Source organism: Oryza brachyantha, chromosome 9 (assembly GCF_000231095.2).
Source record: "Oryza brachyantha chromosome 9, ObraRS2, whole genome shotgun sequence".
In the NCBI taxonomy this organism is placed as follows: domain Eukaryota; kingdom Viridiplantae; phylum Streptophyta; class Magnoliopsida; order Poales; family Poaceae; genus Oryza; species Oryza brachyantha.
The window spans coordinates 2901759-2973522 of record NC_023171.2 but is presented as its reverse complement, the minus strand read 5'-3'; the positions used below and the strand labels follow the sequence as shown (position 1 = coordinate 2973522).

Here is a 71764-nt window from a genome sequence, read left to right as displayed (position 1 = left end):
ATTCCCTGCTTTGTTTATTCAAATATGCATTGTTTTAATTAAAGTATTTACTGTATTTATTTTTCGGGTAAACCTTATTATTATGCCGTTGATTATCCAACTTTATTCATGCTAGACCAGGGGTAACTTAATTAGAGTTAGGCCTAGGTTAATGCTTAGCCGTGCTTAGAACAAGTAGCTCATGGGATCACATTTAATCATGCTTAGTTCTGAATAGCTGTAATATTGATTCATTACCCGATTCGGGTTAATGTCAACTAAAATATTGATAATGGTGGGCTGTGGGTGCATGGTTTTGAGAGTCGCACCCATGGCAATTAAGGACCGGTTCACGGGAAACCCTGGAAGTAATTAAGTGCTAACCAAATGCCGAAATGGGTAAGGTGGGATTTGAAGCATGGCTTCGAACTATTTGACGTACCAAGGCAAGGGTAGGCGTGATGGAGTATGGACGAGCAATCGTGGTGTAATGAAAGCCTCTGCTGCTTCCGGATCTACCAAGGCACAAGAGGGGACTGCCCGACTTGGTGTAGAGGAGGGGGTGAAACCTGAAGTGTGGTGCGATTAAATAGGGATGGTTATGTGACGGGTCCTATCATGGTCTCCTTTCCGGTATACCATGGTGGTATGTCGGCGCACGTTCAAGTGTAGTGGAGTCGTGTCTTGTGGGTACAGTAGTGCACCTCTGATCAGAGTATAATCTATTCGAATAGCCGTGCCCACGGTTACGGGCAGACTCCCAGCTTCACTGTGATTTGTGAACCTTTAATAACTTGAGTAAACTGGTTTTCAATCGGGACTACTGCAACGTGGTGTAACGTTGAGTAGGGGTTGGGCCTGTCGCAACGTGGTGTAACGTTGGACAGTGTTGTAGTATTTTACAATTATTATTTACTTATCCTTTAATGTATTCAATCACCTTTATTCATTTTAATCTCTGTTATTTGTTTAACTGCTGCTTTATTGCAACTAACCCTAGCCTGTCCTTGATGATCCCTATGCATCATTTATTGCCCTCTTTTCCGTGCTACTTGTTGAGTACGGTGGTTTGTACTCAGCCTTGCCCAATTTTCCCCCTCCAGAGTTAGAAGTGGAGTCCGATGGAGGTGACTCTCTGGAGTGAGCTGGTCTGCCGTTGAAGCTTTGCCTGTGGACTGGAGTCGTATCCGCTGGAGCTAGTCTACCTTTCTTTCCGCTGCATTTTCGTTAGAATAAGTGTTATTTTCAGTTGTTTCTAAGAACGATGGTTATGTAATCAACATTGTCTTTTTGTGTACCCTGGCTGGTCCTGGACAGGGATTTTAATACACAATTAAGTTCAGAAATTCGTGTGAGCAATTTCTGGGCGTGACATTGCCCATGCCAGGTTCAGGCTCTCGGTATACGAGATAATACCCTACTCCTGCTTAGCGATTGTATTCGATTGGGTACATATCAACTAGAGAATAGCCATTCTGAATATGTCGTGCCCCCTTGAGGGGTGCCCCTGTCCCCCTTATATAGTGGGGGACATAGCCATGCAAATCATCTATGTAGATTATTGATCATTAGACGTATCTTCACACAATATGCTTGACGTTATTCAAGTGCTTCCTGGGCTCTCCCCGAATGCTTCTCGAGTGATCCCGAGTACTCTGTGATGATTATAGAGGTTGTGGATGGCTCCCAAATGAAGATAAAAGATAGGTGCATCGAAGTGTAGTCCCCCCGACTCTATGCTTAAATGCGTAACAATTAAACATAGCCTTCTATGGACTGTTACCCAAAGGCGTTCTTGAAGTTTTGAGTTTCCCGACTCGAGCATTACTATTCCAAGTGTTTCTGAACTCGAGTGGTACCTAGCTCTAGTTGCTCTCTCTGAGTGATTTGAACCAGAGTGGTTTGGAGATATATAATTGTTGTGTTTCCTTAAATAATTAACTATAGTTGTCTTTCCAGAGGGGTAGATTATGTTGATTAGCTTAATCGTTACAGCTGAGTAGTTAGTTCCGAGTAGATTCGGGTTTACTCAAAATTTAGGCACAGGATGGAAAGCGCAATTAAGTCCCATGGGTGAGATCAAGTAGTGCCTGTGTCAACACAGCTGTAGCCCTATTATACAGGCACACCGTTGATTCCCTAAATGTGAGAAATCACGAATTTTATGTCACCGTTTCGGCTAACCATAAAATCGCTATGTTCTCTCCAAGGTTAGAAGACTAAGTGTTACTGTGTCCCTACGCGGGCGTAGCGGGCCGATGCGTAATGCTCGGTGCTGGCATAGTTAATACGATGTTGGCGCGCCAGGTAGGGGGTGCGCTATTCTTTTTTCTCTCCAAGGTTCTTTCCAGCGAAGCTGGATGGACTTCAATTCTGACATCATGAAGAGAAAGTTCCCATCGGGTTCGACTTTCTAGCTCCGCGGCATCCGGCTTCAAACCAGCCAGTTCGGTGCGCTCTCACACACTGACTCGAGCTCCTTCGTCTCCAACAGCGAGCCCGACTTGAAGGCATCAGATCAGATCTAAATCCAATCTGGGTCACATAATACTTAGATGCCCTCTCCTAAGTCGGCGGACCGATAGGCTACTCAAGGCGTCGCCTCGATGGAGGTGGGGACAAACCTCGAGGCGGTGCCGACTCCCTTGGTCGATGCTTCTGAGACTCGTAGCAGCACCGAAAGTTTTGTGCTGCCAAGAGAGGTCTTACCACCGCTAAGCCGATTACAGACACCTCCGGAGGCAGACGTCAAGAGGAGGAGGCGGCTCGACTAGCTGAGGAGCACCGACTCCAAGATGATAAGGAACGCCAAGAATGGGAGGACAGGGATCGCCGTGCGACGCAGTCGCATGTCGAGCTGTCGATCCAATCTCGAAACGTGCAGCATAACCTGCTCCAAACCCAAGTTAAGGTGCATGATGTCTTCAAGACCCCTAGCAGAACGTCCGCGCGGCTGCCAATCTACTCGGCGATGTGATCCAGCAGCTCCCGCAGCAAGATCTACCCGTGGTAGAAACCGTAAGCAAGATCAAAGCCATGGTCACCACCACTGCGATGCAACACTCCCTCTAGCGCACCTCAGGAACACCGGTGGTTCGTTCGGAGGCTCAATCATCTAGGTCGCCAAGATCTAGGACAAACGTTTCCAGGTGGCCAACGGGATCACGACAACCTACTGAAAATAGGTCGCGCCGAAACTCTCCCGACTTGGCGCAGAGGAGGGACGCCGCCGAGAGGCAGCGCCACATCGACGATGAGATCCGCCGACTGGACCGGCAGCACCAAGATCTTAGGGCCAAGAAGAGGCGCCTCAATCAAGAGAACTCCACCGACCTCCACCGCAAGTTTGAACGCCAGCGCAACACTCGTTGGGACAGCCGCCATCGTGACCAATAACACCGTAGTCCCAGTCAGGCGTCTAGGCATCGGTCACTGTCACGCCCGGAGTTTTATCCCAAGCCTAAATATGTAAAAGAAATTCGTAAATAACAATTGGCTTAATTAACTCAGGAAAAATCCCTCTAAAAAAATTAATTCAATTAAATCGAGGCTCGCAAATCGACTAACTGGATTTAAATTCAAATTATAGAAGTATAAAATTTGGCCAAACAAATTAATTTAAAACTCGGCAAAAGTGGAGTTTTCCTTTTTCCCTCCTTTTTCCTTTCTTCTCAAATTGGGCCGAAGTCCAATTTTCCTCCCTCCCTTTTCTTTTTCTTTTTCCTTTTTCCTCTCCTCCTTCCCGGGCCGGCCCAGCCGAGCCGGCCCATCTCCCCTCGGCCGGCCCAGCCGACCGGCCCCTCTTCCCGCGCGCGCTCCCCTCTGCCTGGGCCGCCGCCTCGGCCCAGCTCGCTCGCCCGCGCCGCGCCCGCGAAGTCCGTTGCCGCTCCCTCCTCCCTCGCGCCACTGACAGGTGGGGCCCACCTGTCAGCGACCGAGCCTCCGCCAGCTCGCGCGCTCGCGCCGTGCCGCGCCGCGCCGAGTCCGAGTCCGCGCCGCCGCCGAGACCTCGCCGCACCCGACTCGGTCTCCAACCGCCGTCACGCCCTAGCCGGCGCCGCCACCCTATAAAATCCCCGTGCCTCTGCCTCGCTGCCACTTTCCCGCTCTCCGCCCGAAGCTTCCCTCCGTCGCCGTCAGCCGCCGATCTCCTCGTCGGCCGTCGGACGTTGCCGCCTACCCGCGTCACCACCTCCGCCTCGGCTTCGCCGACCTTCCGCCCGCCTTCGTCGCCACCGGTGGTCGTCGAGCTTCCTCGCCACCTCTTTGCCCTTTTTGCCGTCGTGCCTGACTTCGTCGTCCGCGCGTCGCCGTCCGCGCTTGCGACGTCGCCGCCCCGCTCCGTTCGCCATCGCCCGCTCCTCCTCCTCGCCGACGTGCTGCCGCCTTCTATCGCCGCTGGTGAGCTCTCCTCTCCTCTCTCCCTCTTTCTTTCCTCTTCGCCACCGCTGCAGACCTCCCCGTGCCGTCGGCAAGCGCCAGGAGCCACGCACCGCCGCCGCCGGGTCGCCGCCCGACGCCGTCGCCGTCACGCCGTCGTTTTGCCACACCCGCTTTCCCGCACCGCCGCCCCGCTGCATTCCCCCTCCTCTTCCTCCGTGCGCGCGCCGCCCGGCCGATGCCGCCGTCGCCGCGATGCACCGTCACCGCCTCCCCACCCTACGCGCGGTAGCCGCCACCTTTAAATCCCCCTCTCCCTCGCGCCGCCGACGCTGCTCCGCCGCCGAGTCTGCCGCGCCACCGTCGCCCGGCGCCGATCGATCTCGTCGCATCGGCCGTCGTCGCCGCGCCACCCCGGTGAGCCCGCTCTCCTCCCTTCCTCTGTTTCTTCGTGCCACCGCGAGTGCGCCCCGCCGCTCGCCGTTGGCCGACGTCCTCCGCCGCCACCCGATCCCGCCGCTCGTCGCCGCACCGAGCCGCGCAACCCCGTCGCCGTCTCCGCCTCCTCCATGCCGACTCGTCGTCGCCGTTCTCGTCGCCGTCCCTTCGCCCGTCACCACCTTCTCCGTCGCCGCCGCCGATCTCCTTCGCCGCCTGCTGGTCGCCAAGCCACCGCTGCCGGTGTTCGTCATCGTCTCTCCCTCCCGTGCACCGTGCGCCACCGCCCGTCACCTCGCGCCGGTGGTCGCCGACGCCGTCGTCGCCCTCCAGTCGCCGGTCGATGTTGCCGACGTCGTCGCCCTCGAACCGCCGGTCATCGCCGTCGCCACCCTTCGCCACCGACGCCGTCTTCCCCTTCCGGCCGGGACCGCCTCCCCCTCCTCCTCTGCTCTGGGCCACTGACGAGTGGGTCCCACTCGTCAGCCATTGACTGCCCCTTGCTTCCTCTCTCTCCTCCCCAGGTCCCACCTGTCAGCCTCTCCTCTCCCCTCTCTCCCACCGACAGGTGGCCCCCACCTATCAGCCGTCAGCCCCTCTCTCCTCCGCTGACGTCAGCAGCCCCATTAATTGTGCAATAATTGATTTAGGACTTTTCTGTTTAGTTAAAAAACCCAGAAAACTTCGAAAATTCATAAGTAATTCATCTAGTCTCCGTTTAGGCCCATTAAAAGTTCATTAAATCCAGAAAAACGCCAAGAATCCATTAAAAATAGTTTCTTTGTCTGTTTCAGTAGTTTTATAGCCTGTTTTTCTTGTTTTGCCTTGTTTGTCGTAGGTTTTGACCCCGTCGCAGCGCCGTTCGTTCTCGAAGTCGTCGCCGAAGTTCCTCGTGGGTCTAAGCAAGGCAAGTGGCACCCTTCTTTGATCATATTGAACCTATGTTTATAAAATTCCTCGCTTTACATTCAAACATGCATTGTTTTATGCAAATCTATTTACTTTACTTATCTATTGGGCAATTACCAATATATCCGTTGATTCCCATTTATTATTGTCATCCCAGGGTTAATTTGACTAGAATTAGGGTTAGTCAATGCTTAGCCATGCTTAGTTCAACTAACTCACCAATTATTATTCAATTACTATTACACTTTGATAGACCTTTAATGGTTGTAATCATTATTAATATCCCGTTGAGGATTAATACAACTAATATATTGCTTATGGTGGGCTGTGGGTGCATGGTTTTGAGAGTCGTGCCCATGGCAATTAAGGACCAGTTCTCAGGAAACCCTGAAGGTCTTACACGTACTAACCACAAGCCAGAATGGGCAACGGTGAGACTCGTAATCTAGCTTGTCCCTATTCGACGTACCAAGGCAAGGGTGAGCGTGATGGAGTATGGACGGGCAATCGTGGTGTAACGAAAGCCTCTGCTGCTTCCGGATTCACCAAGGCACAAGAGGGGACTGCCCGACTTGGTGTAAAGGAGGGGGTGAAACCTGAAGTGCGGTGCGATTGTCTAGGGAGGGTTAGGTGAAAGATCTTATCATGGTTTCCGTACTGAGGTATCGTGGTGATACGTTGGGGCATGGTAACATGCTTGGGAGCCATGTCTTGTGGGTAAAGTTGTACACCTCTGCAGAGTAAAACTATTCGAATAGCCGTGCCCGCGGTTATTGGGCGAACCGACAGACTCATTGGGATTAGTTGAACCATTAATAACCTGATCAATCTTGGAACTGGTTTGACCCTGCGCAACGTGGTGTAACGTTGGCAGTGGTTTGGGTCTGTCGCAACGTGGTTTAACGTTGGACAGAGGGTTGACCCTGTTGCAGTGTGGTGTAACGCTGGACAGTGGTTTGGGCCTGTTGCAACGTGGTGTAACGTTGAACAGTGGTTGATTATTTTAAATGTTTACTTTACTTTTATTTCAGTCTATTTTATCTACTGTTTTGCTAAATTACTGTAGCTTTGTGCAATTTAACCTTAGCCTATCCTTGATACCCTGTTGCATTCATTATTCTTCCTCTCTTGGGTGTTACTTATTGAGTACGGTGGTTTGTACTCAGCCTTGCTTAATTTTTCCCCCACCAGAGCAAGTGCCAGAGCCTGTGTCAGAAGAAGGTTGTTCCCAAGGTTGAAGTGAGGTTCAGTCCGCCGTCGAGAATGCCTGTGGTGTGGAGCCGTCATCGCCAGCTGAAGCTGAAGATTAGATGGTTTAGTTTGTTTTCCTTTTCCGCTGCATTTCAATAGATAATTGTTTTCATTTGTTTTTAAGTCGTGGAACTGTATATTGATTTGTCATAGTGTGTACTCGCGCTGATGCCTGGACCAAGATTTAATACATGCTATTGTTCAGAAATTTGGTGTAAATTTCTGGGCGTAACAGTCACCCAAGAGCTCTGACACTGACGTGGCGGACGGAGTCCCGATATTCACTAAAAATTTAAGTCAGTTGACTTGGTCGATTAGTTTCAAGTCGACTGGCATAAAAAAGTATGATGGCTCGACCGACCCGAAGGCTTGGCTTACGGTGTACACAATGGCCATCTGGAATGCAGGAGGCGATACCAAGGCAATGGCCAATTTGACTCATGGGCGAAGCTTCGCGATTGGTTCATCACTAATTTCCAAGGCACATACGAAAGGCCGAAGACAAAGTACGATCTGTAGCTAGTCCAACAAAGGAAGAGCGAGTCTCCATGGGCCTAAATTAAACGGTTCTCAGAGGTCCGCAACTCCATCCCAAACATCAATGGCGTGAGAGATGAGCCATTCATCGCCAAGTTCACCAGGAAGGAGTTGACTACTGTCAAGGAACTCTTCGACATGGCCAACTACTACGCAGCCACCGCCGATGTTGACATTCGACATGACCAACTACTATGCAGCCGCCGCTGATGCGGTGTCCGCTTCGCGGGGAGACAAGGGGCAACCCTTCAGCAAGGGCAAGGAAAAGGAGCACCAGAAGGATTCGGACAAGCGAAAACGCAAGCTGGAAGAGCTAGTTGCTATTGTAGACCAGAAACCGGTTCAGCGTTCAAAGCTGGCCGACTACGACAAGGTCATGAACAGCAAATGATGGAAGTCCCCTAGTATCTAGGTTGGTCAGAAGTCCTGATCACGTTCAACCGCTCGGATCACCCTGACCGAGTGGCTCACCCGAGGTGGTACCCACTGGTGTTGGCCCCAGTCATGAACAGCAAATGATGGAAGTCCCCCAGTATCAAGGTTGGTCAGAAGTCCTGATCACGTTCAACCGCTCGGATCACCCTGACCGAGTGGTTCACCCGAGGTGGTACCCACTGGTGTTGGCCCCAGTCATCAAGACTTCCTGTCCTCACTCATGCGCACCCAGGAATAACTAGGAATAACTTCCCGGTCGGTCACCCATCCCAAGATTACTCCAGGCCAAGCACGCTTAACCTTGGAGAGATAAGCTTCCGGAAAAGAAGTTCCAACTTGTTGGTATGAGTATTCTATCAAATCCTATTAAGCCTTGGGCTAGAATGTTACATACACCTACCCTCAAATGACTCGACGTCCCCGTCAGTCCAACATACCCACACTTAGGCAAACAAACAAGAATTTTCCCCTCTTGGCCACGTCCGTGTGTCTAGGTCTGGCCCATGTGCAATGCCGTGTCCCCGCAGGGCCCACACGCAATGTGCACCATGCCCGCGCCCTTGCGCCCACACGCGCCCGTGAAACCACGAGGGTCGGCTTTGATACCATTCTATCACGCCCGACCCTAGGTAACCTCACGTCTTTTCTGTGCACTTTATCCTCACTCATGCGCACTTGGAAATAACTTCCCGATCGGTCACCCATCCCAAGATTGCTCTAGGCCAAGCATGCTTAACCCATGAGTTCTCTTGAGATAAGCTTCTTGAAAAGAAGTTGCAACTTGTTGGTATGAGTATTCTATCAAATCCTATTAAACCTTGGGCTGGGATGTTACAAAGAGTGTCAAGCTGAAGCGGGAGCTCATCGACGGCGGAAGCATCCTCAACATCCTCTTCGCCAAGACGCTCGACGATATGAAGATCCTGAGGTCGGAGCTACACCCAAGCAATGCACCCTTCCATGGGGTCATTCCCGAGCTGTCAGCAGCACCACTCGGGCAAATTACTCTTCCGGTAACTTTTGGCACAAAGGATAATTATCGGCCGGAGAACATCAGTTTTGAAGTCACCGACTTCGAGACTGTGTACCACGCCATCATTGGCAGACCTGCGCTCGCGAAGTTCATGGGGATCCCAAACTATACCTACCTCATGGTCAAGATGCCCGGGCCCCACGGAGTCATCACTCTGCGTGGCGACATCAAACAAGCCTTCAGCTGCGAGACGGAGAGCTGCGAGAACGCACAACAAGCTGAGGAGAAGGCCAGCTGAGAGCAGATACACGAAAAATTGACTCGCAAGCCAAAGGACGATTACTTGCCATCCAAAAAGACTACAAAGATCACCTCTAACGAGAAGAAGCAGATCCCCTCGACTCGGCCGACCCCTCCAAATTTACATTCATTGGAACTCAGTTAGATCCCAAATAGGAACTCACTCTCATCACTTTCCTTCAAAATAATAAAGATATTTTTGCATGGAAACCATCTGATAGGCCAGGGGTTCCTAGGGAAGTGATTGAGCACTCCTTGAATGTTAAAGACGATGCTAAGCCGCTCAAGCAGCGCCTTCGCCACTTGGCGCAGGATAGGAAGGACGCGGTTAGGGGTGGACAGGAAGCTCGTGGCTCGTTAGCTCGCTTGACTCGCGATAAGCTCGGCTCGGCTCGGCTCGACTCGTTTTATTTTTCTAACGAGCCTAGCTAGCATTTTAGCTCGTTAAAGATAACGAGCCAGCTCGAGCTGGCTCACGAGCCTAATGAGCTAGAGCACACACCATAGTCCATATAGCCCATAGTCAATAGGCCACAGGCCCACGACCCAATAGCACACACCAAACCCTAGACATCACAGCAGCCAGCACAACAGCACAACACCCGCACGGTCGCACCCTAGGCAACCACCGCCGCACAGCCAACAGGCTCTCTCGGTCTCTCCCACATCTCTCAACTCGACGAGATGACGACGACCAGGAGTCCAGGCAATGGGGGCGACTCTCCCACCTCTGTCGCTAGTGCGCCGCAGGCTCTCCCACATCCCCACTGGCGCGCGGCCTTCGATGCCAAGTCTCTCACCTCTACCGTCGACGCGTGGCCTCTGTCGTCAGATCTCCCACCGCCGCTGGCCCGCCTGGCTGCCTCCCGTCCTAGCCCGGCGTAGCGGTGCTCCATGGCGCTTCCCAGCCTCCCACCACTACCGTGACCTGTACGTCGCCAGCCACCTCCTACCGCCGCCGGGTAGGCCGTCGGCTCGACGCCTCCAGTCCAGGCTACGTCCACAGCTGCCGATCTGCAACTCCGCTGTCTCCGTTTTCCATTTCTCACATCTATTTTTTGCTTTTGAGTTTGCCAATCTGTTCATAGTTTTTTAGTCTCTAGATGCTTAACTAGAGCTTAGGGAGCTTAGGGAGTTCAACGGAAGCAGAAATGCATTTCATGAGCACATATCAGTGTGAGATAGATTCAGTGCATGTTGATGGTTATTGGTAACTCTGATTTTGCTTGTATAACTTGCTGCAAATTTGTTTAGGTCTAATTTTACCAGCATTGGCTCATGAGCCTAACGAGCCAGCTCGAGCATTCAAATGAGTTGAGTCGAGCTGGGTTTTTAGCTCGTTAAGATAACGAGCTGAGCTGAGCCAGCTCGTTATCTTAACGAGCGAGACCGAGTCAAGCCGAGCCGAGTCCAAAAGCTGGTCGGGTGCATGACGGCCCTCAGCCGATTTGTCTCACGACTGGGCATACGCAGGATGCCTTTTTTCAAGTTGTTGAAGAAGACCGGCCACTTCACATGGACAACTGAAGCTCAAGAGGCCTTCGAAGACTTCAATAAATACTTAACCTCTCCCCCTATGCTAGCTTCGTCTAACCTGTGCGAACCACTCCTACTATACATCTCGGCCACCGAACAGGTCGTCAGTACGGTCCTTGTGGTCAAGCGTCACGAAGATGGACATGCCCAGATGGTGCAGCGACCGGTCTATTTCATTAGTGAAGTACTCGGGGGGTCCAAGGCTAAGTACCCCAAGTCCAGAAACTACTCTACGGCGTCCTGATCAAGGAAAGGAAACTAGTCCACTATTTCCAAGCCCATACGGTCTCAGTTATCACATCGTATCCGCTCGGCGACATTGTACGCAACAAGGAGGTACGGTGCTGCATCGTGAAGTGGGCATTGGAGATGATGCCATACGACATCACCTTCAAACCATGAACCGCAATCAAGTCGCAGGCCTTCGCCAACTTTGTATCCTAGTGGACCGACATATAGTTGGAAACCTCGCCCCGAAGAGTTACCTCATTAGATGATGTATTTCGACGGCTCCCTATGCTTGTCAGGGTGCATGACGGCTCCTTATCCACTTCCTGGCTTCGCACAACGTAGCCAAATATGAAGCACTCCTTCACGGGCTCTGGTTGGCTATATCCCTTGAGATTAGGCAGCTGCTCATTCGTGGGGACTCTCAGCTAGTAGTCAACCAGGTCATGAATGAGTGGACCTGCATTGACGAAAACATGCAAGCCTACCGATAGGAGGTACGCAAACTCAAAAACAAGTTCGATGGGCTTGAGCTGGTTCACGTCCTTCGGCATAATAACGAAGCCACTGACGAATTAGCCAACTTCGAACTGACATATTCGTTGAGCACCTCACGGAGCCAACAGTCAAGAAGAAAGCTGAGCCCAAGGCAACCCCGAGTGATAAAGCTGACGAAGGGAAAGATGACGAACCTACCAAGTCGCCAATCCCTGACGTTCGCACAATATTGGTCATCATTGAAGACTGGAGAACCCCGTTCATAAAATTCCTAACAGAAGAACTCCTAGCAGAAAGAGGAGAAGTTGAGCGCGTTAGGCAACGAAGCTATGGCTACCTCATGTCGGACGGTGAGCTCCTTCGTCGAAGCGCGTCGGGCATCCTCATGAGGGCAAGAAAATCCTCCAGTCGGTCCACTCAGGCCTCTGCGGCAACCACGCCTCTGCCAAGACATTGGTTGGGAAGGTATACAGGCAAGGTTTCTTTTAGCCGACTGCCATCACAGACGCGCAAGAACTGGTCAAAAGGTGCAAAGGGTGCCAATTCTTCGCAAGGCAAACACATGTGCCAGTACAGGAGTTGCAAACTATCCCGATCTCATGGCCGTTCACTATCTAGGGACTTGACATCGTCGGGCCCTTCAAGCGAGCACTAGGGGGATTCACCCATCTATTTGTCACCATCAACAAATTCACCAAGTGGATAGAAGCCAAACCAGTCGCCACAATCGACTCGGCGCATGTGAGAGACTTCATACAGAATATTATCTACCGCTTCGGCATCACGAACTGGATCATTACAGACAACTGTAGGCAATTCATCTCTGGAGTTTTTTCAGGATTTTTGCGAGGAACGAGGGATCGAGATATGCTATGCATTAGTAGCACATCAGAAGAGCAATGGGCAAGCTAGAGTTTTCGACCGACTACATCCCTACACCGGACGATGGGTACAAGAGCTACCCCCAGTACTCTGGGCACTCCGCACCTCTGTTAGTCAGGCAACAGGCCAATCGCCCTTCTTCTTAGTCTTCGGAGCAGAAGTAGTCTTGCCTACCGAAATCGACCATGAATCCTTCCACATACGCAACTACAACGAGTCCACGATAGACCTAGCCAAGGAAGAAGACCTCAACAGGCTGGAAGAATCCCGGGACATCGCAACCATCTAGTCGGCACGATACCTGCAAGGGTTGCGCCGATACCACAACTGAAACGTTCATGGTCAGGCGTTCCTAGTCGGCGACCAGGTCTTATGCAAAGTACACACCAGAAAAGACCAATACAAGCTCTCTTCGATCTGGGAGGGGCCTATATCATAGCCGAGGTCACTCGGCCTGGCTCATACCGGCTATGGATGGAGGACGGAAGGCTGCTAGAAAACTCATGGAACATCAAACAACTATGTCCCTTCTGCACATAGCCAATTTCTTTGTAATTTTTCTTCTTTATTTTTAACCTTTGACTGTCCTCACCGAGCGGTTTCCCCCTCGAGAGATCAGTTGGAGGCTGCAATGTACTTTACCTTCGGGTTCTTTATCATTAAAATATATTGCTTTCGAGTTCCTCATCTGTTTATCAGATTGGCACCGGGATGCGGTTACACAACCTCACAGGCTACACCCTACTCATCGTACCGAGCCGGGTAAATGAAGCTAAGCTCCGGCTGGCTAAGTCCACCAGGGGGCTGTCGGGATGGGCACACGCCATGAGGTCGACCTGACACATGGTTGATAAACGTACAACAAAGGGCTCGATGCAAACAGATTAACACGACATATGATTCACATCATAACATGTCTCATTACACTAATATTTCAAGTTCAGATTAACTATAGAATATCTTCTTTTTCTATAGGTCCATGCTCTCCGCAATGGACTCGGCCGTGGCCTGGGCTTCATTGATGAGCCTAAGGGCATCATCAGGCTCACAGTCAGCTGCGAAGCCATTCGGCACGACGCTGAGACGATCTAGGTGTACAGCGACTTTAGGATGGCAAGAGCTTGGCTTGCCGCCATCTTGGTGGCCTCCCTCAGCTCCTCCCCATGCCTCGCTGGCACCTCCCCCAGGCGACAAATCATGTCCTTGTAATCCACAGTGCTCGGGCCAGCAGACGGACCTTGGGCGGTCCCGAGCACGACTTGGGCGGCGCCGACTAGCTAGTCTCAAGCCAACTCGGCACCTTGGTCCGTTTCTCAACCACCTCAATCACAACCTGGGCTCGAGTCAGTGCCTCTGTTGGCCACAAATGGTTAGGTAAAGACGGCAAAATGGACGCGAGAGAAAAATGAGGCTTACCGACATGTACTTGGCGCTCGCACTCGGCCTCAAGAACAGCTTTCAAGACTGATAGCTTAGAGCACTCGGTCTCGATGCATCCTGCACCGCCAGGAGCCTCGCGCATTCAGCTTGAGGGCTGACGTTCGCCTTCTTCGACTCGTCCAACACAGCAGCTTGATCTAAAAAGATTAAGGGCATAAAAGTCAGCATCAAGAAGAGCAAGGAGACCAAGAATGGCTGAGTCGGCACACCTTTGATCTGAGCACCATCCTCAACCCACAGGTCGGCTATCTCACCTTGTAGGCGGCTCTCCTGGGCCTTTGCATGCTACAGGATTTCGTTACAATCACGACGGAGGGCATCGAGGCTCTCCAATTGCGAGCCTAAGGAGCGTAAGGCCTCTGTTTTTGCTTTGGAACGCACCTCAATTGCCTGAAGATCCCGGAGTCAGCTAAAAAGCCTAAGGTCTGGGTAGGGAGCGGCTGCGAGAGACTGCCAAGCCAACACGTCCTAGGTCAACAACGGGATCACTGTCGAAGCTATAAAACTGTTGAGTGGAGAATTCATACCTGGCTTCGGGCTAGGCCATTACAGGGGTTGTCGTTGCAGCTGGCTGGTCAGATGCCTTGGTATTTGCTTCCTCCGCTGCTGAAGTTGGGCATGGCCTTACAGTAATCGCGCCTGACGATTCGAGAAGCCTGGGTGCTTCACTCGGTGCTAGAACGGAATCCGAGCTAACCGATGTCCTGGCCACAGTGGCTGTACCTATCACCTTGGCGGCTAGTTCCGAGACGGGATCTGTCGACGATTTGGATGTCGGCAATATATATGGGGTGGCTAGCGAGGCATAAAGATTGATGGTTAGGATGAAGACACAGGGTTATCCAAGTTCAAGCTCTCGACTAGTGACGTAATACCCTACTCCTGCTTGGTGATTGTATTAGATTGTGGACATATCAACTAGAAGATAGCCGATCTAAATATGTCCTCCCCTGTGGGGTGCCCCTGTCCCAATAATATAGTGGGGGATAGGGCTTCCAGAAATGGTAGAGTTCTAATCTAATAAGGCTAAGATCTATCCTAATTCGGTTACAAGTTGGATCCGACAGTTACCAAAATCCGGTTGTTCCCATACAGATACGTTTGCTTTCCTCTTCAGTAACCTCCTACCATACGTATATGTATAGTCCAAGGATACCCCTAGTACAGGTATTCCACAGCAGCCCTCGGAGTCATACATAGCCGCACAAATCATCCGTGTAGATTGTTGATCATCAGGCGTATCTTCACATAGTATGTTTGACGTTATCCGAGTGCTCCTCGAGTGATTCCGAGTACTCTGTGATGGTTGGCAGGGTAAGCACGGGCCCTGATGCCACTAGCACGATGTCCTCTACAGGAGCCGGGGGCTAATCATTCCTGGTCCCGGCCGAAGCAGCTGGGTCAACGTCGGTCGATTTCCGAACAATGTCGAGACACAACTTCAGTATGTATAAACATCGAAGGGATCCTGGTGGGGTGACAATATGTATTACCTCGGCCCTTTCTTAAAGATGGGTTTCCTCAAGCGCTTCAGAGGAGGACTCGGGGAACGAGTCGGGCGTAGAGTGTCAGCGTCCTGCGGGACCCCAGCGTGCTCGGCATCCGGGTGGAATGTCGTCCTCTTAGCAGCTGGCTCATCGGCGGATGCTTCCAATGCCCCTTTGAGCACGAGAGAGGCCCGACTTGGAGGGTAGGAGAGGAATTGATGCCGGTCCTAGGCAAAGCCAAAACGCCAAATTACAGAGTCAGAATAGGTCCTCAGATGACGAGGGTGAAAATTCAAGTGCGGGACCAACTTACCATAGGCGGGGCATTCCCGGCGTGGAATGGCGATGGGAAGACGGAGGCAGGCGATAGCCGGAATTATGGTGCCCGGCATGAATAGACAGCGGACTCAAGCCTGAATGGCTTCAGCCTACAGCACCTCTGTTGTCTCTCGAGTTGGGTTAACGCTCCTGGTATAGTCGAATCTAAACCGGATCCGATCCTTGAGGGGTTGGATCCAGCACCGGATGAAATTCCGGGTCGCCCAGACGCCAGTCAGACCCATAGTCTTGAGGTTCTCAATTAAATTGAGCAACGAGTTGACCTACGACATCTCGTTGGCAGTTGGCAGTGATGACCAAGAGTCCCGTGCTACAGGAGCGTGTCCAACGAATGTAGGAAGGGAGTCGGCCAGGTTAGAGCAATAGAACCAAGCCCATTGCCAACCTTTGAGATAGGTTTTCATGGCTAGGGTGAACCAAGCTTTCTTGCTCTCCTCATGGAGCTGGACGCTGGCGCTGCCCACAACTGACGGCATGTGCCGGTTCGGTTGTGGTTTGACTGGTGAAAATATGGCGGAACAGGTTGAAGTGAGGGTGGATTCCAAGGAAGGTTTCGCAGATTTATACAAACACCGTGATTTGAAGAATGGAGTTGGGATTTGATGAAGCTCGATCCTTTAAAAATCAATCAAGCCATGGAAGAAGTAAGACACAGGCAGCCCAAAACCATGCTCAAAGAAAGGTTCGAATACCACTATTTCCCACAAGTCGGGGGTAGGAAAGGGCTCACCTTGAGCGCTGCGGTATCGGGCCAGCTCTTTGCTCCGGATCAATCTAGCCCCAGACAACACTGAAAGTTTGTACTTGGAGATGACGGAGGTGTGCCATGCGTCCAACGTCAATACTTTCCCTGAATCAGTTGGAGAGGCCATCCGCAGCGCTTTTCAACTAGCGAGAAGGGAAGCGCAAGTGCGGCGGGGACGAGGCTAGCCGTGCCGCGGGCTCTGATGCAAGGGTTTCGAGTGCGCATAGGTCGCTGGAGCAATTGGGGCTACAGTGTTTGAAGAGGAATGATTGAAACGGCGGCAGCGGAGAAGAAGATGAAGAGGCAGGGTAACGGGAAACCTAAATGGACCGTTAGTGGGCCTAACGGCTAGAAAAATTCCATTCCCAGGCTAAGTATCATTATGTCTCCTTGTGAGCAGAGCGGGCCGAAATTTTCGGTGCTGGCACAATTGATACCATGCTATTTTAAAGGATTGTTGCGAGTTTTATGAGAATACCAAACGGTAACATAAATCCGTAATTTTCTTCTAATTCAGGAATCGACGGTACGCCTATGTTGTGGACCCATGGCTACACTTTTACGGGCATCGGTCGATATCGCCCATGGTACTTAATTGTGTTTTTTAGCCTGTGCCTAAACTTTGAGTAAACCTAAATATACTTAGTATTGCATAACCTACCCTATAGGCAAAATGTAATTATGAATTACATGTCTAGGGAGACACAGCACAAAAATCATCTCCAAACCACTCGAGTTCAAATTGCTTAGGGAGAGCAACCAGAGTTGGGTATCACTTGGGTCCGGAAGCACTCAGAACAGTGTTGCTCGAGTCGGAAAACTCGAAACCTTGAGAACGCCTTTTGGTTAACAGTCCATAGATGACTCTATGTTTAATTGTTACGCATTTAAGCATAGAGTCGGGGGCAACACCTATTAGGTGCATCAAAGATGCACCTATTTCTTTCTTCCATTCGGAGCCCTCCATAGCCTCTATAATCATCACAGAGTACTCGGGATTACTCGGGAAGCACTCGGGGAGCACCTAGAAAGCACTCGGATAATGTCAAGCATATTGAGCGAAGATACGTCTTGCACTTCTATTGTCACGTCCTTAGTTATACCCTAGCCGAAAGTGAATTAAATAATTCATTAAAAATAATTTTTTTAATTATAGTTAAGAAGAAAAATAGTTTATAAATTAATTAAATTAATGAGAAGTTTTTCGAAATGTTCTAAAATGTCCCGAAAGAGTTTTAAATTATTAACAGGATTTATACTTGAATTGTAGTCAATAAAATTTGCTCTAATAAACTTAATCAAATTTAGCAAAAATTGGAGGCAATTTCTTTTTTTTCTCCCTCCTTCCTTTTTCCCTTTTCTTTTTCTCTTTCTCTATTTTTCCCCTCCCTGGACCCTGGCCGAACTCCTCCCTCCCTCTCCCCCTGTGCATGCGCCCCTTCCTCCCATGCCGCACATCCTTCTCCACCTCAACAGCCGTGAGTCAGCCCCATCTCCACCTCTCTCACGTAAAAACAATTCCTAATCTATTAGGACTATTTCTTATCTCTTTAAAACTTTATCTATTCCTTTTTAATAGGAGATGGATTCCTAGATTTATCTCTAGTTTTCTCCTATAAATAGACCCCCAAGCCCCCATGTCGTCTCCCTGCTGCCGTCCCTGTCCTGCCCATGCGCCTGCTGGTCGAGTCCTGCCCGGTTGTCCCCTCCAGCCGCCGGCTATCTCCCCTACGCCGCTGCTGTCCAGTCCATGTTCGCAGCAGCCAAAGCCGATCTAATCCGTCGCCGATCTTCAGGTTCGCATATATTTTATTCTTGCGAATCAATCTAAATTCATCTACCATTTAATTCTTTAGGTTTTCTAGCCAAACAGCGAGGAATAGCAGCAATCCATCGCTGATCTCTCCACCAAATCTCAGGTTCGCATATGTTTTACTCATGCAAATCAATCTATTTTTGATCTACTGTGTAATTGCTTAGATTTTCTAATCTAATTAGCTAGCGTGAGATTGATCTACAGTGCGGACTTCAATTTTATACACGTAGATTGGTTTTACGTTAAAGTCATGAGATCCCTGTTTAGCGAGTCGTTAAATCTTGATTTAATGGGTCGTTAGATCCTGCCGTTGTTCCACTAACAGTTCACGGTTTCGCGTTTCGGATCTGATTTGTCATGCGAATCTCTGATTCCTTCACATTTTTTTTCAGTTTCGCGAGTACACGATCTGTTCACAATTTCCCGAGCCACAACCCAACCCACGCTCGAAGTCCCCATCGCCTCCCTCGGCCCACTCCTCCTTCTCCCTCCCTTCGTGTCGGCCAAAGCCACCACAGCCCAATTCCTCCCCCTCTCCTGGGCCGAGCCAAGCCAACCCACTCCCTCGTCTCGGCCTGTATCCTCCCGCTCCCTCCTTTCATCCTTCTCTTTTCTCCTGGGTTGGCCCAGCTCACCTCTCCAGCCCACCGCAGCCCAGCTCGCCCCGCTCTCCTCTTCTTCTTTCCCTTTCCCACCAGGGCCGAGCCAGGCTGCGGCCCAACACCTGCGCTCGAGGTCCGGCTCACCTCCCCCTCTCCCTCGGCTGCCGATAGGTGGGGCCCACCGATCGGAGGCGTCTTCATCCTCAGGTGCCGACCTCTCCCTCGCATCGCGACGCCGCGCCGACCCACCAGTCGCCCTCCATCGCTGCCATCGCGCCGCGATGCACTCCTGGTCGCCGCGCCCGCCGCCCCGGACGCGCGTCGTCGCGCCGTGCCGGACATTCGCCACGCTGCCTCACCGCGCCGTGCTGCCGGCGGCAACCTCCTCTGCATTGCCGCCCACCGCCGCCCGGCTGCCCCCTCCGCCCGCATGCCACCACTCTATGTCGCCCGTGCGCATGTCACCGCCAAGTCGAGTGTTGCGTCCACCCCATTGCCTCAGCCTACCATCATGTGTCGTCGTCTCGTCACCGTGGTCGTGCCGCCAGCTTCGGTCGCCATCATACCGTCACTCTGCCACGTTCAGTCGCCGCGCCGGTCGCGCCCTCGTCGTGGTTGCCGCCTCATCATGCGCCTCGGCTTCGCCGCTCCCGTGCACCAAACCGCGCCACCTACGTACCCTTGCCCGTGCTAGCGTCGCCGCGCGCTTGTCGTGCTTCGCAGCCACCGAGCCACACCATGCACACGCCGCTGCCTTGCCGCTTCACCGCGCCACCTGCGTCGCACTACCCCTCTGTCGCGCCATGCTCGTGCTGGTGCAGACGCGTAGCCACCGCGCCCGCTTGTGCCACCACCTCCCTCGCACCGCCCGCAATGGCAGCCGCATAACCGCCACACGCGCAACGTGCGCCGCCGCGGTCAACTGCCGCCCGCTCTTCCCGGCGCCGTGCCTGCAACGGTCGTGCCACCGCTAACCGCACCACCCTAAGCGTGTCCCCACCGTGCTCGCCTCCCCCTTTAAACCCCCTCCCCGGCTGCTGCTGCTCCCCCTTCGCCCCCTCGAACCACCGCTGCCCTCCTTCGCCTCACTTGCACCCGCCCCTCGCCGCCCCTCTGCGTCGTTATCTGTCACCAGACCCCGATCGCCGCCGGGCGCCGCTCCTCTTCGCACCACCCACCGCGCACCGTCGTCATCTTCCTGATGCCATCGCTGCCTCGGGACGTACGTCGTGGCACGACTTCGCCACTCCTCCTCCCTGTCGTCGTCGTCTGCCCAATGAGCTCCCGCTCTCCTTCCCCTTCTTCCTCCCTCCCTCTCTCCCTCGGCTTGCCGCCCTGAGCCACCTCACGCCGCCCTTCCCCGGCCTCCGCCGCTCCTCCCCCGTCGTTGCCATGGTCACCACCTCCTCTCCCCGTCCGCTCTCTTTCCTCCCCTCACCACCATGTGTCGGCTTGCGCCGCCATGTCTTGAAGACCCCGACATGTCTTGAAGAGGGCACTACAAAGGCTCTAAGCCACTGTCACGCCCAGAAATTTACACCAAATTTTTGAACAATAGCATGTATTAAATCTCGGTCCAGGCATCAGCCCGAGTACACACTATGACAAATCAATACACAGTTCCACGACTTAAAAACAAATAAAAACAATTATCTATCGAAATGCAGCGGAAAAGGAAAACAAGTCTAGACCATCTAGTCTTCAGCTTTAGCTGGCGAAGACGGCTCCACACCACAGGCATTCTTGACGGCGGATTGAACCTTACTTCAACATTCGGAACAACCTTCTGACTTAGGCTCTGGCACTTGCTCTGGTGGGGAAAAATTAAGCAAGGCTGAGTACAAACCACCGTACTCAACAAGTAACACCCAAGAGAGGGAGAATAATGAATGCAATAGGGTATCAAGGATAGGCTAAGGTTAAATTGCACAAAGCTGCAGTAATTTAGCAAAACAGTAAATAAAATAAACTGAAATAAAAGTAAAGTAACCATTTAAAATAATCATCCACTGTTCAACGTTACACCACGTTGCAACAGGCCCAGACCGCTGTCGAACGTTACACCACGTTGCAACAGGGTCAAACCTCTGCCCAACGTTAAACCACGTTGCGACAGACCCAAACCACTGCCAACGTTACACCACGTTGCGCAGGGTCAAACCAGTTCCAAGATTAATCAGGTTATTAATGGTTCAACTAATCCCAGTGAATCTGTCAGTTCGCCCAATAACCGGGGGCACGGCTATTCGAATAGTTTTACTCTGTCGAGGTGTACAACTTTACCCACAAGACATGGCTGCCAAGCATGCTACCATGCCCCAACGTATCACCACGATACCTCAGTACGGAAACCATGATAAGACCTTTCACCTAACCCTCCCTAGACAATCGCACCACACTTCAGGTTTCACCCCCTCCTTTACACCAAGTCGGGCAGTCCCCTCTTGTGCCTTGGTAGATCCGGAAGCAGCAGAGGCTTTCGTTACACCACGATTGCCCGTCCATACTCCATCACGCCTACCCTTGCCTGGGTACGTCGAATATGGACAAGCTAGATTACGAGTCTCACCGTTGCCCATTCTGGCTTGTGGTTAGTACGTGTAAGACCTTCAGGGTTTCCTGAGAACCGGTCCTTAATTGCCATGGGCACGACTCTCAAAACCATGCACCCACAGCCCACCATAAGCAATATTTTAGTTGTATTAATCCACCTCGGGAAATGAATAATGATAACAACCATTGAAGGTGTACCAAAGTGCAACAATAATTAAATAATAATTGGTGAGCTAGTTGAACTAAGCATGGCTAAGCATTGACTAACCCTAATTCTAGTCAAATTAACCCTGGGATGACAATAATAATACATGGGAATCAACGGATATAAAGGTAAATGCCCAATAGATAAATACAATAAATAGATTTGCATCAAACAATGCATGTTTGAATGTAAAGCGAGGAATTTTATAAACATAGGTTCAATATGATCAAAGAAGGGTGCCACTTGCCTTGCTTAGACCCACGAGGAACTTCGGCGACGACTTCGAGAACGAACGACGCTGCGACGGGGTCAAAACCTACGACAAACAAGGCAAAACAAGAAAAACAGGCTAAAAAACTACTGAAACAGAGAAAGAAACTATTTTTAATGGATTCTTGGCATTTTTCTGGATTTAATGAAATCTGAATGGACCTAAACGGAGACTAGATGAATTACTTATGAATTTTAGAAGTTTTCTGGGTTTTTTAGCTAAACAGAAAAGTCCTAAATCAATTATTGCGCAATTAATGGGGCTGCTGACGTCAGCGAGGAGAGAGGAGGCGCTGACGGGTGGGGGCCACCTGTCGGTGGGACAGAGGGGAGAGGAGAGGCTGACAGGCAGGACCCGGGGACGAGAGAGAGGAAGGGGGCGGCGGACGGCTGACGAGTGGGGCCCGCTCGTCAGCGAGGCTGGAACAGAGAGGAGGGGAGCGGAGAGCGCGGCCGGCGGCGGGAGCTGGCGGCGGCGGGAGCGGTGTCGCACGGCGGCGGCGCACGGCACGGCGACGACGGCGCGACGGCGACGCGGACCGGCGGGTATGCGGCGGACGACGGCGACCCAGTGGATGGCCACGCGAGAGCTGGCAACGGCGCTAAGAGCGGCGACGCCGAAGGGAGAACAGCGGCGGCTCGGGGAGGACGACGACGACGGCGCGACGGGAGGGCGACGATGAGGCGACGAAGACGGCAGGTGGGGGGCGACGGCGACGAGCGACGCAAGGCGACGGGCGGCATCGCACGGTTCGGGGCGACGGGGCGATGGCGCCGGGAGGTGGTGGCAGTAGCGGGCGCCGGCAGCGATGGCTTGGCGACCGCGGGGTGACGGCGATGGAGAAGGTGGCGATGGCGAAGGTGGTGACGAGAACGGCGACGACGAGTCAGCACGGAGGAGGCGGAGACAGCGACGGGGTGGCACGGCTCGGAGCGGCGACGAGCGGCGGGAGGGAAAGACGGTACATGGAGGAGGCGAAAAGTGGCGGTGGGGCGGAGAGGTGGGGACCTTATAGGGTGGCGGTGCCGGCTAGGGCGGAGCGGCCGGTGGAGACCGAGTCGGCGACGCGGCGAACTCGGCGGCGGCGGTTGCAGCGGCGGCGCGGCGTCCGGAGGAGTCGGGCGGAGGCGGACTCAGCCGGCGCGGCGCGGCGCGGGCGCGGGCGCTGGCGACGCTTGGTCGCTGACAGGTGGGACCCACCTGTCAGTGGCGCAAGGGAGGAGGGAGGCGAGACAGACTTCGCCACGGCACGAGCGCGGGAGCGAGCGAGCTGGGCCAACGGCCCAGGCAGGGGTGCACGCGGGGAGGAGGCCGGGGCCGGTCGGCTGGGCCGGCCGAACGGGGAAAGTGGTAGGCCGGCTCGGCTGGGCCGGCCCGGGAAGGAAGAAAGAGAAAAAGAAAAAGGAAGAGGAGGAAAATTGGACTTCGGCCCAATTTGAGAAGGAAGGGAAAAAGAAAGGAAAAAGGAGGAAAAAAAGGAAGACCCCATTTTTGCCGAATTTTAAATTAATTTGTTTGGCCAAATTTTATACTTCTGCAATTTGAATTTAAATCCAGTTAGTCGATTTGCGAGTCTCGATTTAGTTGAATTAATTCCTTTTAGAGGGATTTTTTCTGAGTTAATTAAGCCAATTGTCATTTACGAATTTCTTTTTACGATTTTAGGTTTAGGACAAAACTCCGGGCGTGACAGCCACCGGATATGAAATAGAAGACACAACCGTTGGAATAGTCACACCAATCATCTACGTCATATGCACATCAACCACTCGATGGTGGCAACCAAAAGCGTACCCCAGAGACTCGATCTCAACAAAGGCATATTTCCCGGTTATCTCAACCATTTAAAACCCATCCTCATGTGGGACTAGTTGCCCAGGAATGCAACATAGCCTCACATAAATCATCTCAAGCATGATATCCAAATAAAGTGGTTCTAAGCATAAAGTATAAATAATCTTAATAAGATTCTAAGTAGTACTTGGTGACAAGCCATACATATTGGTCCATGCGGTAAGCGTGCTACCGAAAAGCCCATAGGCAAACTGACTAGGGTAATTCCCTAGTTAGAACCATCTTGGAAATCTGCAACATCACAAGATGCATCAAACTCCTCGTCCAAACAGTCATTACCTGCAACCTAGTCTGAGCAAAAACAAGTAAAAGAAAGCAAGAAATGAGTACATTAATGAAATTAATGTACCGGCAAGCCAGAAACAACCCTAGCATACTACATGTTGGCCATATTCAAGGATAAGCCATGTATAGGTTAATTTGCGTAAATGCCAATTTTAGTTCACAACAAGTTTTCGCAACGAAATTTTATAACAATAGTATAGAGTAAGTAAAACTTGTAATGTAAATGAATAAATAATACATATCTACCCCTCAAGGTAGATCATTACCACTTACTATCATCTCATCACCATTCACTGAACTTTACCCAAGTTCACAAACAAAACATTCCAACCATTTTCCAAGTTCACAAGAGTTTATCAAAATCACCAACTGTACTCATGACACTTCACCATGCCGCTCATGACCATGAGCACGGCCTAATCAATTAGTTTTATACTCGGTAGAGTTTGTACAACTTTTAAGCCCAAATCATATGGATTGCTCTAGTTTGTCTGATACCCATCGGTATCACCACACTCTACACATTGAGTGTGATCTAGAGGACATAACGAAACCGTTACATTGTTTATTGTCTCGCCTTGCGCCAGCACGATGTGTGTTTTACCCACGCTACTAGCAAAGTAGCACCACTAGGTAGCGGGCCCACGCTTTAACCTAGTGTCGTAAGGAACCTAGCCCGGAATCCCTCACGAGGCATGACACCGTTGTATTGGACAGACTACCCTCTCAAATCACCACATACCACATGTCATTAATCAATTCCATCATATCACAAAGCATAGGAAGTTCCGATAAGTTAACCAAAACCGGTAACCCATACCCCTCGGCCTACCAAGATGCAAGGCTAAACTCTAAACAACTTAATAGGTTAAGGCCAGCCCATACTTAGCACATGTGATTTGTGCTGTTTTCATTAGTTGGTGACATAGAGTGAGGTCCTTAATCAACCCAGGCGAACGATCCCCCTATCAGTGTACAACTACCACCATATGTACGCCACTCGCTGCCCAAGTCTAAAATAAGTTATCTCCATTTTTAGTTCACAATACTCACACATTTAAATTTCTATTCAGCAACATCAAAATAACCATTTTCACATATAACATTTATCAAAACGAGTAATTTGCAAGGCGATAACCGAATATAAGCATATAGTGGCAATATAAGCATAGTATAATCCCAAATTGCTTGACTTGCCTTGATTGACTTGCTTGATTGACTAGGATCAATATGTTCAAGGGATGATTGACTTGCCTTGATTGCTCCAAAGCTCTTTCGCTTCCATGGCTACGAAGAGAGGGTCTTCCGAAACAGCGGAATGTACACGACCAACATCAAAAGGAAGCAAAAACGGCTAAGACAACAATAAAATTAAGAACCAAACAATACAAAAGTAGGTGCTTTAATTTATTAGAGGAGATTAGTGATTTCAACAGATCCTATTCAGAGTTCAAACAACTAACAAAAGGCTATTTGAATTTTATATGGTGTTCCAGTGAACATTTTGTGAATTTCATTAATTGGACTTGTTCTTTTAGACAAAAAAAATAATTGATAATGAGAGAAAGGCAAACAGAAGGGAGGAATGGTCGCTGCAACAATGACCAACATGAGAGATCAGTCGTCGGCTTACCACTAGAATGACGACGGTAAGTGGCTTGAAGGGACCTCGGGAGAAGTAGTTGCTCCAGTGAATGGAGAGTTAGCCGAACTTCCTCTTGGTCACACGAACCCAATGGTGCAGACGACATGCTCCGAAGTCGTCCAGAGCAGCGACAAAAGCCCACCGAAGTTTGTCAGGAGGTGGAAGGAGGAAGATGGTGAGAAGGATAGAGGAGAGCTTGAGAGCTTGGACCGGGGCTAGGAAATGGAAGAGGAGGATGAGAGGGTTCCATTTTATATGTTTGCAGGAGGTGGAGGGTCGTCGGGGAGGGGAGCAGCCACTGGTGGGTTCCTACTCCGCCATCAGGGGTAGACAAGGTGGTGGAAACTGACTTGTTACTACACGAATGACTGGGATTTCATTGGGGAAATGATGATGGAGAGGTGTGGATTCCTTTTTCAAATTAATTTGGAGAGGAACTGTCGGGAAGGAGGTGAATCAATGGGTTGCGGCGGCTAGGGTTCCATGAAAGAGAGAGAGGAATGACGTGCGTCTGGAGGTAGAAGACGGACACGTTCATGCGTTCATGCCCTCATGGGTTGGCTGAGCTAGCACTGGTGCGAGGTTCATGACTTAGTTGACCACAAGTTGTGAGTCTCCATGAACCAGTACCTGCCGGATCCCAAGGGACACTACCAACCGTAGCCCGTAAAGTAGTGCTTTGTACCCGACGACATTGTGCGACGCTGGGAAGTGAATTTGAAGGACGTACTTGAACTTTTCACCCTACCCCAACCCCTAACATTCGTAAGGATCCATCTAAGTACATCGTCTAATGGGTGATCTTTTGGTGAAGTCTCTAAGGCTTGTGACTTTATTACAATGCGAGCTTTGGAAGTGATTTCATAAGGCATCATCTCTAGGGCCCATTTTGCAATTCATCCTTTGACTTCTCTGTTGTGGAGGATATTGCTGAGTGGTTAGGAGGTGATCACCGAGCCAGGGTAGGCTTGGAAGTAGTGTACCAGCTTCCTAATGGTAATGAGCACACCATATAGTAGCTTCTGGACTTGGGGGTACTTGAGCTTGGATTTGCCGAGTGTCTCACTAACAAACCAGACATGTCATTGCACTGCTTGAGAGTGTCCATCCTCTTCCCTCTCAACCACCACAATAGTGATGATGACTTGTTTGGAAGCTGAGATGTCAGGTACTTCTTGAAGTCTTCGAATGCTTCTTGGGCTTCTGGAGTCCTATTAACACCAAAATTTGGTAAGGTTTCTTAGTGGATTCGGTTATGGAAAGGACACAATCAACTGATGAAAAGCTTATCTAGAAGATTCTGAGTTCAAGAAGGAATCGTGAAAACCAAGGCATGGCAGTTTAATTTTATCTATTAATTAGGCCTAGTTTAGGAATTTTGCTTTATTTCTAGTAAAGTTTTGTATTCGATTATGACCAGGTTTCTATTTTTTGGTTTGGAAACATATATCGCATCCAATAGGGACTAGAATTAGAGTCCAGACTTTTATTTCCTTTTTTCTATTGGAAAACATGTGTTGTGTCCAATATAATCTAGTATTCACCCATGGGTATAAATATGTACACCCGGGGTTATTGTAAGACATCTACATGCACAGATCAAATACAAATTTTGGTGCATCGCCACCCTTCTTCTCAAGATTTATCACCGGCGAAACATAGCACGTGATGCGGGGCTGCATCGCTTCGATCTTCGGTGGAGGGGTAAGTCTTATATTTTGTCGGCCTTGGCAATCGTATCGGCTAGATCAGAACTATCTCAGTTCAGTCCGATCTTCTAATTTGTTGTATAGTTGCTAGTTATCGTATCAGTTTCAGCTTAAGGTTGATCTGGTTGACCTCTTTGGGTGATTTATGTTAATTTGATATTTGTTATTTCACATATTCAATCTACTATTGTCTTGGTTCGCTCTGATCTATTAGATTGTGTTTATCAAATAGTTTATATCATGTCGATGTATCTTTCTCAGCTGACAAGTTATCAGTCATCAGCTCATTAGCTTGATAGCGATCTTGATCTGTTTAGTGTCTTGCTTGACATTGCTAGGCGTAATCTTGAGATGTCTCGGTTTGGTCGGATCTTCTAAGGTTATTCCTAGTAAGCTAGGGTAGATATTTTATTGATCAGTGTCAATCATCACTTGATTATAGCCAATGATCCTTGCCAATTTGCATACTTATTTCAATAGAATAGTTGATTGGCTTACTACATTATATATACACCAATTGGCTTTATTTAAATTAATAGTTATTTGCATTGCATTAGCTTATGGGGTTCACATGTAGTCGGGTCTGGCCGATTGTAGCAAAGGATTTAGCGTTTATTTAATTGCTCGAGTTTATATGTATCGGATCCCAACTGATCCAAGCTTTCGATAGTCGATTGTTCAACCTATTGGCTAGATTCTATATTTATCGGCTTGATAGCCGATCGGATTGTTTTATTCTTCATATTGTCAGTTGTAGGATCAAATTGACTAGCACGCACACACTTTCTAAGAATTTAGCTCCTATACTGGAGCGACGTAGAGACTCTCAAGCCTTCGTGTGTGACATGTCAGAAACCAGTTTTTGGCGTCAACAAGTCCATGAGAAGTAGTCACATTTCTTCAGTAGCTCGAAGAAGGGCATACCGTGCATGTCTAGTTGCGAGACGAATCAACTAAGTGCGGCCATTCACCCAGCCAGCTTCTGACATGCATGAGCTCATTTGGTGGCTTCATATTGAGTATGGCTTGGATCTTATCTGAGTTGGCCTTGAGGGCCCTTATGGGATATGACGAGACAGAGTAGCACCCTATAGGAAACCGTAAACACACACTTTTCGAGGTTTAACTTCATCTCGTACCCTCGAAGGTTGTCAACCGTTTCCTGTAAATTGGCTATGAGGTCCTCTTTTTCTTGGTCTTGATCACCATGTCGTCAACATATGCTTCCATGTTACGCCCGATCCGAGGGTGGAGGCAATCCTGGATAGTCCTTTGGTAGGTTGCTCTGGTGTTTTTTAAGCTGAACGACATCGTGATGTAGCAATATGCTCCGAATGGTGTGATGAAGGAGGCCTTCATTTGGTCTTCAACCTTCAAGTTGATCTAATGGTAGCATGTGTAGCAATCTAGGAAGCTGAGTAACTCGCACCCGGCGGTTGAGTTCACATCTTGGTCAATATATGGGAGAGCAAACAGATCCTTAGGGCATGACTTGTTTAGGTCCATATAATCTACACACATGCGCCATTTGTTATTCTTCTTCTAGACAAGAACTGGATTTGCCAGCCAGTCGGGGTATTTCACCTCTTTAATGAAGCTTACTGCAAGGAGTTTAGTTATCTCTTCTTTGATTGTGTCTTTTCTGTCTCATGCAAATCATCATAGTCGCTGCTTGATCGATTTGGCGTCGTGTTTTACATTCAAAGAGTGCTCAATCACTTCCCTCGGAACACCTGACATATCAGATGGTTCCATGCAAATATATCTTTATTTTTTGTAGGAAAGTGATGAGCCTGAGTTCATATTTAGGATCTAACCGAGTTCCTATGAATGTAAACTTGGAGGGGTCAGTCGGGTTGAGCAGTATTTGCCTCTTGTCGCTGGTGGTGATCCTGGTCGTCTTCTTGGATGGCACTTTGTCTTCCTCTGGGCGAAGAGTTGACTCATACCGGAACTGCTCTTGGCCAGCCATCCCCTCAGTATTCTGGACGATCTCGCAACTTTCCATCTGGCAAGTGAAGGCTTGTTTGATGTCGCTATGCAGGGTAATAATAGAATGAGGGCCCAAAATCTTTACCGCAAAGTAAGTGTATTGTTGAACCGCCATGAATTTCGCCAACGCAGGTCTTCCAACGATGGTGTGGTATGTTGTCTCGAAGTCAACAACTTAAAAACATATTTTCTCTGTCCTGTAGTTGTACTTAGAGCCGAAGGTGATAGTGAGAGTGATCTCACAGAGTAGTGTAGCAAATAGCCCGAGGATTACCCCGTGAAAGGGTGCACTGCTAGGATGCAACTCGGATTTTGGGATCTTCATGGCGTCGAGGGTTTTAGCAAAGAGGATGTTAAGAGCGCTGCTGCCATCGATGAGCACCTGTTTCAACTTGATGTTCTTCACGACTAAGGCCAGCACTAGTGGGTACCGCCCTTGGTGGGCCACTTGGTTAGGATGGTCTGAGCGGTCAAACATGATGGGGACTTCCGACCAACACAGGCATTGTGGGACGTCAACCATTGATGTGTTGATCTCGCGTGGTGAGAGCTTCTATTTTCACTTGGAATCATAGGCGAGTGGTCGGTCCTTCGAAGATGTGGTTCAACTTGGTGTGCGGATCTTGGTAGTCGTCGTCTTTTTTGTCGGCTAGCTTGCCCTTGCTAGACCCAACCGAACCTGAGAGATTTTTGCCTAGCTGTTTGGTGTACCTCCTCACATGACGAAGAAATCCTTTGGCGATGTCAGTAGATGTCACGCCTAGAAATTCCTCACACGAATTTCTGTCACACCCGGAGTTTCGTTCTAAGCCTAAAATTGTAAAAAGAAATTCGTAAATAACAATTGGCTTAATTAACTCAGGAAGAATCCCTGTAAAAGGAATTAATTCAATTAAATCGAGGCTCGCAAATCGACTAATTGGATCTAAATTCAAATTGCAGAAGTATAAAATTTGGCCAAACAAATTAATTAAAATTTGGCAAAAATGGGGTTTTCCTTTTTCCCTCCTTTTTCCTATCTTTTTCCCTTCCTTCTCAAATTGGGCCGAAGTCCGATTTTCCTCCTCTCCCTTTTTCTTTTTCTTTTTCCTCCTTCCCGAGACGGCCCAGCCGAGCCGGCCCAATTTCCCCGTTCGGCTGGCCCAGCCGAGCAGGCCACCGGCCTCCCGCTCCTCCCGTGCGCCCTCTCCTCCGCCTGGGCCACCGGCTGCTCGGCCCAGCTCGCCCGCTCGCTCGCCCGCGCTCGCGGCGAAGTCCGTCTCGCCTCCCTCCTTCCTTGCGCCACTGACAGGCGGGCCCCACCTGTCAGCGACCAAGCTTCGCCAGCGCCTGCGCCGCACCGCGCCGGCCGAGTCCGCCTCCGCCCCGACTCCTCCGGATGCCGCGCCATCGCGGCGCCACCGCAACCGCCGCCGCCGAGTTCGCCGCGTCGTCGACTCGGTCTCCACCGGCCGCTCCGCCCTAGCCGGCGCCGCCACCTATAAAATCCGCGTGCCTCTGCCCCGCCGCCACTTTCCCCCTCTCCGCCCGAAGCTTCCCTCCATCGCCGTCAGCCGCCGATCTCCTCGTCGGCCGTCGGACGTCGCCGCCCACCCGCGTCACCACCGCCGCCTCTACCTCGCTGATCTCCCGCCAGCCTCCGTCGCTGCCGGTGTGCACCCAAGCATCGTCGCCGCCCCTTCGTCCCTCCCGCCGCCGTGCCCCGTCGTCTTGACGCCGTCGGCCGATCTCGCCACCAAACGTTGCAAGCCGCCGCTCGTCCGCGTCTCCACCTCCGCCTCATCCTCGCCGACTTGCTGCCGTCCTCCGTCGCCGTCGGTGAGCCCTCCCCTCCTAGCTTCCTCTCTTTCTTCCACCGTCGCTGGGTCCCCTCGCCGCCGTGTCGTTGCCAGGTGCCGTGCGCTGCCGCCGCGTCGCTGCCGCATCTCCGCCCAGCGTCGCCGTCACCCCGCGGTCGCCAAGCCATCGCTGCCGGCGCCCGCTGCCGCCTCCACCTCCCGGCGCCATCGCCATCGCCCCGGACCGTGCGATGCCGCCCGTCGCCTTGCGTCGTTCACCGACTCCCTGCCGGATGTCACCGCCGTCCACCACCCTCCGCCATCACCGTCACCCTCGCGACGCCGTCACTGAGCTCCCTCCGCCCACACCCGTGCGCACCCGCGCCGCCGGCTGACCCACCGCCGCGCCGCCCCGATCCCTCTCCCTCTCGGCCGTGTCTCCACGCCGCCGTTCCCCACTTCGTCGCAATCGCCATCTTTGCGTCGCCGTCGCCCCTCCGCCCACCACCACCTTCGCCTCCGCCGACCACCAACCACCGCCCTGTTGTCGAGCCGCCGTCGGCCGTCGCTGCCCCCGCGCCGCCGTCAAGGCCGCCTCTCCTCTCCTCTGTCGCTGCCGCTTGGCCGCTCCGCTCGCCTCCGCCGCCGCCAGTCACCGGCCGTCGCCGGGCGTTCGCCACCACTGGTCACCGGACCCCGTCGCCATCGCTGGTTGCCAACCGCCACTGCTCAGCCGCCCTCTCCCTCCTCCGCTCCAGCCGAAGCCGAGTACGCCGTCTTCACCGCGCCGTCGCGCCGCTCGCTGCCAGCCGCGCTCTCCTTCCCCTCTCTGTTTTCTCTCTCTGGCCAGCGGGTCCCACCCGCCCGCCCCTCCCTCTCGGTCGGGCCCGCGTGTCAGCCGCCCACTTCCCCTCTGTCCCACCGACAGTTGGCCCCCACTGTCAGCCGTCAGCTCCTCTCTCCTCGCTGACGTCAGCAGCCCCATTAATTGCGCAATAATTCAATTAAGGTTTTCTGTTTAGTTTAAAAACATAGATAATCTTCTAAAATTCATAAGTAATTCATCTAGTCTCCGTTTAGGTCCATTCAAGTTTCATTAAATCCAGAAAAATACCAAGAATCCATTAAAAATAGTTTCTTTCTCTGTTTCAGTAGTTTTATAGCCTATTTTCCTTGTTTTGCCTTGTTTGTCGTAGGTTTTGACCCCGTCGCAGCGCCGTTCGTTCTCGAAGTCGTCGCCGAAGTTCCTCGTGGGTCTAAGCAAGGCAAGTGGCACCCTTCTTTGATCATATTGAACCTATGTTTATAAAATTCCTCTTTTACATTCAAACATGCATTGTATTCAAAGGTATTCACTTTATTTACCTATTGGGCATTTACCTTTATATCCGTTGATTCCCACTCATTATTATTGTCATCCCAGGGTTAATTTGACTAGAACTAGGGTTAGTTAATGCTTAGCCATGCTTAGTTCAACTAGCTCACCAATTATCATTGAATTATTTGTTAGACTTTGATAGACCTTTAATGGTTTTGATCATGGTTAATCTCCCGATGTGGATTAATACAACTAAAATATTGCTTATGGTGGGTTGTGGGTGCATGGTTTTGAGAGTCGCACCCATGGCAATTAAGGACCGGTTCTCAGGAAACCCTGAAGGTCTTACACGTACTAACCACAAGCCAGAATGGGCAACGGTGAGACTCGTAATCTAGCTTGTCCCTATTCGACGTACCCAGGCAAGGGTAGGCGTGATGGAGTATGGACGGGCAATCGTGGTGTAACGAAAGCCTCTGCTGCTTCCGGATCTACCAAGGCACAAGAGGGGACTGCCCGACTTGGTGTAAAGGAGGGGGTGAAACCTGAAGTGTGGTGCGATTGTCTAGGGAGGGTTAGGTGAAAGGTCTTATCATGGTTTCCGTACTAAGGTATCGTGGTGATACGTTGGGGCATGGTAACATGCTTGGCAGCCATGTCTTGTGGGTAAAGTTGTACACCTCTGCAGAGTAAAACTATTCGAATAGCCGTGCCCGCGGTTATTGGGCGAACTGACAGACTCACTGGGATTAGATGAACCTCTTTAATAATTTTACTAATCTTGGAACTGGTTTGACCCTGCGCAATGTGGTATAACGTTGGCAGTGGTTTGGGTCTGTCGCAACGTGGTTTAACGTTGGGCAGAGGGTTGGCCCTGTCGCTACGTGGTGTAACGTTCGACAGCGGTTCGGGCCTGTTGCAACGTGGTGTAACGTTGGACAGTGGATGTTTATTTTAAATGTTACTTTACTTTTATTTCAGTCTATTTTATTTACTGTTTTGCTAAATTACTGCAGCTTTGTGCAATTTAACCTTAGCCTATCCTTGTTACCCTATTGCATTCATTATTCTCCCTCTCTTGGGTGTTACTTGTTGAGTACGGTGGTTTGTACTCAGCCTTGCTTACTTTTTCCCCCACTAGAGCAAGTGCCAGAGCCTGAGTCAGAAGGTTGTTCCAAAGGTTGAAGTAAGGTTCAGTCCGCCGTCGAGAGTGCCTGTGGTGTGGAGCCGTCTTCGCTAGCTGAAGCTGAAGATTAGATGGTTTAGTTTGTTTTCCTTTTCCGCTGCATTTCGATAGATAATTGTTTTTGTTTGTTTTTAAGTCGTGGAACTGTGTATTAATTTGTCATAGTGTGTACTCGGGCTGATTCCTAGACCGAGATTTAATACATGCTATTGTTCAGAAATTTGGTGTAAATTTCTGGGCGTGACAATTTCTGAACTTAATTGTGTATTAAATCTTTGTCCAGGACCAGCCAGGGTACACAAAAAGACAATGTTGATTAGATAACCATCGTTCTTAGAAACAACTGAAAATTACACTTATTCTAGCGGAAATGCAGCGGAAAGAAAAAGATAGACTAGCTCCAGCGGGTACGGCTCCAGTCCACAGGCAAAGCTTCGACGGCAGATCAGCTCACTCCTGAGAGACACCTCCATCGGACTCGACTTCCAGCTCTGGTGGGGAAAGTTAAGCAAGGCTGAGTACAAACCACCGTACTCAACAAGTGACACGGACAAGAGAGCAATAAATGATGCATAAGGATTATCAAGGACAGGCTAGGGTTAGTTGCAATAAAGCAACGGTTAAACAAATAACAGAGATTAAAATGAATAAAGGTAATTGAGTACAGTGAAGGACAAGTAAATAACAGTTGTCAACACTGTCCAACGTTACACCACGTTGCAACAGGCCCAACCACTACTCAACGTTACACCACGTTGTAGTAGTCCCGAGTGAGACACCAGTTTACTCAAGTTATTAGAGGTTCACTAATCACAGTGAAGCTAGGAGCTCGCCCGTAACCGTGGGCACGGCTATTCGAATAGATTATACTCTGATCAGAGGTGCACTACTGTACCCATAAGACACGACTCCACTACACTTGAACGTGCGCCGACATACCACCATGGTATACCGGAAAGGAGACCGTAATAGGACCCGTCACATAACCCTCCCTATTTAATCGCACCACACTTCAGGTTTCACCCCCTCCTCTACACCAAGTCGGGCAGTCCCCTCTTGTGCCTTGGTAGATCCGGAAGCAGCAGAGGCTTTCGTTACACCATGATTGCCCGTCCATACTCCATCACGCCTACCCTTGCCTCGGTAGGTCAAATAGTTCGAAGTCATGCTTCAAATCCCAGCTTACCTATTTCGGCATGTGGTTAGCACTTAATTACTTCCAGGGTTTCCCGTGAACCGGTCCTTAATTGCCATGGGTGCGACTCTCAAAACCATGCACCCACAGCCCACCTTTATCAATATTTTAGTTGACATTAGCCCGAATCGGGTGATGAATCAATGTCTCAGCTATTCAGAACTAAGCATGATTAAATGTGATCCCATGAGCTACTTGTTCTAAGCACGGCTAAGCATTAACCTAGGCCTAACTCTAATCAAGTTACCCCTGGTCCAGCGTGGATAAAGTTGGATAATCAACGGCATAATGATAAGGTTTACCCGAAGAAAATAAATATAGTAAATACTTTAATTAAAATAATGCATATTTGAATAAAGAAAGTAGGGAATTTGCAATAATGGGTTCAATATGATCAAAGATGAGTGTCACTTGCCTTGCTCTGGCCCCTGGGGAACTTCGGCGACGATCTCGAAGTAAACCGGCTCTTCGGTGGGGTCCGAATCTAAGCGACAAAGCACAAAAATAAATAAAATAGGCACAAACTCTACTAAAACAGCAAAAGAAAGTATTTTTAATGGATTCTTGACAATTTTATGAATTTAATGAAATTTGAATGGACCTAAACGGAGACTAGATGAATTACTTATGAATTTTAGAAGTTTTTTGGGTTTTTTAACTAAACAGAAAAGTCCTAAATCAATTATTGCGCAATTAATGGGGCTGCTGACGTCAGCGAGGAGAGAGGAAGCGCTGACGGCTGACAGGTGGGGACCACTTGTCGGTGGGAGAGAGGGGAGGATGAGAGGCTGACAAGCGGGTCCCACGGGAGGAGAGAGGGAGGGGTCCGGCCGACGAGTGGGACCCGTCTGTTGGCGACCTTGGAACAGAGAGGAGGGGGAGCGGAGAAAGCAGTTCGGGCGGACGGCGGCAGCCGGCGGCGGCGACGGCGGCGGCGCGCGGCGACGGCGACGACGGCGACGACGCGACGGCAGCGACCGGCGTGCGGCGACGGCGCGTGGCGCGCGACCGAGGCGGCGGCGCACGCGGCGCAGCCGGGCAAAGCAGCGATGATGGACTGGCGCGGCGACGACGAGCGGGTGACGAGCGCGGGCACGCACGGGCGCGGGTGGCAGCGACTTGGCGACGGCGTCGCGAAGGCGACGACGACAGCAGCGAGCGGCGGCGATGACGAGCTCCGCACACATCCGGCGACATCGGCGGCTCGGTGGCGGTCGCCGGGAAGGAAAAGAGAGGGGGAAGGAGGAAGGAGACGCTCACCGGCGGCGGTGACCGTGCGGGTGAGTCGGCGAGATTGAAGCGGAGGTGGCGACGCGGGTAGGAGCAGAAGATCGGCGATGGCGCCGGAGACCTATTGGCGACGGTGAGGAGGCCGGGCGCGACGGCGACCGGGTGGCGAAGGAATGCGCGGTGCTGGGGATGCTCACCGGCGGCGACGGGGGCGGCGACCAGTCGGCAACGGCGGCGCGAAGGTGGTGACGCGGCTGGACGGCGGCGAAGGTGTCCGGCAGCGAGATCGAACGGCGACGGCGAGGAGCGGCGGCGACGGGAGCTTCGGGCGGAGAGGGGAAAAGTGGGCGACGGCGTGGCGACGGTGGGGATTTATAGGGTGGCGGCGCCGGCTAGGGCGGGGCGGAGGTTGGAGACCGAGTCGGGCGCGGCGAGGTCTCGGCGGCGGCCGTTGCGGCGGCGGTGGTTGCGGCGGCGGCGCGGACTCGGACTCGGCGCGGCGCGGCGCGGCATGGGTGCGCGAGCTGGCGGGGGCTCGGTCGCTGACAGGTGGACCCCACCTGTCAGTGGCGCGAGGGAGGAGGGAGCGGCAACGGACTTCGCGGGCGCGGCGCGGGCGAGCTGGGCCGAGGCGGCGGCCCTGGTGGAGGGAGGAGCGCGCGCGGGAGGAGGCCGGTCGGCTCGGCTGGGCCGGCCTGGAGGAGGAGGTGGTGATGGGCCGGCTCGGCTGGACCGGTCCGGGAAGGAGGAGAGGAAAAAGAAAAGGAAAAAAGAAAAGGAAGGGAGGGAAATTGGACTTCGGCCCAATTTGAGAAGGAAGGGAAAAAGAAAGGAAAAAGGAGGGAAAAAGGAAAACCCCACTTTTGCCGAGTTTTAAATTAATTTGTTTGGCCAAATTTTATACTTCTGCAATTTGAATTTAAATCCAGTTAGTCGATTTGCGAGCCTCGATTTAATTGAATTAATTTTTTTAGAGGGATTTTTCCTGAGTTAATTAAGCCGTTTGTTATTTACGAATTTCTTCTTACGATTTTAGGCTTAGGACAAAACTCCGGGTTTGACAGTAGACTTGGGATGATATGGGCACCAACTGTTCATCGCCTTGTCAAACTCGTTGAGCTTGGAGTGTTGGATTAGTTGCCGATCTATAGCCTCCCTGAGCTCTTCCACTTGTCCCTGTTCTTGTCATCCGAGCCCCTGTGGTGCTCCTTCTCCTTCTCATTGCCTTTGGACGATTGCTGAGGCTTATCGTCATGCCGATCGGACCAAGAAGCAAAGGCTGCATCTACTGACAATGTATTCACTATCCATAAAAGCGACCGGAGGGGACTTCAAGCTGATGGTAAATTATTCACTAGTGTCTCATTCAATGAGGAATTGATTCTGGGTGCATCCTAGATGGTCTATTGATCCTAGAGTGAGCTTCGAGAGCAATTTCCAAGGCACTTACGAGTGAATAGAACAAAGTATGTGTATATCAAGTTTAGTTGGGGAAAGGGGGATCATTGCACGCTTACATTAGAAAATTTTTCAAAGTACGCAATATGATCCCTAACATCAAGGATGATGTGCTTATTGCCACATTCCGAAAAGGAGTACAAGATGAGTCCATCGCGCAAGTTCGCCCTGAAAGAGCCTACCACGATCAAAGATATGTTTGACATGGTAAATTTTTATGCTGCTTCAGCGGTTGCGGTGTCCACCTCACGGGGAGATCGACACGATGACAAGACATCTTCAAAATTGAAAGAGAAAGAGGACAAAAAGGCATCAGACGATAGAAACAAGTATCAGTTAGCATAGGGCTATGAACAACCCCTGCCTGTATCAACTGAGTGGCAACCACTTGGTTAGAAATTGTTACCTACTCAAGCACTTCGTGGAAACAAACAAGGAATAGCTAATCTTGATCAGACAAGTAAAGCAAGGAGAAAAGCAAAGTCGTTATAGAACCCACCAAGCCCAATGATTTTTCAGATGCACATAATGAGCTCGACTATATCTTTGATCAGTTTGGTGTCCACAAGCTTATGAGTACAACAAGAAGCAAAAACTTACAACACGAGAGATCAGCACGACACTCTAGATGTACCCCCAATATTTTAAAAATATAAGCTTTTTCGTGCTTGCTTGCAAGCATTGGAATGACCTGAATGGAATGAATATTTAGATAAATAAAAGAAGAAAATAAACCATTGAGAAAGTTATTCGTTCTTATATTAATTTCCTATACTTGATGTTGGTCCGAGCCAGGAGAAGGGCAAAGTGTTTGACCGCTTGGATCATTTTAGCATGTAGCCCACCTATGGTGGTACCACTTGGTACTTCCTATGGTGATCAAAAGTGTGAAGTTAAAGCGGGTCTTGGTTGATGAAGACAGTGCACTCACTATTCATCCTAGCATGCTGAGCAATGCTCCACTTCACGGGGTAATCACTCGGGCAAATCACATTGCCAGTTAGATTTGGAGAAAAAAGAATTGCCGCACTAAAAACAAAATGTTTTGAAGTGGCTAACTTTTGTGCTCACAGATGGGCAAAATAAAAATAGTGCCCAAAGATGGGATAGCTACATTAGGGCTATAAACACCCTTTGTGATAGCCCAAAGAGTCATTAAATGTCTCTATGTTGCTCCTGTTGATACACAATATCAAGATGCCCACATATTCCTGACATTATCTTTATACATCCATCCTTCGATAGTCAACGTGATTCCTAAGCATGTCGTCTTCGTCTTCTCGTACTGCCAAACTAGATAGGTAGCACCCGAAAAATATATGAATTATTAAAAATTTGAAAATTAGATTTAGTGGATCTTTAAAGTAACTTCTATATATAAAATTGTGCACGAAGCATGTTTGTGTAGAAGTTAAGAAAAGTGCTAACTAATACTGGGAGTAAGTAAAGTTTGAAAACCTGAAAAGAAGTGGATCGGGAGCCTTTGCAAACTCTACCAAGTTACGTCTCTTGATCAGAAGAAAAATCGTGACCTGGACCCACATTTCCCTTGTCAGCGTAATAAGGGGGTTTTTGCATTGCCAATGGAAGGTGCCACCCACGAGGGCTTGGGTTTAAGGTTAAGCGAAGCCCCGCATCGAACGGAACCCCCTTCCCTCGAGCCCTTCCTTGCATTGGCGGCGGCCCGCCGCCATTCCCCCTTCCTCGACCTCCTGCCCAACTCCGGCCACCGGATCCGCCTTCCATTCCTCGTCGCCCCTTCTCCACATCAACCTCAACTCCCGCCGCCAAACCCTAGCCCACACCTGCTTGCCCCTCATGTGGCGCCGCCTCCCCGCTCGCCGCCTCGCCTCCGCCCTCCTGTCCGCATCTTCAGCCGCCGCTCCGCTGCCCCACGCTCTCCACCGCGGCCTCTTCCTTTCCTGTGGACATCTTGCGCCGGCGCACCCGTGGCAGCAGCAGACGCTGCCGCGGTTCGCGTCATCCTTCGCCGCCGAGGCCGTCGCCTCCGAGGCCGAGGAGCTGCACCACTCGAGCGAAGAGATTGCCCGTGGGGACAACTCTAGCCTCCCTGCCCCTGCTCCGGCCACGGGGCAGGAGGGGAGGGAGGTCGGGAGGAGGAGGACCGGGAGAGGGAAGCACTCGGTCGAGGCTAAGGCGTCGCATGGATTTGGATACTACAAGTACGCCATGCTTCGCCGACGACAGGTCCAGATTGAGACGGAGGCGTGGGAGCAGGCTGCCAAGGAGTACCGCGAGTTGCTTGCTGACATGTGCGAGCACAAATTAGCGCCCAACTTGCCCTACGTCAAATCGCTCTTCCTTGGCTGGTTTGAGCCACTGCGGGACCAGATCATCGCCGAACAGGATCTTGTGTGTGAGAGAAGGGCGCGGGCCTCCCATGCCCGCTATTTCAACATGCTTCCAGCTGATATGATGGCCGTCATCACCATGCACAAGCTCATGGGTCTGCTCATGACCGGTAGCGGCGATGGAAGTGTACGAGTCATCCAGGCTGCGTGCCAGATCGGCGAGGCAATAGAGCATGAGGTTTGTGGGCTGTGTATGGGACCTGTATCTTCTTTTTTTCCCCCTTCACATTTGCGCTCCATTTGAGAATAGTTATTAGCTAATTTATAGGTTCATTAAAACATGCAGTCTATTTCTTCTGTTAGTCTAGCTATTTTTGGTCTATTCATAGCATATATCTTTTATGGATCCACTTACTCTCTTTTTCAGAATTTGGATTTAATAAATTCCTTTGTAAAAGAGGTTCCGAGAAAAAGTTTTTTTCCATCAAATAAAAAAGATATAATCGGTCATATACTAGTCATATAGAGACCTTTAGGATGATTGTAGGCAGAATTCTAATTATTTTATCTTTCAGTCCTATGGAGTTAAATATATTGCTCTTGTAGTATTCAGTGCTGAACACCATTGGAGATTGTCTGGTTGACTTACTAATTTATTCATGTTTTCTTTTGGACAAATATTATATTAACAAGTATTCAACCACTGTTGGATCAAAAGCCTCCTGAGAATTGCTTTTTTTGCTAGGAGTGGGCCCCTTCAATTAAACTCTAAGATGTGTAAAAAATGCAGAACTTCTATTTCACACGACGATGGCTTACTAATGATCTATGGTTTCATGGGAATAATATAAAGCTATGTACTTCCATTTGGTAGTTTAATTTGACATCATGTGACAAGGGTTTATTCCTTTTTGTTTTTCTACCATAACTGATAATAGTGTGATGTTTTTGGATATACTAATATTCTTGCGGAGCTTTCATAACCTAGCTGATTCATGTTTCCTTCTGAACCAACCAATTTAGTTAAATTTTTCCAACTATTGTCTCGGATATGTTTGGAGTTATGCCATTAAAAAATACCTTTATTAGCTCTCAGTTTGCTATTGTTTTCCTTTTTCAGTGTATGTTAAATTTCAATATTCAATATTTTGTTTGGACTGAACTATTATTGTTGCCAGTCACCAATTATGGTAACAATAATTTAGGCGATACCATTACTGTTGCTTATGCATAAATATGCTTTTGCCTTTTATTCCTGTATAGGTTCGACTCCACAAATTTCTAGAGAAGCCAAAGAAAAAAAGAAGTAAAGAAATGGATAATGAAGAAGAAGTAGGTTGCTCAGACATTGCCAAAGAACAAGAGCGCCTAAGAAAGAAGGTTACTGATCTGATGAAAAAACACAAATTACGGCAAGTAAGATATATAGTAAAGAAGCAAGATAACTCCAAGCCATGGGGTCAAGATGTTCATGCAAAAGTATGTCTCTTGCTGATGATATTTAGTTAATATAATATTCTATTCCAACACTATGACTACTAATGAAAGTTTCTATATCTCTTGCTGCTTAGGTTGGTAGTCGTTTGATTGAGCTTATGATTGAAACAGCATATATACAACCACCTGCTAGCCAATCTGCAGATGGTCCACCTGACATCCGTCCTGCTTTCACACATGAAATGAGAACTGTGGCAAAAGAGCAACAGTAATAATGACAACTCTTATTTAATACCTTCTACAAAAGAAGATTTGGTGCTTTGTCTTAACTTATACTTCATCTCATCATTGTAATTAATCAGGAAGTCTAGTCGGCGATATGGTGTGATCAAGTGTGATCCACTGGTCCGACAAGGGCTTGATAGAACAGTGAGTGGATCCTTCTGCTATCATCTTGATTTAGTCAAAAGACTGTTCTAATATTGCATTCCTTGATTTCTTTATGAATAATGTTTTTCCTTTGACAGGCAAAGCATATGGTCATACCTTACATGCCTATGTTAATTCCGCCAATCAGCTGGACTGGGTTGGTACCTTTTGACTGTGTTTCTTAGAGTTCTTTACATATTATATTTTCTTAACAGATCAGATTTGTGGTGTTTTATCAGTGTTGCATTTGTTAGCTGAGATGCTTTTTCTAGCCCTTTCTGATTAGTTCAGTTCCATGGTTCATGCAAGTTGGTGCTGTTCAGTAATACTATCTGGTGTACTATCATTCTGAATGTAAAGCGGAGTTATTCCTGTTTTCTATTGACATCATGCTTGAATATCTTCAAATGTAACCTTTCTGGAATTGTTAGGGACACTAACAAAAAAATCTGTAGGTATGACAAGGGTGCACATTTATTTTTACCATCCTATGTGATGCGCACCCATGGAGCTAGACAACAGAGGGAGGCTGTCAAAAGGGCTCCAAGGGAACAAATGCAATCTGTGTTTGAGGTATTCATTTAATTTGTGTTCATAGTTTTTATGCAAATTAGATAATATTATTATGTAAGAACACATTCATGAGATATTTGAGCACGCCTTATGTTATGTCACAGTGGCTTCTATAGTTCTATTGTTAATATGCTGTTGGAATGTTGATGCCTTTTAATGAAGAGAAAAGATTCTCTATGCCCTTGAGTTTTGGTGGCATCACTATTTTTACTGATCATCTGGACCTAGTAAACCTTTCCCAAAATGAGCATAGTGCCCTCAGGTCATTACTCTAGTACAATAGCCATCACCATCCCCATACCCATTGACCCACCCCTCTCCCTCAGCTCTTCCCAGGACTACCCCTAGCATCAGCCTCCTCCCCAGCAGGCAGGGCATCGAGATAGGGCTGGGCCTCTGCTCCAGATGAACACTGAGAAAGGTTCAATTTGATGGATGAGCAATAGGTGGATAGGACCTTTTAGTCTACATCTTGCCAGCAAAAAAGGAGTCCAGGTTTAGCTCAATCCTGTCCTGGTATCCAATAGGATACGTTGCTAAACTTGTTTGTCTGTCTTTTTTTTAATATTTTGCCGTAAATCTTACAGTCTTACACTCCAGTGGTATACAAGATAGTATCTGATAGAGTAGTTGTGTAGAACAATTATATGAATACAAAGTATCTTGATGTTCCAAAATTGTACATATGCAAATTGTTATAATGTTCCAAAATTATATGCATGATGAACGCGTTGAGTGTTACTTATGCCACAATGTTAAATTTGCACAATAATCAACCTTTCTATAAATCATTGCAAGACATCTTCCATCGGAGAAAAAAATGACTCTTTCAGTGAAACATGACGTTTTGCTAATAGATTGGATATGAAGATTGAAGAGGGTAAAAGACAACTCTGGGTTACATAGGGGGGCAAGGCATTTCTTAGGGAAGGTAGAGAAATTTCTCTTTCGTAACAGCTATCATATGTTCAGTTTGTGGTTGCTATGCTGTGCTGTGTTTATTTTTTTATTTTAAGTTGCTATAGAAATGTAAGTCCATTGTCACTGTAGCATGTCCTTTAAATGGAAGGCAAAATATGTTATACATTTCTCATGTCTCTTACTATTGTTGTTTTTCGGTTATTATTGTTTTCAGCTTTTGTTAAAATAAAAGCAGTTTTCCAAATGCCAAAATTTGTAAAACATCTGCACCAAAATTTATCATAATCCACCCAAATGCCAAAAGGAACTTTGTATTGCGGTTCATTCATTTAATGCATTATTCATTACAGGCCTTAGATACTCTTGGGAGCACCAAGTGGAGGGTTAACAAAAGAGTTCTTAGTATCGTCGACAGAATATGGTCAAGTGGTGGTCGGCTTGCTGACTTGGTTGATCGCTCTGATGTGAGTTACCAATAATTTTCGCATCAATATATTGTGAGCCTGTGACCTGTTGGATATATAATTTATTTTCTTCGAGAGAACAAAGTGAAATTGCATTTGACTGCTAGCGATCACATTGGCTACTTGAAGTTTCTAGCACAAACTAACTTACCTGTAAGTGAGATTATGGGCTGTAATATAAGGGATTTTGCCATCTTTTGCAAAAGAAGTCACAAAAGCACAAGTCACGGTATAAAAGGTGATAGTTAGGGTGGATTAAGTAGTACAAAGGTTGATAGGTGGAGAAGAAAGTGGTAGAAAAGTTGGCAGATGAGAAATAAAGTGGTGCAAAAGTTAATAGGTGGGGACTAAAATACTGTCTCGGGATCATAAAATCCCTTATATTTTGAGATAAATTAGGATCATAAAATCCCTTGGACGGAAGGAGTACTAATGAGTTATTATATGCTTTGTGCTATGTTAGAATGGAAGTAGTCAAAGCATTTTTGTAGCTAGCAAGTTGGACACAGCAAGGAACGTGAGCTGTAATTTACTTAGGTCAGTTAGCACCAAAGTTGTGTTTTAGTTGTCAATGACGGTTGGTGAGTCCTATATAAGGACACGTACCCCCTATGTAACAAATGTCTAGGCTTGCATAAATATATGAAAGTGTAGCTCCTTTGCTCCGTACTCTGTTTTCTTGCTCTTTATCCTTGCCATGAGTGATTTTGATCCCAGTGTTTAGAGCCAACATGACTCAGATTTGAAGGTGGTTTTATCTTATGTCAACTGAAAAGGTTCGTGTACTCAGGTTGCTTTACCAGAGAAGCCTGACACTGAAGATGAAGCCAAGTTGAAGAAATGGAGGTGGAACTTGAAGGCAGCCAAGAAGGAAAATAGTGAAAGGCACTCCCAAAGATGTGATGTAGAACTGAAACTTGCTGTAAGTGACTACAAGGGGTCTTACTATTGTTATCCATAAGACTGACCTTTTCTTTAATGTTTCATCAAATGCATACTTGTATTGGTAACAGGTAGCTCGTAAAATGAAGGATGAAGAGGGTTTCTACTATCCACACAACCTTGATTTTAGAGGCCGTGCTTATCCAATGCATCCTTACTTGAACCACTTGGGTTCAGATCTTTGTCGTGGAGTTTTAGAGTTTGCGGAAGGTCGACCGCTTGGAAAATCGGGGTTGCGCTGGCTAAAGATACATCTAGCAAATTTATATGCTGGTGGTGTTGACAAATTATCATATGATGGCCGGATTGCATTCACAGAGAACCACTTGGAGGACATATTTGACTCGGCTGATAGACCTCTCGAAGGCAAGAGATGGTGGCTTGGAGCTGAGGATCCGTTTCAATGCCTGGCAGTGTGCATAAATCTCACTGAAGCCCTACGAAGCCCCTCACCAGAAACAATGATCTCACATATTCCTGTGCATCAGGTACTGCGTTTCTGTGCATGCTATATATTGGTCACTTGATGGGGCTCTTGTTGTCATATGCATGCTTGTTCTCTACTGATACATTTGTCATATGGCAGTACTGCCTATGTTTCTTCATATGATTCTTGGTTGTTAACATCTGTTTGTGTTTGTTCTGAGTTTTGACTTACCAATTCTTGAATCGCTTATAACCAATGCTGTCTAGATGACTTTCATACATAGGCCGCGGTCTGTAAGGAGGGGTGTAAGTTAACTTACCCGGCGTGAAAAACGTAGTAATAGATTAGTACATGATTAATTAATTATTAAAATAATATAAAATAGATTAATATGATTTTTTAAAACAACTTTCCTATAGAAAATTTTTGCAAAAAATACACCGTTTAGCAGTTCGGGAAGCGTGCGCGCAGAAAACGAGGGGGTTAAGTTAACTTATTTGGGTGGGCGAACGCGGCCATAGTTGCATGGCTAGTTGCTTGCTTTTCTGAGTTCGTCTTATGGCTTCTTGACTCAACGTCTAATAAGCAGACCTGAATGATGTCTAACAATGCTGTTTTTAGGTTGTGTAGTAATGTTTCAGTTGGAGAATAACATTCATGGGAACAGTGAAAACTCAAACGGCTCACTTGCCAGTCTCACTGGATTCTGTTCTCTGAGCTAATTTGCCAGATGGAATTGCAATAATCTAGTGTGTTCTAAAATCTGTTCATGCTTTAATCCATCTAAATATAGTCTATACATAGAACCGTTCTGATTTTGTTTTGCAAAGATTCACTTCTATGTTGAATCATAATTACATAACATTTTCTTTTTTCAGGATGGTTCTTGTAATGGCCTGCAGCACTATGCTGCTCTTGGAAGGGACAAGGTCTGTTTGTGTTTGAATAGTTTTGATGTTTCTTAACAATTGTTTAGTTTGGCCTGCAGCACTATGCACTATGCTGCTCTTGGTAGTAGAGTTAATGATTTTCTCATCAATTTCATGTAGTTGGGAGCAATTGCTGTGAACTTAGTTGCCGGGGAGAAACCTGCAGATGTTTATACTGGAATAGCTACCAGGTATGTTTGGATGATATTGTGTTTTGCACTGCACCTTGTTGATGGTAGGATGCAATACTCGCTTCCAGCATATAGCGTCTGTTTGGTTGCCTGCATCACCCATCCTGGTTCATGTCTCATCCTGGCTAGCCTTGGCGGCCTGGACGACTGGGATTTTGTTTGTTTGTTTGTTTGGTTGGTTAGATCAGGAGGGTGGTGGGGTTGTTGCCTTGACCTGGATGGGTTGGTTGAATGAACATTGATTTTTTAATATATGATTAAGTCGATTATGTAGGATGTAAGTCTAATATAAAAGTCATGCGGCTTTAGCTTCTTGATGTGAAACATTGGCATGGTCATAGCTGAGCTGGTGATGTCGTCATCACCTTGTTACTTGGTGAGATTACCCACTTACGCTCAATGGTAATTAATACCTTGTGTACTGATTAACACTTGTAACTACCTAAACGAAATAATCGTTATAAGTCCGAATACGTGGAAGAAAATACAACTGATAGTAAATCCTGCCATTGGTTATTGGCACTACATTTACATGTCTTGAGGATACTTTTGACTAGCTCATTAGGACTACCTAGCATTTCTAGGATGGGTAACCTTTGTACTCGTACTATGTACCAGTAGTTCTTGTAGGCAAAATTCTCCAGCTACATATAAACCACCAGCTTACTCACATTCAGCAAAGAAAAAAAATACGTCCATTGCCTAGTTCAATGTGGTTATTAGCTTCAGTGCAAAAAAAAAAAAAAATCAACCACTACTAAATCTTTGCCATTAAGTTCCAACCGTCATGCATAATTAACAGGTCTAGTCAAGATTTAACTAAATTAAACCCAAAACAATAAAGGAGAATCAACCATTAGCAACCTTACTTCATCCAGATCATATATATGATATGCCAAAAAAATAGAGAACAAAAATCATGAGAGGGGAGCAATAGAAAGGAACGAAAGGAGGCATGCACTGCCTCCCTTGATACCAGCTTCCACCATGAGCAAATGTGCTTCTGACTTAGATCTCAATCTCTGCCTCTCCTGTCCCTGCCATTCTAGGTTTTCCTCAAGCACAAGACTGCATATGTTGATGTCAGTACCGTTGTCAACGCAGTCAACAGGAGCACATTTGCATCAGCAGCAGTATGGATCTGGAGTGAAAGAGAACATAGAATCTCTTATGTTTGTGCTGACTGGTGGCGAGATTCATGGTTTTTTGGTGGTGGATTGGCTACCATGACCTGGACGAATGAGGAGAGGAGAAATGGGAGAAATACAAACACAAAATTAGCGGGGGGGGGGGGGGGGGGGTCACTGGATCGAATGTGCTGCATCGCATGATGCATGCCTTTGCATCTGTGCCAGCATGCGCAGTCTGGATGAGAAGCTATCCAAGGTTCCATTGGGCCTGGCTTGGCCAAGTGTTTTACATGAGATGGGCCTGCCTGGGATCATAGAACAGAGAACCAAACAGCTCATGTTGCATCCACTCATGCAAGCCAAGCCTCATAGCAACCAAACAGTTCCATAGCAGTCTGTGCTGTACCCTTTCCTACTTGCATATTTATTCTGAACAATCTCATGCACACTGAATAACCCTTTTTTTGTTGAATTATAAACTATCGTGTGGATACAATATTACTCCCTCCGATATTTTTTAATTGATGATGTTGACTCTTAGATTTATGTTTGAACCTTCGTCTTATTCAAATTTTTTGTCCAAATATACAAAATTATAAGTCATACTTAAAGTTACTTTAGTAATAAATCAAATCATAACAACACAATCAATAATCATATATTTTTTTTGAATAAGACAACGAGTCAAATGTAGATTCAAAAGTCAATGACATCAGTTAAAAAAAAGGGAGAACAAGCTAATTCTAGGTTACTTGAATTATGTAGCATGCTATTCCAAGTAATGGCTTAGCAGAAAGAATTTTTTTTTCGTGCAGACTACAGTACTTCCAGTTTAGTAAGCCAGTAATCTAGTATTATTCTGATATTTAGAACTATATGAACAAATTATACCAAATCATAGATATGTCTGAGGTTGTTAGTCGTGATGTATAGAATATGGAATATTTGCCAATGGATCAGCATATAAATTTTAAACTTGAATTGCCTAAAAACCTGTTAAATCTGGATTTCATGTTCATCAGGTGTAGTTTATTTATTGATGCAACTGCTGTAGTCATGTCTTCTTGAAATTATGACGATGAGTGGGTTCATACTTTTTGCACTTGTGCTAATAGGGTGCTGGAAATTATGAGGAACGATGCGCTAAAAGATCCTGCTACAGATCCTGATGCAGCACGTGCACGAATGCTAGTTGATCAGGTATTTCTTCATTATTTTTAAATTTCTGTTCTCAAAATTGAAGATATTTGCAGCTGATGTTTTGTTACAATCTATTAAATTCTCTAATGCTATTTCACTTTATGTGATAATTGGATGTTAAAATGGATAATTGGTGTCCTAAACAAGCTATTTCTTGTGTTTTTAATGATAAATATTGATCTTTTTTGCTGAAAATGGTATGCAGTGAGTGAGTTCTCTTAGTTGGCTTTTTGTTGAATTACTCAAGGAAGAAAAGTAGAAAACTACTCCAGGGACTGTTTGTGTAAACACTTGCCGCTTATGAAATAATTATAAAAGGGTACCAATAAATTGAACTGTTTGTGTAAACATTTTCTTATGAAATAATTAGCTGAGCTATTTCAGGTTGTCTTGGTGCTTGATGCTGTTTTCAGTTGATACATAAGCTGTTGATGGGCCCATGGTTTAGCAAATGTACCTTTTAACTTTTTACCTGCCTGTTTACCAATTGCAGGTTGATAGGAAATTGGTAAAGCAAACTGTGATGACATCTGTGTACGGTGTCACTTATGTTGGAGCACGTGAGCAAATAAAAAGAAGATTAAAGGAGAGAGACATGATTGGTGATGATTCAGAACTTTTTAGTGCATCATGCTATGCTGCTAAGGTCGTTGTCTTACTCAGTGGAACTATTTTGTTTCATTACCTTACATATATATATAATTGAAACAAACTTATTTTTAACTTATGATTCTTGATAGGTTACTCTGACAGCACTTGGTGAGATGTTCCAAGCTGCTCGTAGCATTATGAACTGGCTTGGAGACTGTGCCAAGGTACCATAGTTGTCTTCTGACAACTTCATTATACCATTGGATGATGTTTGATGCTGTCATCACATTGTGCCTCAATAAAAACCATGCCTATGTCACTTTACCTGTTCGGTTGCCGCTTAACGGTGTCACAACTAAGTTCTCCACAATGTGCCCAACAATTTGTTGTCCACAAGTTTGGTAGAGTTTGGCTAAGAATTGTGCGTATGGTATGTGGATCCATTGATTAACAAAGTAGCTACAATTTCAACAACAATCAAACACTAGCGCAATCCTACAAGTTCAAACGGCCTACAATTTATTTTCTTAGGATCAGTTATAGTTTAATCCATGCACTTCTGAGCTGACATTCTTCCTTGATTTCTAACATGGATGCATTATTTGGTTGGATGTTTTTTCCTAAATGTGTAGTTATAATCATGGATATGTTACTGTGGTCCACCTGTTCTGTATGACAGATAATTGCTTGTGAAAATGAACCTGTGAAATGGACAACCCCTCTTGGTCTGCCAGTTGTTCAACCATATCGCAAACTTGGGAGGCATCTCGTAAGTGTTATAAGTATATTTTGTTCTACTGTTTATTGTTGCTAACTTGCAATGTGCTTCACAATAAGGCAACATGTTCCTTCTGCTGGTTTGATGCTAAGTGGCATTCTTGATGTTCTTGTTGCAGATTAAAACATCATTACAAGTACTGACTCTTCAACGGGAAACAGACAAGGTATTCTTAGTTTGGAATATATTCCACATCATTCTGACAGTATGGTTGTCTGCTGGTTGCTAGTTGAAATGTCTGTGATGACATGTAGGTCACTTTTTGATTGAGAAATAAGCCTCATTCTAGAACAGTTTTGTGACCATCGATGTGTCATCTAATGAATTTTTGCGTCACTGCTCTATTCCTCATCTTTCATTCTTTGTGGCCATGTGGAATGGCATGCTCAAACAAGCAACTTGTTTTGTTACCTCTGGCCCAACATATAAGATATGCTTGGTGTTTAAGATTGGATGATCTAGGATTAACCTGTACCCGTTCTTCAAAGTAAACACTCACTTGTTTTCTATTTTATTATTATTTTTAAAAAATCCACCAGTTACTGACTAGGAAACACACAACAGGGAATTAGTCTTTCTGCTTGTACCTTTTTAAGATCGCCCACTAAGAACTTAGTTTTACCTGGCACGTTTGACATGAGAAAAGGCTTTTGAGTCGAGCATATGCCCTTGTTAAATATGCAGTTTGAACTTGACATTAACAAATCAAGCTGCATAGCTTGCTCAATGCTTAAACAAACCAAACCTGATCCAGGTTGCAAGCAGTTTACTCGTTGCATCAACTGTGGTACTCCAACCATCAATCAACATCAGCAGTGTGTGCAATCTGCAAAGTCGGATGCCATGTTACAATGTTACATGATATCATGGATTTTGGTGGACTTCGATAAAGTAAATATACATGATAGCAAGTATCAGTGTTTGCTCATTTGCTTAAAAAGCAGGGATATATTTCCAAGCTAGCTTGACCAGATTGAGCTGAGCCAACTTGTTATCCCCTAATTAGCCACATGACTGTACTGGTAACTTCTGAACATATGCAACCTTTATATCGGTAACTGCACAGAAAATGGACTATTGAACTGTGGATACAAATGGATTGTTTTCCTTGTCACTTACTGTTCTAACTGCCCCATTGTTATGTCTTGGAATCCAATAGATCTTTGAAATACTTGATACTTATACACAGTAATTCACTCAACCAGGTTATGGTCAAACGGCAGAGGACAGCTTTTCCTCCAAACTTTGTGCACTCCCTTGACGGTTCTCATATGATGATGACTGCTGTTGCTTGCAAAAGGCAAGGCCTGAATTTTGCAGGTTGGTGTTTTACTTTGTTCTGGGAAGTATTTATGTATCCCTTTGCATGAACTGCCTAAGGATAAGTGCATCAGTCTCAACATCTTTCCTAAATCGCTGCAGGGGTGCATGATTCATATTGGACGCATGCTTGTGATGTTGATACAATGAACAAAATACTACGAGAGAAGTTTGTGGAACTATACGATACACCCATCCTAGAAAATGTATGTATTTTCTTGTCCCAGTTATTATCACAGAATTTGACAATCAGTATCTTGTTCAGAATATCACCTTAGGAAAATCTGGAATACTTTTCTTGCAATGTTGTTCGCTTGGAATATTTTTCAATTCCACCACAATATCGATTATATGAGACTGAGATCGTCGAAATATGTGAGTTATGCACCTCCTGGCATAATTAGGGCATTCCCAATACAATGTATAGTTTATATTACTAAATGAGAGAGATAATACCTCTAATAACAAGTAAACTTGTATTCGGGTCAATTAATTTGTTGTTGCTTGTCTCCACGGAAAGCATGTTTTCCCCCTTGTCTTCCCATGCTTCTAAAACTGTTTTTGAGTATCAAAGCATTTCATATAAATAGATTTATTTTAAGTCCCACTTTATTATTTATCCATCTGTATTCCCTTTATTTTCTATATATAGGGTAGCTGGAAGATAATCTGAAAAGTATTTCATTTCATAATATATATCCTAGAAATATCAGCATTAGAAGAGTTTTTCCTCTTCGTAGTGCATAATTTGCATATATTTTATGTTTACCTTGTTGCCACATGTTTAGTAGTGGTGTAAGTGAAAGGTTGCATAACCGAGTATTATTTTATGCAGTTGTTGGGGAGCTTTGAGAAGTCTTTCCCGGAGTTAAAATTCCCTCCATTGCCAGAGAGGGGAGATTTTGATCTCAAGGATGTCCTGGGATCTCCATATTTCTTCAACTAGCTCAATTGTGGTGGCATGTTCTACCTTGCTTTGCTGCGCATCTGTCTTAGCATGCATTCCAAGTTCTCTTGAAGTATACGAGCGACCAACAGACTCAAATGGCGAAACTAATTACTTTGATGGCTGACTTAAAAAGATTCTTGGATGGCTTGGGAGAAAGCTGAAGGTATCCCTTTTGAATTAAGATAAACTTTTATTGCCCAAGAAGCTGGCAATAAACATTACTGACCCAGGAGATGATTGGAGTATATCAGCACAGGGAGGTTTTGCTCCGTTTAGGCTTATCGTAGTATTCGTCAGTGGCTCTTTATATATAATTTTTTTTGTCAGGCTCACGTTTAGCAGGGATACATCTCTGATCCATGTAAATGTAATTATGTAATTTTGGCTATCTTATGCTAATTCCATTTCTTTTTGTGGTTTATAGAGTGGTGAATCTGGTAGTTGAATTTGTAAGGTATTAATATCTTCAATAATAAGCGATATGGCTTCCCCATCATTTCAGGCATGCTCCAAGATTTTGGAGATACAACACTTTGGCAATTCATTGCTAACATTTCCCAAATTTTTAATATTCCAAGGTATTTGAAATAAAATTTTGTATTGTCGCCTGGATTTAATGAGATGAAATAAGTGTAATGTCGGCAAATGTGATAATAAGGATATGGTGCACTTTTGTTTGCAATTTGATGAAGATAAACCAAAATAGTGTTATAAAGTTTATCAACTGATCTTTCTACCACACGTGATTTGGATGTTCTGATCAAAAGTGGCAGCAATTTTTACTGTCGGTTGTGCAGGTTGTCAGTGCAACATGCGGGGTTTGCTAATTTGATCCGTGCCGTCGTAAATACGTCGTTTAAAAAAAATGCTATTCCTATTAGTGAAATCTTCTGCGTACCATTTGAAATTTTGCAAAATTAAAACTGTGGTACTACCATCAACTTTTCCATCATATTCCACAAGCCCACTTCTCTCTTTCTCGTTTTTCTTCCTTGCTAAATTGCACTGATTATGATATGGAAGTACCGAATCGATCGTGTGAACACTGCTGGAAAGCATGTTGGATAGATCTCATGTGAGACATTGTGAGAACTATATATGATGTGCCATCAGTGTTCTCACTATGTTTTGATGTATAATCTTTTGATTTGAGATTATCATGGTTCTCAACATGTGAAATGGTTTGCTTAGGGACTACTAAACGCTACATTGTGAATATATATAAAGGTAGTCTTTAGTCCTATTATGAAACATGTAGTGAGATGTGAATAATCAAGATATAATTTGTCTCTCTATTTAGTGAGATATCTTTAGGTCTCTCGATGTGATAGATTATAGAAGTGCATGACCATACCAAGAGTGATTGAGGAGTCAATCACAAGTTAAGTAATCTATTACAGAATCGAGAGAATGATTAAGTAATTGAAAAAGGATGGCACATATCTAGCGTTGAGCTTAATCGATATCGTAAGGCAAAGGGATTAATACAGAGATATATTCTAGATTTAGTCGATATGATCTTTATGAATATTCGGTAGGTCAATACATTCTGCTAGGGGGCACGTAAACCGAAAAGGAGTTTTTTAGTCGTCACTACTTCCTCTACCCGAGTGCGCATCAGATCGTCGTCACTACTTCAGCTTTTTAGTACACTCTTCTACTGTGTCCCGCACCACGTGGTAACTATCTATAATCTACTACTTGCATGCTTCCTGGTTTACGTTGTAGAAAATTTTATTTGTATGTTTCTATAGCCTACCCATATCCCTACAAAGGGCGCAAAAAGAGATGGGAAGTAGAAAAGGGTGATCTTGACGATGTACGGTGAAAAGTTGATGGTAGTAAGGTTCCAATTTCGTAAAATTTTAGTGGTACATAATTAATTTTGTAAATAATAATGGTACTTTTAAAGTCAAACTTTATTAGTTAAGGGATAGAGCAAGACCATGGTATGGTTGAAAGACGAAAAGGCTAATACACGCACGGTCAATTCTTTTGCTATTTCGAGTCTCTAGTAGGTGGATACTTCCCTTCATCCATGCAACTTTTGATGGCGGCAGGGCCAACAAATTTTATGGTGACGAAAGCTAGCTGTGGTGACTGGCACAGCTAGCCTAAAGGCAATCATATCATTTCCAATTGTTTTTCTCTCCGTTTGTCCTTGAAGTTATAAAATAATAATGAAAGCATCTTCCATCAAATTACATCTTTTATGAAGTATCTTCCAGTGATGTCACGATATTATGATGTTTCTATGCTAATTACATGTTTTTTGATGCCTCATAGCAAAATTTTCATTTTAGTTGTATGAATTGAATAATTAGATGGTTTCTAGCTATTCAAAGATGGATACAAGTGTTTTACTGTAATATTGGCACCTCTTAGATCAAGTATTTATATCCACTACATGATTACTCTTCTAAGTAATCTCAATCTCAAAATAACTTTACTTTTCGCTTACCAATACAAACCAAAAGAACAAGATGCATAGACGGCCTTATTTCAGACTAAGACGCATTTTTTGATGATGCACAAAACAAGTATGTGCTCTAGTTTGGACAAATCATATACACCTAGTTGAAGCAAACGTTTAGTTATGTTGGACATCCTAGTTATGCTGTGAAGATAGATTCAGCGTCTCAGAGAGCACCCTGCTTTAGCCACTACCTCCGTCCGATCCAGATGCCTGGGCACATATTCCATGAATTGTTTTACCATCCCCATCGAACTATTAACAGGGAATCTGAATCATTCGAATAAACTTCTAGAGATGTGGTTTATAGGACCAGCATAAGCTGATTAAAAGTAGACAAATTACATGAAATGCTCTGAACATTTTGATTGCCCATAAAATAAGTTCCAATTATGCAATAACAAATGGAATGCCAAACCTATATGAGAATAGATGTACAATTACGTCGGCATTCTGTCTAAGCTGAGTAAAGAATGATTAGCATTTCTCACATGGAAACCTCAAGCTGTTTTTTTAATTTACCGCTAGCCCCACATGTCAGGAGCACAGAGTTCTCGATACAGCATATCCAACCCTAAGGCAATTCAAAATACGTTCCCTGCAAATATTGAAGCTAACATTATAACTACAACTTCAGATCAATATTTTTTTGCTTCAAGCACAGAAAGACATAATAAACATTAACCACCACAGGGAAAACAAATACACTTCATATCAAGTTCTACTTAAGTATACACATAGTACAATATAACTGCTATAACCAATGCACAAATATTATGTATATCTGACTCGCAAAATATTTCATGACCTAATTATACATCTTATATTATCAAATGTTTGCACATCGTTTTACAACATTTTTAACCAATTGGATTGTCAGGCTTATCAATCTAGTTCCGGGTGCCCATACATTGTAACTACAAAATTAGAATCATAAATTCATATTTGATCCATGTTTCCATAAATAAGTTAAAAAGTGTGATTTTTTTTTCTGTCCACTTGTACTCCCTTTGTTTCATAATGTAATTTGTTTTAGTTTTTTGATTGTCCTTATAGAGAGATTGAAATTATGTCACACCAAAATTTTCAATTTACCAAATTTATAGGAAAAAAAAAATATCCACATACAATTAGTATCATTAAAATTTACCATGAAATGTCTTAATAGTGTATTTATTTGGTATTGTAGATGTTAATTATTGTTTTATAAACTTGGTAAAAGTTGGAGAAGTTTGACTTATGACAACTAAAACACATTACATTCTGAAGCGGAGAGAATTAGTTTACAGAAAGGCTAACTTTGGGGAATTATTGTGGTCACATAATCTTCCTCACTTTGGTAGGTTCTAAATGTCATAATATAGGAGCTGATGATGGCGTGTTGCGGATTTACCCCATTTGCTTCTTGGGGTAAAGATAATAGTTAAGAAATTCGTATAACAGTTTCTAAAACTAAAGTTAACTTCTGGCAAGAACAATATATCTGCAGTCAGTTCTTATATTTCCAGAGGTTGGAGATCCAGCTCAAACGATCAAGGAAACTAACAAACAGATCTATTTGCCCTTTGTTTTTAAAATTGGCAAAACACTTAATTAATGCCAACCATATAAGGTACAGTTGAATATATGATTTTACAAAAAAAAAATCCAACATGCTGAATGAACATTTATTAAGTTTCTCAACTTGAGGGTGCATGCACAGAATTTTAAGTCAGAAATTTGAACAGGAGAAAACACATTTACTCATTGAAATAGCAAGGAATACAGATATTTATATTCTGACCTTCAATTTAGTCATTGGTGAAATAATTCACTTTTGTTGACCCTTATTTTGGCTGATTGCCCCTCTGCTTCAACATCATTAACAACTCCACGGCATTTTGGGAATCCGCAATAACAAGGCAACCGTTGATCACTCGAAACAAACCTGAATGAGGCATCATATTATTATTCGTAAAACTGATATTGAAAAGGTTGCAAGCAATTGATATTCCATCCTGACCTATAATCATAAGTCAACTCTTCCCATGGATTTATATCCCGCTTTGCAAAAATGATGATATGCTCATCCCCAAGAACACTTATAACACGTGAATAACAATTAGGCTGCAATGGTAAAAAAAACTGTTACAACTGTCTTGTCAGGAAAAAATAATATTGACATAGGCTTGAATTAGGTAGTATTGCGACTATTTTAGTAAACCAGTAAAACATCATAAAATCTGGAACTCCCTCATGCCAAAAATGTCAAAAAATATTACCAATATAGGGAGTGAAAGCTATCTTGTTTCCTGTCTTTCCCGTGGCGGTTCTGGTGTGTTGTGTATTTACCATTCTATCAAAAGAAGTTAAAGATAAATTTTATTGCATTGTATCAATAGTCCTTGTGGGCTTCAGTTTCCAAACGAATTCATTATTTCACACCTCACCGAGTTATTTTATATTTTGCTTGGTAAGAGACAGCTCAAGTTCTTGGCAGAAAAGGATAGTTTTTCATAATCCATTGTGAACTTTAGCTTATTGCCTCGTTAGATCCAAAATTGCCTCAATCAAGCATATGGTATTGCATTTTTACTTTTGTTTTCACAGTATGCCGAAAAAAGGCAAAGGGTATGCAATATGGTCATAAGAGAGCAGATGAAGCATGTTAACAAAAATTTGAAAGCTCTTCCATAAGGAGTGCATATTTCCTTACCTCACAAGAATGATTAATTAAATGGGCAATGCTTCCTGCCCTTGTAGCATCTATAACACGCTCATCATCTATCCTGAACATATATGTCCCAGCACCCTGCAAATGGATTTACTCCAAGTAGTTATAGACTGATTTAAGAATTGCAGCGTAGTCAGATAGCAGGTGCATTCTTTTCGTTTTATGGTCACTTAGAACAATTGATTATATAAAATTTAATCCACAACAATGGTTTGTCTAAAAACAACAGCACATGCAAGCACATCAGTCAGGCTACAAAAGGTCGACATAAGCAAATTGTATGATCATCTAAATTATCTTTGCATGTACAAATCAAGCAAACAATTAAATCCACACCTTACTCAATAGGCTCACTGTATAAACAACTGGGTCTACTATGCATACACAAAAGACAACATCATGTCTGTTGAACGTGGATAATCCTGATGCCATGTTCCTGAATAGCACCCTATGAAAATGACCTTCATCCTGATGCCTAATCAAGTTCATGCAGGAATATCGGGTTGCTCAGAAGGAAATGTTCTGATAGTGACCCCTTCAATGCTTCAGGTTGAATTCTGGACAATACCAATGCCCCATCTTTTTGCTTATTGTAAGCCAAAATTTGAATTTTAAAACTTAAATTCAGAGTTGATTTTCCAGTCTTTTGCTTTTAGATCGCTAACACGTATATAAAAATTTTAGCCACATTATTTTTTAATCATTAATAAGCTGTTTTTCTTATGCTTAATTTCAGCGAGATAATCATGCTGCAAGTACTCCTGAATGAAAATTTCCAAGTTCATCTATAAAAACATGGGATCTGGCCTGAATCCTATTGCTCCAACCTAGTGCAAACGGGTAGCACACAAATAACTCAGGACTTTCTTTTCAACTTTACCACTCACCAAGCAAAACACTTTTTTTTGGAAACTCAAACACTTCACCAGTTTTTCCACATGATCTTCTTGCTTTCAGAAATTAGACAATCAAGCCTAAGATCATAGCAACAGTTGAGCTAGCAGGCAATAAGCTACCCTGTTATGAGACTAACAAAAGGCAGAACATATGTGAACATTTGATTGTATTTGCATACCAAAATATGCCATTGAACATAAGTTTTATAGGACTGTAAATCAAATTTTGAAATAACAAGTAAATTGGAAATGAATCATCAACGAGACTAAATAGTCAGGCAGAAACAAAGTTAGTTGGACAAATCCTTGCCTTTGGAAATTATGTATGGTACACAGCATGTATTGGTATATCAACCAATATTTTCGTGGCACTCCAACTAGTTGCTGCCACCTAATGGCACCAAATCAGTGTATAAAAATGGAGAATAGACAAGAGATGGGAGTACCAGACACAATACACCCATCCCACAACCTCACACAAGAAGTCATTCATTCAGTCCCATATCACCAGATGTCCCTCCAGAAACAGAAAGGGAGGCAAATGAGCAGCAGTGTTCAGTATTATAAGCATCAGGGGAAACAGCAAAGCAACAAAGCAGATATTAGCAGAGCAGAGGAAAACAGGGGCACAGCAGTATAGAACGGAGAGAATAACCCTCCCTCTTCCAGGGTCAACAAGAGGCCATCCAAGGCAACCCCCGCCCCCCCCCCCCCCCTGGCCCAAAAAATAAAATTAAAAGAAAAAAGAAGAGAGATGGTGATATTCATGCCAAGCAGACATGATGTCAGGTACCAACCAAATACATGAAACGTCATTGACTTGACAACAGCATGAACACATTCATACCAACAATTCAGGGACCCAAAAACACTAACAGAAACATACCACTAAAGAGTTGTATATACGCCGCTCTCTAATGTCTGATATTGGTGGCCTGACAAGCTCTCCTATGTACTCAATCATCTGAACAGGTAGATAGGAAAATATTTCGTTAGCATCACAATAGCAAGATCAGATAATCAATTATCTAACAAGAATATCAATAGGAACAATAAACTGAACAGAACTGCAAACAATTGCAAAATATAGTCCAGTAACACTACAACCAACATAAACTCGTCCAAAGTATCAGCATTACTGATGTCATCAGGACAAATTTCTGCCCATATCATCTCTGCAATATATAGGAACTCTAAACAAAACTTTGCCAAAAGACTAGAAGACAGCAGATGGCTATAAGAAGCCACTGAGACACCAGAGTTACCCACAACATCATCTGGCTCATCTTAACAAAATCATCTAGCAGCTCACAGCCATCAGAAACTAATACAGAAGCTACTTTCTGCTGTTTGCAATGCCATAGGGCAATCATGGATCATTACAGTACTACATCTCCATATTTGTTACTTATTTCCTTTATGATGTTACTGCAAATTCTCCATACAAGACAACTAGGTTCCTTACAAAAAGCAAAGCAATTCGTCTTTGGCCTGTTTGTGGAATGTTGTGCTGTGGGACCTTGCTAGATAGAAATCTTTTTCCAAATCCCAGCCAGGTTTTGCTGATACAACTACAAGAAAATAGCTCTTAACTAACTGTTACATCCGAAAATGTAAATAAGTGATTTTGGAAATCCACACAATGCCAAAAGGAGGCTTTACAGTGGGGGAAAAAAAAAGAACATACCATGTCGCCTGCTTTGTGCGCCACCTTTGTAAAGACACCAAATCCATGAATTCTTGACTTTCCTGTCACAAATAATTAAAAAAGGTTAAATAAATCAAAATTCACAGAAACATAAGTGACCATTAGAACATCACAATTTTATATACCAATGTTTCAAAATCAATACATCAATCAATATCTACAATGCCATAGCTACGATGCACCTGTCCAAGACGATATTGATATGATTCCTTGGAAAAGTGGAGTCCATTAATCCATTTCAGTCAATGCACAGAACCAAATCCAAATTATGAGAACCAACAAGCCCATGCTAATATCTGTAAGTTCTTTACCAGGTGGATCTACACAACATCTTATGCAACTTCTATAGATTCTACTTTTGAAACCGAGAGCAGGAGCTCTATCATTTATTTCATGAAGAGATTACACCAACCCGAGAGGATAAAAATGGGACCTATCCTGGTAGGCCACAATGAATGGAAGATCACCTCAACAGCTCACACAACCCTAACACAAAAGAGGACAACTGGGACAAACTACACCATATATGCTACTGTTACTACTGTAAATGTCCCACATTCCCCTCAGAGTTACCATAACAGCATGAATGAAACGAAAATTGATACTATAAAGTACTACTAAATGTTAACCTGAAATCATTATTTTTGTTCCAATAATGCTAAGGACGGACAGCTTTATGATATAGAATGATAGTTCTGTCTTCAATCCACAAAACTGCTAATTATACGTAGATGCTATTGGTACATGTTAATGGACTTACCAAAAGCTAGCCTCCTCCTGAATGTAGACTTCATGCTTTTATACTTTTCAACCATAGAAGACACGTTGCCAACAACTTCTTGCTGTGCAACATCCAATGAGCCAACTGACTGAGTCGGTTCACTGGTAGCATCATAGCCTACTCTATTTTGACAGAAGCCACTGACAATATAAGGCCTATTCTCTACGTATAAACGTTTTACAGAAGCAGTAGCCATAACTTGAGGTTGCTTTTGGCCCCTTCTCCCATGGAAATCATAAGGCTCTGAAAAGGAATGCAAATAATGGAGAGATTAAATATGAGCAGAGAACTGGATGGGCAATTAAAAAGCAGGAAAACATATTAACTAGCACAATACTCTTGCATTGAAATGGATTTTAAAAAATACATCAAAAGTTCAAAACTTGGAAGTTATACATATTTCTAATGGAAAACATATATACTATGCAAGCAAACAACAATGTACAGAGAGGCAAACAAAGATCTATTTATCTATGCTTAGAAAATCCCACCAACTCTAGAGGTCATGGTGAGATGGCAGACTCACTACTACCACCAAGACTACTAGTAGGTTCTTTTTATATAGTGAGATAAACAATATAACATTTGCATAACTAATTAGCTCTGTCCCATAAGATTACAAGGAGTTGTTGTCAAAACACAAATAGAAGAAAAAAATATCGATTACTTCTAAAAAATAATCAAATTTAATATGCAGAAAATTGCCCTTAGCCTCAAGTAAACATCGTTTGATCTCTTACCAGTCCTTGCACAACCAGATGATGGAATTGCATCTGTCTGAACTACCACAGTGGGCTTAACAAGGTTGCTTTCAATAGATGGACGTTCAGTTGATGGTTGTCTGTGCTTCTTGCAGTATGAGAGAAGACGAATACATGGGTCCTCATCCTCATCAAGTAACATAAGGTGGATTTTGTCATCATCTTCAAGCTAAAATTAACATAATAGTTGCACATAGTAAATATAGGTATTATTTAGGGAACAGATAAGTTTTCAAGAAAATAATATGCCATATCACAAAGACTAAGATACCTCAACACACAGATCAGCAGCACGAGCGCAAAGAGGGTGATATGCAACACGACAAGTAGGATGAGAACACTATATTAAGGAAAAATATCATGATCTCTTCCAAGGAAGAAAAGGAAATAAGCAATAATATGTAATGATGAACCAATCACAGGTTTAAAAACAATTGCAAAAGTACCTGTATGCAAGCTCCATAAGCAACTCCGCAAATACTGCATAGAAGTTTCCAGCGGTCCTGCATATAAAACACCGGTGACGTGCTGAGAAAACTAGGATCACAACAAAATCAAAAGCAGAAAGGAAAAAGGAACCTTGTTGATTCTGCTCAATCCATCAATTGGTTCCATTCTCTTCACATCTTTTAAGCAAGTTTCTGTAGCAAAGTTAGGATTAATAGAATTAAAAGCCTGCTCTGACAGAACATCACTAAGATCTGTGGATCAACAAAATGACTATACCAGGAATCCATATAGCACATGCAAGATGAGCCCAGCGGCCATCCGTTGTAGGTTTCATTGCGCCCCCTAAATAAAGCAAATATATCAAATAAGTTTATGGGGCATTTGTGTTCTTGCCCCTTCTTTTAGATGCAATTGTGATTGTCCTTGTTTTTTTAAGGGTTTGTGATTTTACCCATGTTTTCTTGAATTGAAGCTACAATTTACCCCGGGCCTGTTAAGTCTGGTTGGTGGTGTTAAGTCCATGGTAAAAAGACATATATATGCCCCAGATTATTGTTGCAATTTTACCCCTACTTTTAAAGATCTGTTATGTGCTTTTGACATGAAATTTCACCTGATCTTTTACGCAATTGAAATCTGCCACGATTTTTGACAATCTTATGAAATTTGATAGAATTTCAATAAAAGTTAAACAGAATTTGATGAAGAGATCCTCCACTGAGAACAGCTCCACCATGAACACCTATGTTGTGTGTTCCTTGCTGTTCCTAGGCAAGTAGGCTGCACCCCTGCTCCTTGCTGCACTTGTCTCCCTCGCCCATCTGTGTGCCCAACAACTGGTGCTCGTGGCACCGTCCAGCTAGCCCAGCCGCGACGTCCAATCGCAAGCACCAAGGGAACCGGCTGCTGCTTGCCACGCCTTGCTACCTCACCCAGCCACTGCGCCGGCCTGCCTTGCGCTGCTGCCAACTTCTCACTGTGCCTCCCGGCACGAGCCGCTTCTGCTCATGGCGCCTCACCACCTCATCCAATCGCAAGTGCCATCAGCACCAGCTGCTGCACCTTGCCCTGCCACCGCTAACTCACCGTGCACCGCCGCCAGCAGCCATGTCTCAGATGAGGCACTGGCAATGGAAAGGCAGCAGGTGTGATATTATAGAGTTTAGGGGTATATTAGTATATTCGTATTTCCTAAGAAATTTCATCATTTTCTTCACTCCCTTATTCTAGGCCCACCAAACGATCATCCAAAACAAGGGCAAAATCAGAAACCCTAAAAAATTGGGGCAAAATCACATTTGCATCTGAAAGTAAGGGCAAGAACACAATTTTCCCTAAGTTTATAGCCTTGTTATGCAAGAAACTGCAACGTGATTCTATACCTGTTACTGGACAAAGACAGCATCGTGGAGAAACACGAGGTGCCTCAGGTCGACACAGATTGCAAAGCCAAAGGACTCCATCCAATGGTTCAAGTTCACCATAGCATCTGGCATGCACCTGAATCATACATTAACACTTACTCAAACATCTCAAAATTTAGCATCTTAATGAAGCTAGCCAATGAAAGCATGTGCCTACCATCATACGGCACTTATCGCATTGCAAGAACAAGTTGTCTTCATATTCCTGCAATTCAAAAGAGTTTAAATAATATTCAATTTTATTATTTACCCATTGAATAGCTTATGCATGAGAACAGGACAAAGATCATTTACCTCATCCATATCACAGACACTACAGTAGTCTAGATCTTTCCAATTGACATGAACAGCTCTATAACCACGAAAGGTGTCTCCAGCATTTTCAAAATACTTTAAACACAACCTCGCATTGGGCAACTCCTGAAAATATACAGTTGAATTAGTTTAAAAAATAATGAAATGCACTTCCTAGGCACAAAATTTCAATATGGAAACAATGGCAAGCATCGTCACAGTCAGGGATCTATACTTTATACTACTTTAAATGTCTCTAGTGGTGGTGGGTGGTTGCAGTGCGTCTACCACCCCATTGCTTTCCATAGTTTTTTTATAAATTAACATAGTTGATAAAAAATCTATGATATTTTGTAATATATTTCCAAAGCAAAGCATGAGTATTTCGGTAGTAGTAGAACACACCTGAATAAGTTGTCGTATTTGTGGATTTGAAAAGCCAAACATGTAGGTACCGGATCTCTGACAAACATTTCCGTCAGACTCAGAGGCCACATTGCGCTGTTTTTCCTTTAATCTGCAATATATCTCCTTCCAACATGCATTTGGGGTAGAACCATCAATCTGGTCATCAGAATTCATTACATTAAGAAAATGTACATAATTCAAAATAATTTTTTCATACTGCAGCAATAACCATCCATACAACGAGAGACTTGGTCATCCCCACAAATTGCTCCTTTTCACGAAATATGGTGTGATAATTGATAGCAATATGTAAGTCAACTGGTTTGAAAAGGGCAACAAGTAGCAGTTAATTGAGTGATTGACTGGATAATGTAGCACTTGTACCATAACACGAAGTGATAACATAAATTTTCTACCACAAGGAATCACAGCAAATATGGATGCACCTGAAATAGCAGTGATTGATATGGACAGAGAGAATATATGAGGTCATCCAATAGTAATAATCATTTGCATGCATATTTCTACAATATCTTACTGTTTAAAAAATGGAGCTGGGGACTGGTTTAATGGTAGGTTCTGCACCCATCCCCTCTCCAGACCTTTGGCTGCAATTATGTAGCCATTTATGTATTATTTGAAGACCTTCACTACTTCATATAGCATCTCTTTGGAAATGAGTAGGCGTAGGTGATCAATCAGTCTCATACACCATGTATATACATTTTATATTTGAAGATAATGAATAGTTTATTGTGTTCTACATACTAGATATATATCATATTTAGTTGTGACTCATCGTAATGCACATACATATTGCTGGTTTTTGAATAAAATGGTGATAACACTCAAGCAAGAAGATGATGCAACCAGAAATGACAGAACAGCCAGTAAAATTCTCAAACTGCTTACTTGTGCTCCATCTTCTGATACGACCCTAAATAACGGCCGGGCTTTTAGATCTGAACTCCTCAATACCTCCATTTTGTAAAGTGTTACTACATGTGGATCTGCACGAAAAATAATGTACTAATTATGAAACTAATGAAGTATAGTGAATCTAATATTAGATTATTACATTTGTTACAAGCTTAAAACAAAATTCCCAAAGTGGCAATTACCTTTCACTGATCTGAATTTCCTGAAGGCAGTATACCCTTCAGGCCATATGTGCTTTTTGTTATGGAAATAGTCTGAATCAGTTGCTATCCTACCTGAAAGCTCAGAGAAGAGTTAAGCTTGGATACAATAGGATCAAAAGTATCAACATGAAAAATTCAGGCTGCGCAGAAAGAAGCACTCAACAAATGTTCTAAAAATAAGTTATTAATAAGTTCAACACAGACAAATGATGGCTGTAAATCTTAGCCAATCAAGCGCGTTTTATCTATAAAGGTCAGGGCAATGTCTGTTGTTGAAACCAATCGTTTCTACAGAAATTCAACCAAACTGCCTTGCTATTGGTAACTAGATATGATTTTTTGCAACCATAAACTTGGAAATTCAGAAATCATGTTAACAACGCACTCCCTCCATCCTCAAATATAGCTACCTTTGGAAATTTTGGGATTAAGAAGAGGGATGAAATTAAATTGGGGATGGTTATGAAATTAAGACAAGATAGTAGTTGGAAAGGTAGCTACATTTTGGGACAAAATTTGAAAGCTAAAGGAAGCTGTATTTTGGGACAGAGGTGGAGTAGGGAGTAACAATGACTCCTAAAAAGTGGACAAACATTATTCAAATTTCTCTTCATTATTTCAATATAGTAGCTGCAAATATATCTGCATCAAAAATTTACATTGTTAACAAGAAGTGTATAAGAAATGTGCAGAAAAAACTAAAACAGGAATCATGTCTTTGAGGAGTTCTGGGCCAGGCAAATAAACCAAATCAGGTGAATAAAAAATCTTTCGAAGGATTTAAGTTTAGGACAACTAGACAACATATGATGATCTGCACAATCTAAGCTATCCAATATCCTGAACAAAAAATGGAATCCACTTTCATTAAACTGATGCCTAAGCCTGTCAGAACAAACTGGCATTTAACTTTTTCAGCACCATAGCTCATAGATATTTTCCCCCCAAAAAAGACAACTGTACCATCCTTCAACTGGGTAGGAACAAGAAGGCTGTCATTTCCAAAACAAACAAGCATTCATGCTTGGAATCGTTGAACGGATAAAAAGAAGAGAAAATTGGATAAGCACATTTTTGCAACATTTCTGTAGCTTATATTTTAGATATTATGTAAATATGTGATTTAGACCTTGTTATGTTTGTCCACTTTTCTGTTGACAGTCTAAAAGGTTGAAATTTTGCTTCTCTGAGTACCCCGAAAAAGAAATAAAATGTTCTGCATTCATAATATTTGTTAAAGACATACCTAACTTGCTCACACGAAGATTTCCTAGTTCTATTTGAGTCATCTCATCATAATCCCCTCCGCTTTGAGCTGTTTTATCTTCTGATAAATTATCACTAGAATGTACTCCATCCTTATTGGAATTAACATTAGAACCACCCTTTTCCATGGATTTCTGTAGTTGCAACATACTTTCTGGAAGCAACTGTGTGCAAAGGAACCTATACAGTAAAATATTTCAGAATACCTAACTGATTACCTCACAATATAAGAGAAAAACTTAAATGCTCAGAATTTTTTTTTTTTTGTAAATTAGTTCTAAAACAGAGGTTCTGGATATATACTCCTTGGCTTCTTCTAAGCTTCGGTGGAAGCGTGCTTGCTTGCATTTAAGATGCAAAGAAGAAAGAAGGCCATTCAAAAAGGGCACTGCTTGCTTCAACTTAATCCTGAGGTAAAAAAAGGAAACATCTTATAGGGTACCTTTCTAAGGAAAAATGAAGATTATTGTAGATATCTTTTTACATAATCAAACCTGGCAAAATCATGAGTACCAAAGAATTGAACAAGTATCGACTGATCTAGTCGACCTGGCTTCAAAGCCTGGTTAGCAGGAACAGTTGATTCATTCACCACAACAGCAGGCCACATGGCATGACCTGTTGAAACACATGACATAAATTTCAGGCCTCATAAAAGATGAACACCTCATGGGTGGAAGCGCATCGAACCACCAAAAGAATAAGAACGAAAATTCATGCTCCATGCTTTTAGTATTAGTGTAATTCACAGGAATGTATGAACTAAAAAGAGTTCAACTTAAAAGAATTAACACTCAGCAGCTACATAAAGCACAAAAGACTAAACGAAACAATGTCAGTCAAATAAAGAGAAAAACACGAAAACATCATAGAAATCTTAAAGGTCAAACAGGCTTCACTACTACCTCTGTTCTCAAATAGATGACGATCTAGAATGTGCATGCAATGAAACCTTAAAATCTCTCTCACTAATATGCACAAAAACTACTTTCAATTAATAGTCAAAATGTGTGTAATGGAGTCCATGCCAATGCCCTAACATCAATATTCTGCAGAAGCGAAATCATGTGGCGTGTGTCATGGTCTGATGGAGCTCAAGATTCAAAATATATTAGTGAGTTTTTGTGACAATGTAATATTCTGCACAAACTTCTGTTGACAATGTAATAAATTACTATCATATAGCCAAAAATAATTGAAATCTGCATTGCAAGCAAAACTGGTATTATAAGTTCCAGTTACATGCTAAAAAAGCACATAGCCATGAAATTCATAATTAATCAGCTGAAAATACCAGAAAGTCAGAAGTACAAAACACAATAGGATGAGTACCTGAAAGTTTAGCCCACACAAGATCACCTGGATCAAGACCTTGGTAATCATGCAGGCTAACAGCAAGGGCAAGCAACTCATCATATCCCCTCTTGTTCAGATTGGAAATTCCAAATTTCAGATTTCTGCACTTCATTTCTTCAGATGAAATAGAAAACTTTATCCTTTCATCAGCTAGGTTAAGGTCCTCTGACTCACCATCATCATACTTTACCTGCATTATGCTTAAATTGAGTTATTCATAAAATGTATCTAGCAGCTGACATTAAGAATTTTCAGTGAGAATGAAGTAAAATTTAGCAAAAACAAGCCTTATTGCAGACAATGTTTTACGGAAAAAAATCATCTTCAGACCAGTAAGGATCGGAGATCATACCAGATGTTTCTTCATTGTTTCATTGTAACCTGTGACAGAGCCCTTGTACCAATCATCATCGAGGGGCCAGAAAACCTGCATTAACAGTAAAAGTTCAGGTTCCAAACTCCTACATTCCCCTAAAAACAGCAAATAAAAAATCCTTGACAAGAATTTGCCTTGCATGCTAATCCCACAAAGGCCAGTGGATCTGCACCCTCAATTTCCAACCTGTGATAGAACCAGAGTAAACAATAACTAAGTTTCTCATAGTTCTTTTAGAATGAAGTACTTTGATTTAAGGGCATGGAGAAAATATTATTCTCAAGCAATGGCAAGCATAGACAGATCCAAACTCACTCTAACCATCTTCTCCCAGCCGATGAGACAGCCTCCTTGTGCACGCCCGGCCGCTGCCGCCTCTTGGGTTCAGAGAAGTAACCCCTCCTCTCAGCACCTCCGCTACGCCTTAAGCAGCGCCGCTGCGCGGACTCCACCCTGTCGCCGCCTAATGCGGGCGGGGCTGGCCCCAGGCTTAGTAGCTCGTACTTGAGAGAACCCTTCCGCCGGGTACCCTCATCCTCCTCGTCCCTCCGCTGGCGCAGCATCGGCGGCGCCGTGGCAGGCGAGAGCGGTGGCCCCTCGACCCGCGGCTTCTTGCGGCGGCGGCGGTAGTACACGATCACGGGGGGCTTGCCGTCCTCGGCAGCGCGGGGTTTCTTGGGGAGCGGGCATGGGGAGGTCGAGGAGTAGACACGACCAAGGGGGAGGTAGCGCATGGGGTGGTCCACATCCTCCTCCTCGTGCACGAAGCCCCCCTCCACCGCGATCACCATGGCTGGGGTCGCTAGGGTTTCGTAAGGGGTCGCTCTAGGGTTCGCCCTGGAGGTGGAGGGGTTTAGTGATTTGGGTGCTGAGGGAGGGAAGTTCTGGGTCCCTCCTCTTGCGAAAACTTTTTGCCGTTTCCCGCTCCCGCCGGAGGAGGCCCCCCACCCCCCCCCCCCCCCCCCGGCGGAGACTTGGGGACGATGGGATGGGGACTGATTTTCCCGGTTTCCTTTTCTCCTCCGCAATCAGCATATAGTTAAAAACCGAGACGGCGGTTGAACCAAATAATACCGCATGACCCGAGCGGTTTTTAATAGCAACCGGGTGGTGGAATGGTCAAGAATAAGTGGTTCTCATTCTAAAAAATTTTTGAAAAAATATTATTTTTTTAATAGAAAATCGTAAAATTGAAGTTCGGACGTGGAAAATCTTCAAAGTAGTATACGGTCGAATATTGGTAGATCGATATGGCACCGGTCGAACGAAGATTGTTCGACAGGCCAGCTGTCATCCTGAGGGAGTTCGACATATCTGTGTCCAAGACCCGTCGAACTCCCAAAGTTCGATAGGGCTGCATGGCTTGATTAGTGAGTAGAGTTTGGCAGTGAGTAGTGAGCCCATAAACAGCCAGGAGGTGAGAGCACGTATAGCTTAGTTAGTTGGCATGTAAGAACTGTGGGAGTTCGACGGTCCTGCACATAGACATGTCGGACTCTCTCAGGACGATAGACGGCCTGTTGAACAACCTTCGTTCGACATGTGCCCTATCGATCTATTAATATTCGACTGCCTACTACTTTGCCGATTTTCGGTGGCCGAACTCCAATTTTACGATTTTTCATTAAAAACATAATATTTCTCCAAAAAAATTCCTCATTCCTGGGTCCAGAAAGATCGTCATTGAGGCCCAACTGCAGAGTAGTGGAACCTTGTGGTTGTTCACTGAAAAAAGTCTCAAGTTTGTTTTTCGTCATTTAATCGTAGGGATGAAAACGGATCAAATACGGTCAGACACTGGCTCTATCATATTCGTTTTCATTTTTTTTAGAATCGAAATCGGAATCGGAAACTCGGATACGAAAACGGAATCGAATATTATCGAATACAAATATGGAGTGAATACGAATCGAAACAAATACGGCACGAATATTAATAGGAACATAAAAAACCTCTTAAACTAAGCTTCACATATCATTGAAAAAATATAACTTGTTATTTTGAATATAAGTATATAACTTATCAATATTTTTAAATATAAGTGATTACTAATACTATAAAAAGAAATATCCATGGCGGTTATGTGACGTGATGCCTAGACTACTTGAAGCCAGTTAGTCAGAATCAGCTAAGGTTAACACTAGTTGGGCCGTTGGGATGGACTTATTTAGGTCGGGCTGATTTGATTGAATGGTTAATGTATAGGTCCAGATATCCCGAAAAAAATCCGGATAGTACCCGACGGATATCACTCGTACCGTATTCGTCTCCGTATCCGAACAAAAAAATCCGAATTCGATTCTGAATTCGATAAATGCCGGAACTATCCGACCGAAGCTATCCGAATCCGAAAAACAATCCGATCGAACGAAAATTATCCTAATCACTTTCAACCCTACTTAATCGGAATACTAGAAATATGCGCCCCTAAACTCGCATAATCCGTTCAGAAAAGGTTCATCGATAGTATTGACACATTTATTTACTGATTTTGCTAATATAGCGCCCGGTGGGTCCCACATATTAGGTTATTTTATTTTTTCTCTTCTCTTCTTTTCTTCCCCTCCTCTCTCCTTTGCTTCTCTCCTAGTGGCCAGCGGTAGGCGAGCGGTGGCAGGCGGGCCAAATTTATGTGTATACTTATAAGCCTAAATTTAAATTTTTAATCTTAAATTTAGAGTTTATTATGTGATATTTTTACTATAGTTTATTTTACGGCCTTGATTTTAGATTAATACATATATAAAAAAGTTTTATTTACAAATTGTTTTTTGTTTGCAAATATATTGTTTGACTTTTCCATAAAAAACCAAACAATCGCCCTTGAAATTATTTTAGAATGGAGTAAATAAAAAAAAACGCACCACACTCCATGGTCCTCTCGTCACGTATGGAACGACTGATTTCTAATAAAAACTAAAACCAAACTATTGGTTAAAATTACTTAGGGACTAGTGTGTGTCACACCCCAAGTTTCTATCCCAAGCCTAAATCAATAAAAGAAATTGATAAATAATAATTGGCTTAATAAACTCACGAAAAATCCCCTCTAAAGAACTAATTTAATTAAATCGAAGCTCACCGGAATATTCTAAAATATATAAGAACAGTGAAATCACTAACTCAATTTAAATTTGAATTGCACAGAATAAAAACTTGATCCAAAAATTAATTTAAAAATTGGCAAAGTGAGGTTCTCCCTCTTTTTCCCCTTTTCCCACCTTTTCCCTTTTTTCACTTTTGGGCCGCAGCCCAAACTCTCTCTTTTTCTTTTTCCATCATGGCCAGAAATTTACACCAAATTTCCGAACAATAGCATGCATTAAATCTCGGTCCAAGAATCAGCCCAACTACACACTATGACAAATTAATACATAGTTCTATGACTTAGAAACGAATTAAAACAATTATCTATCAAAATGCAGCGGAAAAAGAAACAAACTGAAACTCCAATTAATCTTCAGCTTCGGCTGGCGTTGACAGCTCCACACCACAAACATTCTTGACGACAGACTGAACCTCGCTTCAACCTTGCAAACAACCTTTCGACTGAAACTCTGGCACTTGCTCTGGTGGGGAAAATTAAGCAAGGCTAAGTACAAACCACCGTACTCAATAAATAACACCCAAGAGGAATAATAAATGAATGCAATCTAAGGTTAACTTGTA

At 45.1% G+C, this 71764-nt stretch overlaps 2 protein-coding genes across 3 annotated transcripts; one reads left to right on the top strand and one right to left on the bottom strand.

Annotated features, from left to right (window-relative positions):
- The first annotated feature begins 16014 nt into the window (after positions 1–16014).
- Positions 16015–52659, top strand: LOC102706316 (DNA-directed RNA polymerase 1B, mitochondrial-like). The gene is made up of 20 exons (XM_040527530.1): positions 16015–16162; positions 39079–40004; positions 41030–41245; positions 41338–41471; positions 41566–41632; positions 41731–41789; positions 42088–42205; positions 43477–43590; positions 44381–44512; positions 44604–45020; positions 45838–45888; positions 46009–46079; positions 48325–48409; positions 48903–49055; positions 49150–49224; positions 49680–49769; positions 49897–49944; positions 50984–51098; positions 51201–51304; positions 51934–52659. Exons 1-20 carry the CDS (start codon positions 16015–16017, stop codon positions 52042–52044), a joined length of 3234 nt encoding a protein of 1077 aa, XP_040383464.1. The 3' UTR covers positions 52045–52659.
- Positions 52660–54861: 2202 nt separating this feature from the next.
- LOC102706778 (histone-lysine N-methyltransferase TRX1) lies at positions 54862–69107 on the bottom strand. 2 transcript variants are annotated; one of them, XM_006660382.3, is made up of 25 exons: positions 68411–69107; positions 68230–68281; positions 68072–68146; positions 67696–67909; positions 66858–66981; positions 66667–66771; positions 66344–66543; positions 65077–65169; positions 64868–64965; positions 63953–64111; positions 63548–63673; positions 63411–63458; positions 63212–63329; positions 62106–62171; positions 61959–62020; positions 61826–61882; positions 61651–61719; positions 61359–61548; positions 60598–60861; positions 59817–59878; positions 59016–59093; positions 57216–57311; positions 56523–56626; positions 56304–56447; positions 54862–55118 (listed from the first exon to the last, which is right to left on the bottom strand). In XM_006660382.3, exons 1-24 carry the CDS (start codon positions 68884–68886, stop codon positions 56315–56317), a joined length of 3069 nt encoding a protein of 1022 aa, XP_006660445.1. In that variant the 5' UTR covers positions 68887–69107; the 3' UTR covers positions 54862–55118; positions 56304–56314. The 2 variants fall into 2 exon arrangements, with proteins under 2 accessions (XP_006660445.1, XP_015696787.1); XM_015841301.2 differs by lacking the exons at positions 54862–55118; positions 56304–56447; positions 56523–56626; positions 57216–57311; positions 59016–59093 and adding an exon at positions 59308–59700.
- Positions 69108–71764: the final 2657 nt, after the last annotated feature.

What these genes read in the sequence shown, in the direction of transcription:
- LOC102706316 (XM_040527530.1), top strand. Translation starts at nt 16,015, where the DNA reads ATGGCTAGGGTGAACCAAGCTTTCTTGCTCTCCTCATGGAGCTGGACG. An exon ending in CTGCTCTTGGAAGGGACAAG is followed by an intron (nt 45,889 to 46,008) that starts GTCTGTTTGTGT and finishes AATTTCATGTAG; the next exon opens with TTGGGAGCAATTGCTGTGAA. An exon ending in GCAAGGCCTGAATTTTGCAG is followed by an intron (nt 51,099 to 51,200) that starts GTTGGTGTTTTA and finishes AAATCGCTGCAG; the next exon opens with GGGTGCATGATTCATATTGG.
- LOC102706778 (XM_006660382.3), bottom strand. Translation starts at nt 68,886, where the DNA reads ATGGTGATCGCGGTGGAGGGGGGCTTCGTGCACGAGGAGGAGGATGTG. An exon ending in GGTACTCATGATTTTGCCAG is followed by an intron (nt 66,772 to 66,857) that starts GTTTGATTATGT and finishes TTTTTACCTCAG; the next exon opens with GATTAAGTTGAAGCAAGCAG. An exon ending in CTGCTGATCTGTGTGTTGAG is followed by an intron (nt 61,549 to 61,650) that starts GTATCTTAGTCT and finishes TGTTAATTTTAG; the next exon opens with CTTGAAGATGATGACAAAAT.